The 72,089-nt window shown below is 40.1% G+C and overlaps 2 protein-coding genes across 2 annotated transcripts; one reads left to right on the plus strand and one right to left on the minus strand.

The window, feature by feature from the left end:
• The first annotated feature begins 1,484 nt into the window (after positions 1-1,484).
• On the plus strand, positions 1,485-32,277 carry atrx (ATRX chromatin remodeler). Its single transcript, XM_087799564.1, has 34 exons — positions 1,485-1,691; positions 5,567-5,630; positions 5,708-5,757; positions 6,213-6,322; positions 6,388-6,468; positions 6,703-6,812; positions 6,916-6,983; positions 7,721-10,356; positions 10,423-10,492; positions 11,086-11,264; positions 11,342-11,503; positions 11,575-11,689; positions 11,778-11,880; positions 11,968-12,147; positions 12,228-12,369; positions 12,448-12,557; positions 12,720-12,866; positions 12,955-13,132; positions 13,261-13,398; positions 13,470-13,645; positions 14,096-14,213; positions 15,358-15,488; positions 15,569-15,660; positions 15,745-15,875; positions 16,007-16,148; positions 16,242-16,342; positions 17,827-17,935; positions 18,564-18,741; positions 19,147-19,338; positions 25,935-26,084; positions 28,146-28,262; positions 29,374-29,469; positions 29,550-29,678; positions 30,970-32,277. The coding sequence occupies exons 2-34, from the start codon at positions 5,613-5,615 to the stop codon at positions 31,192-31,194; spliced, it is 6,684 nt and encodes a 2,227-aa protein (XP_087655690.1). The 5' UTR covers positions 1,485-1,691; positions 5,567-5,612; the 3' UTR covers positions 31,195-32,277.
• Positions 32,278-36,533: 4,256 nt separating this feature from the next.
• Positions 36,534-41,732, minus strand: fgf16 (fibroblast growth factor 16). The gene is made up of 3 exons (XM_087798872.1): positions 41,426-41,732; positions 39,736-39,839; positions 36,534-36,781 (listed from the first exon to the last, which is right to left on the minus strand). The coding sequence occupies exons 1-3, from the start codon at positions 41,730-41,732 to the stop codon at positions 36,536-36,538; spliced, it is 657 nt and encodes a 218-aa protein (XP_087654998.1). The 3' UTR covers positions 36,534-36,535.
• Positions 41,733-72,089: the final 30,357 nt, after the last annotated feature.

The raw sequence follows: 72,089 nt of genomic DNA on the forward strand, positions 1-72,089 counted from the left end.
GTGGTTTTTATTCCCATTAATAAACTGCTTTATTTGTAACTTCTGTCCCGTTTGTTTCTTATCGGAAGCTAGATCATAGTAGAGACATTGAGATGACTTATGGAAAGGCATGTTCCAGGTCTGTCCCAGGGCCTCCTCTCATTTGTCAGAACCCCAACCCCCCCGCCATGTATATTTGACAATAAAAGAAGTTGAACTATGAAGGGGTCCGGGTAATGGCAAGATACCCGAGCGACCGGCTTCTCTGGAAGTGATAGTCTCTCACCATCGGCCGAGCTTCTCACACAATCTCTCGAGTCTCACAGATGTTGTTTGCCATCACAAGATCCATTTTCTCTCAACATGTTAAACAAATTTATTAAGAAACATTCATTTTCAAGACGATATTAATCTTTTAGAAACATCTTAAGACGTTTTTATTTGTTCAGGCTTTTCCTTGATTTTCTGGAACTCCTGTTGTGTTATCAGTTTTATCTTGACCTTTAAAGTATATACTTTATTGAATATTGTTTTGATTGTTTAAGCGCTTTGTGACCCTGGTCTGGAAAAGCGCTATACAAATAAAAATTACATACTTACTTACTTACTATTAATACTTTTATAGTTTTGTTTTTTTACTTGAGCCATTTTCACTAAAAGTGTATTACTCGTGGTATTTACACCTAACAAGGAGAGATTAAAATGTTCCCTTAAGTAAATATTTAATAAGGTAATTGTTTCCTGATAATAATCAGTAATTAAGTGGTTGTTCAGCTACAACTCTATTATTATTATTTTGCTATTAAGTGAAGAACATAGTCACAATGAGCAAGGTGTGAGTTAGTACTTTATGATGGATTAAAAGTGGGTGATTATTTTTTTTTTTTACATATATGTATAAATAACATGGTCTCCCCGCTTTGTCTGCACTGACCAGATTTATCCCTCCATTCTGGCTCCAAAACACCCCATTAATTAAATGTATTTTATTGATATTTATTAATATATAATGTTAACACAGTGTGAATTGTTTCCAAAATAAAGTTTTCCTTATTATAATATTGACTAATGAATCTGAAACTGAATGTACTACAGGTGTATTTTTCACCATGTATTATGTAAACGCAGTACAGTCTAAAGTTTACCAGCTAGAAACTCTACTTTAAATAAAATATTGTATTAATACTAAAGTATTATACCTTAAAATGAGCATAACAATAAATACCTTTTTTTTTTAAACTACATTACATTTTTTTTTTTTTGTTTAATTTTTATTTTAACTTGCTAAAACGTAAATCTCAAATTTATTTTATTTAAACACCGCAAATGTCCGCGGGTGTCCATTTGCAAAAGACAAAGGCTCGGAAGTGAAGTGACCCCGGGGCGTGAAAATAGTGCCAGCAGTTTTTTTTTTCTTTTTTGGCGCGGATCGATCGTTTTTGCCGGAGTCGGAACACTCCCCGCGGACTCACTTCTCAGCTGCCAGCCAATCACAGCGCGCAGGGGAATTAGGCTAGTGCGCCATTTTACCGCGTCCAGAGTCATCCGGCAAGATGGTCTCCCCGCTTTGTCTGCACTGACCGGATTTATCCCTCCATTCTGGCTCCAAAAACACCCCATTTCAACGCCACCCGCGACCCCGACCCGTTGACAGTTCCCCCAAACGCAAACCACACCTCCGCGAATGACACAATGACGCCTGTGAAAATCAGGTAAGGGACTCCATGTTCATCCCCGTTTGTTTAGGTCCGCCCCGCCATTGATGCTAGCGGTAGCAGGTTAGCATGTAGCTTCAGCAGCCGGCAACGTCCAACCGCGTCCTCCCGCGCGCTTCAACTCACCTGTCCGCACCTGCACACGCACGCCGGACCCCCCGCGCGTGCGGGAGCGTATCATACGTGCACTTAAAAGCGCGTGGAATCCGTGCATGTTGCGTTTTGCTAACTTCATGTGTGGCTAACGTTGGTTAGCGCCAGGTGACAAAGGGGGCGAGAGAGGCCTTGCTCGTGAATTATACAGTGCGCGGTTCGGTTCTGTCGAACACGGACACGGGGTGCCCCGGGGGTCTCCGGACCTGTTAGGGGGGGGATCTAGTCGAGGGTGACTAACCCCGGGGTTCGACCCGCAAGTGCGTGTCATCCTCCGCTCACAACAATGCAGGAGGCAAGAGGTGAGGATGCAGAGGGAGGAATATATGCTCAACCATGCGTCAGTTCTTTTTTTCCTAATGTGTCTTTTTGGGCCTGCACACAGATGGAAGGTCTTTCTTTTTTATTTATTTATTTATTTTTTACCTTCTCCAGACCATAAACATGGAGCCACATCCAGCTGATGACGCAGACCGGAAAAAATAAAGCGTGTAGCTGATGATGCTAAACATGCTAAACGAATGTTGTTGCTATATGTTGATTAGTAATTACACGTTAATGCATTAGTTAATTAAATTTTAGTTTATTGATATTAATATATAATGTGATCAGTGTGATTTTTTTTTTTTCTAAAAGAAAGTTTACGTTATAATAATATTGACTAATGAATCTGACACTGAATGTACTACAGGTGTATTTTTCACCATGTATTAATTAAAAGCAGTATAGTCTACAGTTTACCAGCTACAATTGGTACTTTAAATAGTGACATTAATGTTATTAATCATGATATGTAAATAAATCGTGCGTTATAATAGTACTACACACGTATTTTTCACCATGTATTATTTAAAAGCAGTATAGTCTACAGTTTACCAGCTAGAAACGCTACTTTAAATGGTGACAATAATGTTATTAATAATGATATGTAAATAAATCGTGCGTTATAATAGTACTATACATGTATTTTTCCCCATGTGTTATTTAAAAGCACTATAGTCTACAGTTTACTAGCTAGAAACTGTACTTTAAATAGTGACATTAATGTTATTAATCATGATATGTAAATAAATCGTGTTATAATAGTACTATACACATATTTTTCACCATGTTTTATTTAAAAGCAGTATAGTCTACAGTTTACCAGCTAGAAACGCTACTTTAAATGGTGACAATAATGTTATTAATCATGATATGTAAATAAATCGTGCGTTATAATAGTACTATACACGTATTTTTCAACATGTTTTATTTAAAAGCAGTATAGTCTACAGTTTTCCAGCAAGAAACTCTACTTTAAATAGTGACAATAATGTTATTAATCATAATATGTAAATAAATTGTGCGTTATAATAGTACTACACACGTATTTTTCACCATGTATTATTTAAAAGCAGTATAGTCTACAGTTTACCAGCTAGAAACGCTACTTTAAATGGTGACAATAATGTTATTAATAATGATATGTAAATAAATCGTGCGTTATAATAGTACTATACATGTATTTTTCCCCATGTGTTATTTAAAAGCACTATAGTCTACAGTTTACTAGCTAGAAACTGTACTTTAAATAGTGACATTAATGTTATTAATCATGATATGTAAATAAATCGTGTTATAATAGTACTATACACATATTTTTCACCATGTTTTATTTAAAAGCAGTATAGTCTACAGTTTACCAGCTAGAAACGCTACTTTAAATGGTGACAATAATGTTATTAATCATGATATGTAAATAAATCGTGCGTTATAATAGTACTATACACGTATTTTTCAACATGTTTTATTTAAAAGCAGTATAGTCTACAGTTTTCCAGCAAGAAACTCTACTTTAAATAGTGACAATAATGTTATTAATCATAATATGTAAATAAATCGTGCGTTATAATAGTAATACACATGTATTTTTCACCATGTTTTATTTAAAAGCAGTAGTCTATAGTTTACCTTCTAGAAACTCTACTTTGAATGGTGACAATAATGTTATTGGAAAATAAATATTTATAAACGACACCCCTTTAATAGTGTTTATTTCCATATTTTTGTTTATAATACTATGTAATTGAAAAACAAAAGTTTTGCACTATAATAGTATTGATTGATCTTGTTATGGATAAACTCTTGTTTTTGTACTAGAGTTCTTTCCCAACGATTCTTGGCTTTAAATGATGATACGACCTCCGACTATAAAAACAATATTGGGATCGTAATGCAGTATAAAATGTCTTTGTCTCTATTTCGACTTGACCTTTTTAAAGTATGTATTTTAACTGTGTATTGTTTTGATTGTTAAGCGATCTGTTACCCTGGTCTGTGAAAGGCGCTTCAGAAATAATAATAACTTTCTTACTTAATTGATTGTACTATAAATGTATTTTTCACCATACATTATTTACAAGCAGTACAGTCTACAGTCTGCAAGCTAAGCACCCATTTAAACCGTGTTTACTGGCATATTGTGTCATATTAATTTTAAATCACAGTTTGTATTATACTTGTGTTGTATCTACAGTTTCTCATCTAAAGCAAGCGCTAAATAAAAGTTGTGGCTATGCACAATGAATATTAAATCATGCATAGTTTATTAACTTTATATTTTTATAAATAAACTCTCCATTAGATGGTGTGATTTCACATAACGTTTTTAATCGTCGTATGAATTTCAGATCAAAGTTTGTCTTATAATTGTATTGAATGTACTATATATTTATATATACACATGTTTTTCCCCATTTATTATTTAGAAGAAGCAAAAATAATCATCTTTAATATTTCTTTTTAAACTACACACCAAGCACCAATGTTCAATTTTTAAAAGCATGAACAGGAAGTGAAGTTAAATCTTATTACATCATCATAACATCAGTAGCTTTTCAATTCAAATATAATGTTGGCAAAAAAATCTCTGTATAGTATCCCATGCTGAATGTTGTTTATGCTTCATTATAGTGTACGTTTACTATGAATTTGTTTGTCGTTATCCTTGATATATTTAAATACTGTGGCAACCATATTTTCTATTTGCTTACCTAAAGCAGCAAAGTGGATCAAAGAGAACATTTAAATGTAGAAAGTTAAAATTCACACTATAATAATAATAATGTCTATTTGTATAGCTATGCAACCTCTTTAAGATTTAGAGAGTCAGTTGAAACTTAAATAGTGCATTCAAGTCAACTAATCTAACTCGATGTTTTTAGGTAAATAAAAAACAAACATAATTACAGTATTAACATGAAGAAGAAAAGCGTTTATTCTCCGCTTTTCATAAACAGTTATTTTAATACGCATGTCAGATCACATCATTGGCAGCTATATAGTTAAATGAGTCGGCTAAAAATAAAACGGGCTTTGACAAAACTGCCTGAGTAAAATTGTGTACCACATATTGGAGTGAGTCGGGGCAGATTGTGTTGTGTTGTGTTTGCCCAGCTTAATCGCACAACTGGATAGAGACGTTATGTAGAGTGATATATTGGAGTATTTTTTTATTCGATATTCTTAGATAAAGTACTTTATATTCTGATTTAACTAGTTTTAGTTAAATTGGAAGTTTTACATGCATGTTGATTTTTGAAATGGTCATTTTGGAGTTGAACTGAAATTACATAATGTTTATCTACTCGCAGATAATAATTTGCAGGTTATGTCTGTGTTATTTTTATTTGATTATTTTTTTGAATGCATTTCTAATAAATCTCAATTTCCTTTTTCAGGTAAAATACAATTATTCCTGACTATCCTGACTCAAATCCTCCCTAAATGGCGAACACAGAGGAGGTAAGACAAATTAATGTTTTCATCTATCTGTTTTTCTTTTTCTCATTCGTTTAAAAATGTTCCGTTTTCATCCCCAGCCCTGTAGCTCTACAGACAAGATGAAGCCATCCTCTTCTCAACACAAGAGGTCAGTAGCTGCACTCACTTACTCCTGCAGTTGTCAATACACTCCTTTTTGGCTTTTGGGCTTTGTTGTTTTGAATTAGTAATTAGTTCATTATTAATTTACATTAATTGTTAATTATTATTTAATTCAGTTTGCCTGAGATATTTTGCACGATTTGCAAAATTAAACTATTTATTTTATTTTAAAATAATAGTTTTTACAAGGGCTGTTGTTATTTTAAATCCATTATATTGACATCTTTAACACAAACACTTAAAATCTCACTTTCCCCTGTGAGCATATCTTTGGTTTTCCTCATATTAATATCTTGGGGAAAAATAGAATCAAACTGAGCAAAACCAAAAGCAATTTCTGGGTTGTTTGAGTGACAACTGAAATTATGTAGGAGTATGTTTTGTTGATGAAGAAACTGATAAAGTCCTTTTGTTTTGCTCTAATAACATTCTCTGATTCAGGAAGTCCAAGTCTGAAGGCAAGCCCTCTGGTCATAATGATAGTGACAGCTCTGCCGAAAGTGACAATGACGCCGGCACTTCTGACAGCAACGCTGGCAGTGTATCAAAAAGTATACTTGCATTTATTTCTCCCCCAGCATTCATGAATATTTATTAAATTGCTGTTTTCTAAAAGGTATGTTGGTGATGAGACCGTCTGGAAAGGAAAATAAAGGGGCCATGAAGCTAAGAGTGGATTTTAAGTCCAGACCTTCAGGTGAATTTTGTTGCTCACGGTTCCACGTCTTTCTGTTTATTAAGAGTTTTATTACAATTTCTACTTTAAATCATAATTCATTATAAAATACATTTTATTTTAAAACTCATGAGTTAAAAGTGCAACGTTGTCAAGACAATTGATGGATTTTTCTTTTCTAAAATTATTTCGACACAAGTTTTGTGAAGTATTTGGTCATTTTATTTCATGAATTATTTTTCTATCCATCTGTAGATGACAACATACCCAAAAATGTAACCTGCACAGCTTGCGGTAAACAAGTGAATCAGTTTCGCAAGAGCTCCGTGCACCAACACCCTGCTCTCAAAGTCCTCATTTGTAAGGTATGGTTGACCCCGCAGCTCTAAACCTTTTCCAACATGTTCCAGGGAAATGTTCATGCGTGTTATATGATACGTCTGTACACACTTTTGCCTTCTTCTACAGGCGTGCTACCAGTTCTACACAAGTGACGACATCAGTCGAGATTCTGACGGGATGGATGAGCAGTGCAGGTAAGAGGTTATAATGACACCAAAGATTGAAGTTTTCTATATATAATTGTTTCATTGACTAAAATATGATCATTTTAAAAGGTCCTGATTCAAACATTATTATATTTATTTATTTGTGTATTAAGTGCACCTTAAAACATTTATATGTACATATAACTATAAAAAAATATATTTTAATACTAGAAATAAAATTGCTTGCATCCATTTTTAGCTGTTTAAAATTAAACCATGAAGCGTCCATCATATCAATTTATATCATGAATACATTCCTGCATCGTTCACGCTGCTGAGAAGGTGATCGGCTGTAGGTTGTCGTCCCTCCAGGACCAGTAAGTCCCCAGGACCCGGTCAATCCCAACCAGAAACTCCCATCACAACAACAGTTTTATCCTCTGAGCTATAAGAATCTTGAACACAAAGAAAAGCGCGCTGCAAATATTACTTACTTACTTACACTGTTTTGATTATAATGTTGCACGACTCAAGCAAAGCAGATTCCTAATCGCTGACTATGGTAAAAAAAAAAAATAGGATTCTGATTCTGAAAACTACAAAATGAGATACTTCTTGCTGTTTAGGTTATAGATATTAGTTATAGAATTTATGAATATTGCATTAATTAAATCTTACCAGTGGAACTTTCTAGATTTAGTCAATATAAATCATTATTTTGCAACAAACATGAAAGAATGTTCAAAGATTCTGAATCTAAACTTAAGAACCGTTTTCTTCACCAGGTGGTGTGCTGAAGGTGGCAACCTCATCTGTTGCGACTACTGCAGCAACGCTTTCTGCAAAAAGTGCATCCTGCGTAACCTCGGTAGAAAGGAGCTGTCAGCCATAACAGATGAAGGCTCAAAGTGGCACTGCTACGTCTGCCAGGCGGAGCCGCTTCAGGATCTGGTATCCAAGTGTCAATCCGTTATCGAAATACACGACAGCGAGAAGCTGAAGCAGAAGAAATCGAGTAAACGGGACAACGAAAGGAGTTCGTCGAAGAGCAAAGCAGTAAAAGAGCATAAAGCGGTTAACGGTAAAGAACACGTGGACGGCTCAGGGACAATGACTTTTTCCTACAAAAATCTTCAGGTGCCAAAGGAAACATTGAAGAAGGCGAAGAAGCTCATCGAAACAACAACCGGACTGAATCATACTTTCATCCAATTTATCCAGCAGGCAAGTGCGAAAGAGGAAGATAAGTCGGTCAGGTATCGACATTTAAAGGCCTTTAAGGCTGTTCTTGCGGATTTGAAAAAGGCACATAGTGCCTTAGAGGAAGCTTTGGAGCCTGAGTTCAGACAAATTGAGTTACAGAACGGTAACAGGGCTCAGCAAACGTTGAGAAAAACCACCAATGATGTGTCCGATGAACATAAAGACCACGTAAACGCGATCAAGGGCGAAGATTCAGCTGAAGAGTCAGACAAAAATCAAGTGAGCGAGTCTGAGGTTCCAGAGGAGGAGGAACCTGTTGAGCATTCCAAGAAGTCGGTTGAGAAGAATCAACAAACGCACAAAAATCGGACTCCAAAGAAGTCAGTTAAAAATGATCTTGAGGCCAAGGTTTCTGATGCGGAGAACGTTTCCGATGAGGAGAAGATTTCTGATGAGGAGAAGGTTTCTGATGAGGAGAAGGTTTCTGATGAGGAGAAGGTTTCTGATGAGGAGAAGGCTTCTACTAAAGCGAAGGTTTCTGATGAAGAGAAGGTTTCTGATGTGGAGAAAGTTTCTGATGTGGAGAATGTTTCTGATGAGGAGAAGGTTTCTGATGGAGACAAGGCTTCGGATGAAGAGAACGTTTCTGATGGAGACAAGGCTTCTGATGGTGAAGGGGAGCCAGAGGAGATGCAGGTGGTTGAGGCTGAAGATTCAGAAGAGCAGATGCTAGACGAACCCGGAAAAGCTGGATTTGAAGTGCTTGAAGAGGCGGAGCTTGAGCCAGCAAGCATCGGAAGCGACCTGAAGTCAAGTGCTCAGGAAACGAAAACCATCCAATCTGATACCAAGAAGACTAAAACTGAAAGTTCTGACGAGGTGCTTTCAGCCAACGAACAGTCCCTGGATCAGGACATCATGTCAGTCTCACCTTCAGTTCCCGAAGAACTCTTTCAAATGGTGGAGAGTCTCGCTGAATCCACCAGGCTTTCCCAAAACGACAACTCGGACACAAACGATGACGCCAAGAAAAATAAGAAGGGGGATTCTTGTCCATCAGCCAAACAGCCAAAAGTGAAGAACCTGATAGTGAAGTTGACTCCTGTTCCTGTGGTGACGACACGTGAATCCAGGTCTTCCAAGTCTAAAACTAAAGAAAAAGATAGGAAATCACTTAAAAAATCCAAAGAAGAAAAAGAAGAATCCGACAATGAAGCGGTTGCGACAGACAGCCCGAAGCGCAGCAGCCGGACCATAAGGGTGAAGACCACGCCGCTGAGGAAACAAGCTGAGGACAAGGATAAATCGTCTGACTCTGACTCAGAGGGCGAGAAAAAGAGTCGTTCGTCCAAACGCTCGAAGGGCACCAAAAAGAAAACGGACAGAAAAAGCAAGGAGGACTCATCAGATTCAGAGTCGGATGATAAAAAGTCTAAATCAAAGCGCTCCGCAAGGAAGACTAAGAAAAAGCAGAAGGAGGCTTCATCCGAGTCGGAGAAGGAAAACTTGGAGAAAACAAAAGTGAAGTCCAAACGCAGCAGTAAGAAGGAAGAGCGAAACGATACGGAAAATGTGTCTGACATGGATGAAGAAGGCGGTATAGACGAGGACAATCTTTCAGAAAAGGCCAGCAGCGTCAACCACGAGACTGATGAGAACCCACAGAGTTCTGATAAAAAGCAAGCGGAAGAGGACTCCGACTCAGATGAAATCCCAGACATTTTACTTGAAAAGGTGGCCGAGTGCAACGATTCGGACGACGAGCAGGCCAGTCCAAAGGCGAAAAGGCGCATCTTTAAATCCAACGGCAAATCCTCCGACAAGATTTCCAAGCGTAAAAGGAATTCTGACACTTCCGATTCAGACTCCAAGGGCAAAAAGACGTCCAAGAAAAAGAAAGAGAAGGTTTCCAACTCGACTGACGAGGAGAAAAGTTCAAAGAGTAAGTCAACAAGGAAGTCCAGCCGAGTAAAGAAGAAGGCTGATGCAAAAGAAGAGGAGAAAGAGTCACCGGAGAAGAAGCCGGGAGATCGTAAAAGGTCCTATGAGAAGAAACGTAAAAGTAGAAGGCTCACGGACGCTTCTAAACCCGAGTCTTCTGATGAGGATGAGCAGCAGGCGGAGGACGACTCCGGAGAAGACAGCGATCAACAAAAGATCAAACCCATCACTGAGGAGAACGAGGTTGTTGGTGAAGGAACTTTCCGTCAGTCTTCAGGTAATCATCTCAAACTGGACCTTTTTTATATGAACCGTATTCTCAACTCTGCAACTCGTTTCTCAGGAGAGGAGATGTCTGGTAAAGAGGATGGAACTCCTGCCTTTGAAGATGATGACGACGATCCAGAAAACAGGTGAGTTCAAAGACAATCTGAATCCATTTCTTTTTAATTTTTCTCTTTAATTTATGTTTTGGTCACTTCACATGAGGTCTATGAAAACTAATGATTCTGACAATTCGCATTTTAGTTGTACTTTTTAAATTCACTTTTTATTATTTACTTGGTTGAATTGTAGAAAAACATAATTTTCTTCTTTCTTTCTAATTTGAGTATTTCTTGTTCATAAAAAAAATTATACAACTGGAAAACTTAATTCATTAATTCATATAATTTTGCTACTTTTTGTCTCTAGTTCTGCTGTGACTTATATTTAAGATGTTTTAACAAAATATACTATTTATATACTATTACAGTATCACAAGAGTTTTTGTCTTTTTCTTCGGCTGTTCGTTTATTGAGTACATAATCTGACAATTGAATATTCTTTTTTTAAATGTCTATATAAATCTGTAGAGATATTGATGCTTTGTGGGGCAGAAAAAAAGGGAGAATAGCCCTAAATTTGCCTTGGTTTACATAAAGATCAGTCAGAGAATTAATATTGTCACTGATGTCGTTGTTTGTTTCTTGTTTGTTGTGATTAATGTTTTTCCTCTCTTTTCTAGGATTGCAAAGAAAATGCTTCTTGCCCAAATCAAGTCCAACTTATCTTCTGGAGCAGAAAGCTCCTCAGACGAGGAGGACGAAGATGAAAAATCTTCCAAGAAATCCAAAAAAGTTGAGAAGAAACAGGATGAAGAGGACAGTGATGATGATGAAGATGATGATGATGATGATGAAAAAGGTTTCAAAACTAGATCACAGTTTGTTGTCTTGTCTTCCATCTCCCTTCTAACTTGATCTCTGGTCTGCCTGTCAAAGATTCTGAAGAGTCTGACGGTTCCGATGTGGAGAAGAAGAAGTCAAAGCAACACAAGTTGCTCCGTCATAAGCTCTCTTTAAGCGAAGGCGAATCAGGAGATGAGAAGTCTGCTAAAAAGAAAAAAACCAAGACGGCAAAGAAGAAAGCTGGCAGAAGAATGGGTTTGTAAAAAAACAAACATTATTTTTATCTCTATTTTTGGTCTAATAAAAAAACATGACTTATCTCGCAGTGGGAAGCGATGACTCTGAAGACTCCGACTTTAAGAAATCAGTCTCCTCTAGTGAGTCTGCATTAAGTGAGGAACTGTCCGAGTCAGAAGATGACGGAAAACGCCGAAAGACGAGGTGAGCAGATTGTGTTGCATGGCTTTAAGTCCCTCTTCAAATTAAAAGTTACTTGTAAGCATGAACCAATCTTGCCGTGGTTCTACAGAGCATCACGGAAGGATAAAGACGAGGAGAAGCAGAGGAGCTACAAACAGAAAAAGAAGCGACGCAGGATTAAAGTTCAGGATTCCTCCTCCAACGATGAAAAGGTGTGCAAAGTTCATTCATAAGTGTTTCACTGTGTTTCAGAGATGCATACATTGCAGAAAGCTAAATGTATTGTTTAATTTTTACAGAGCGCAGCAAAAGAAGGCGAAGAAGGCGAAGACGGAGATAGCCCCAAAAATCGGAAAAAGATTCGCAAAATCTTGAAGGATGACAAGTTGAGAACGGAGACAAGAGATGCTCTGAAGGAGGAGGAGGACAGGAGGAAGCGCATCGCGGAGCGAGAGGAACTGAGGAAGAAGCTCAGAGAGGTTCATATAAAATTTAAAAAATGACAAGAATCTTGTTGTTTTTTTTTTAGTCATAACACAAGTCTCTCGTTCATCCGCAGACAATTGTTGTCGACGAGGCTTCTCCGGTTGTTTGTCCCATCACGACCAAGTTGGTGCTGGATGAAAATGAAGAGACCAAGGAGCCAATCGTTCAGGTTCACAGGAACCTTGTGACGAAGCTGAAACCTCACCAGGTTGATGGTAGGAGTAACGACCACCAAACAAAATAATTATTGCGTTCAGACGTCCTGATCCGTTTCTTGTTCTCTCTTGATGCAGGTGTGCAGTTCATGTGGGACTGCTGCTGTGAGTCTGTGAAGAAGATAGAGAAGTCCTCTGGCTCTGGTTGCATTCTTGCTCACTGCATGGGTCTGGGAAAAACCCTGCAGGTGAGTTTTATTCTTTTCTCTACATTTCTCTCCTTGTTTAAATGTTCTTTTACAGCCATATAAGTTCAATTAACAATTTAAGTATTTATTCTGGCCCAGCAGGCTGACGTTGTTAACCACGAGTTGAAGCTTTACAGTGACAGTTCCTTTTTTTCCCTGTAGGTGGTGACATTCCTTCACACTTTGCTGCTCTGCGACAAGCTCAACTTCACCACAGCTTTGGTGGTTTGTCCCTTAAACACCGTTCTTAACTGGCTCACCGAGTTTGAGAAGTGGCAGCACGGGATGAAAGACGAGGAGAGTTTGGAGGTATTTAACAGTTTACTTTAGTGATTGGAGTATTTATTTCATGTCTCGTGGTTTTGGAGTTTGACCAATCTTTGGTTCTGTGTGACAGGTGATTGAGCTCGCCACGGTGAAAAGACCGCAGGAAAGAGCCTACGCCCTCCAACAGTGGCAAGAGTCTGGGGGTGTCATGATCATCGGCTACGAAATGTATCGAAATCTGACTCAAGGGAGAAACACCAAGAGCAAAAAGCTTAAAGAGACATTTCAAAAGACACTTGTCGACCCAGGTACTTGTCATTAGACTGTTTTAATTTTGGACAATACATGCACATTATTGAAGTTTTTTGAGGGTGGGGGTAGAGTGTGGTGAATCTTGTGAAAAGTTTCTTCATGAGTATTTTTATACATCCATCAGGTCCGGATTTGGTGATCTGTGACGAAGGTCACATCCTCAAGAACGAGGCGTCCGCCGTGTCAAAGGCGATGAACTCCATCAGAACCAGAAGACGGGTTATCCTCACCGGCACTCCTCTTCAAAACAACCTCATTGAATGTAAGTCGCCGTCGGTCACGCTTAGCTTGGATACAAGTTCTGACCTTCTGGATGTCTCTCACACAAACCAGACCATTGCATGGTGAACTTCATCAAGGAAAACCTGCTCGGATCTGTGAAGGAATTCCGGAATCGTTTCATTAACCCAATCCAGAATGGCCAGTGTGCCGACTCAGGACCACAGGATGTGCGCGTCATGAAGAAGAGAGCTCACATCCTGTATGAGATGTTGGCGGGATGTGTTCAGGTAACAGACTTTTTTTTCCCCATAAAACCTAAAAGTAGCATCAACTCAGACGAGTCCATTGAACAAGCACTCGAAGCTAGAGGTCGTCGTCGGTTTTGATTCCAGCGCGTTCGAAACTCTTACACGCTGAAAGAACTTTGGTATGTTCTCCTTGTTCTCTTCAGGGCTCCTTACATTTCATTTGCCAATTTCTGTGTCCAACATGGCAGCCATCTAATTATACCTTTTAAGATGTCCTTTAGCACTCTTCATTTTCTTGATGGTCTTGGCGTTCTTTGTCCTTGTTCCTGGCACTCGGCTCAGTTCCCTGCCATGATGGCCAAGTTTTCATTTTGACTGGGGCATGCCGGAACTGCATGAGTCATCTCCCGTGGCCCTTGTTCGAATTTTAGCATGAAGGTGAATGCTTTGGACAACAGTTAGATTTTAAATGTTTCTATTTCTCCACAGAGGAAGGACTACACTGCACTGACAAAGTTCCTGCCACCAAAACACGAGTATGTGCTGTCCGTCAGAATCACTCCGATCCAGTGCAAACTCTACCGATACTACTTGGAACACTTTACTGGTATGTGGAAACAAACCTTTATATTGTTATTCATCTGAAGTCTGATTAGTGAAAGAAAACATATATATATTTTCACTTTTAATACTGGTACCTGTATACATTATATAATATTCTTGATCATGCTTAATTATTAGAGGTGTAAAAATATTGATAATTATTCTTCCGAATTAACTGTCCTTTAAAAAAAAAAGTATTTATTTTTATGTCCTAATAAAGATTTTCTTGTGAAGCAGAGGTTTTGTAGATTTTTAAAGTCCAAATTAAACTGAACACATCTTTTTTTTTTAAATCAAATACTTTTTGTACATGTATCGCAATATTGTGATAACCTGAAACTCTTTAACGTCCTGCCATTACTCGCCTGATCATTTTGGTTATGGGTTAGATTTTCAAGGTGATGCCATCAGGAACACTATAAATAAAAAAAAGTTCAGTTGTAACTTGTCTTCTCTGTGAGGAGACTCGACTCAGAAAGTTGTGGAAGACCAGTGTGTGTGCTCATGATTCAGTGTGTGCTAGAGTGGCAGCTGGCAAAGTGCCCCAGGCAGAGCTTAAGCCCAGTTTCCCACGTCTCCCTAATGAAGAGCTCTGGGAGAGAGGGAGCCCAGAAGTGGGGGCAGAAGAGGAAGAAGGTTGAGATTGAAAGGAAAAAAGTTTAAATTTGAGCCAAGGGTGGCAAATGTTTTACACCTTTTAAGCAGAGGAAAAAGCTCAGGGCAGATATCTCTGTAGCTCATTAGACCTGCTTAGTTAGGAGCCCGTTGTTGTGACTCTGACTAGAGAAGGTCATGGTTTTGGACCTGGGACCACCAGTTGGTGTGTAAGGCGTGACCGCTGCTAGCTTTAGTGGAACTCTTGACCTCTTTGGGATCATTGCAGCGAGAACAACGGACCTGAGTAATTCACGGTTAAAACTCGAGCCAAACAAATTTGTATGACTTGTTAAAACGCCAAGGTGTTTACAGCATTTCCACAGGTGGGCATTGAAATTTGGGATGAAAGGAAATGGCTCAGTCATGCCTTTTATAGATCCAAATGCGGTTTACATTTACGATACATTTGTATCTAAATAGATTCAAACCAGACCGCACCGCTTACAAGAACTGCACACGTTTATTCCTCGCACTCTTCATCTCTCGCACAGGTATCGGGAATGCGGTGGAGGGGGGCCGTGGCCGAGCGGGAACCAAACTCTTTCAAGATTTCCAGATTCTCAGCAGAATCTGGACGCATCCCTGGTGCTGTCAGCTGGACTATATCAGCAAAGAAAACAGAGTGAGCGAAAATACATCATCGTTGGGATGAATGATATCCCTGAACAGTCCGGGTCACGTGTCGCCGCTCTTCTCTGACAGGGATTCTTCGACGAAGACAGTATGGAAGAGTTCATCGCCTCGGAAACTGACGAGTCCTCCATGAGTCTGAGCTCCGACGACAACAAGAAGAAGTAAAAAAAAAAGAATACAGAAATGAATGCTTTTCAATCATTTTTGACTTCTAACTTCTCTTTGGAATCCCATCTGCTTCCCAGGAAAAAAGGCAAAGGGAAGAAGAAGGAATCCGAATCGGACAGCGACGATGTGGAGGTGATAAAAGAGTGGAACAGCAGCTCCCGAGGCAAGAATGGAGAAAGCAGGAGCAGGCCAGAGCCAGTAGAGGAGCGTACGTATCTAATGGGATTTAGTGGCTGTAAATGACAGTCAACGGATCTAAAATTCTTCTTTAGGACAGATGGATGGTTGCCATGAAGTATAGACAACCAGAGTACAAACGTATGTTTTCCTTTACTACAGCTGCAGGACCAGTCAGTCCTCGTGCTGCCGACTGGCACAAAGAGTTTGTAACTGACGCGGATGCTGAAATCCTGTCGCACTCCGGCAAGATGATGCTCCTCTTCGAGATCATGCGTATGGCGGAGGAAGTGGAAGAAAAAGTGTACGTGTTCCATAAACCGGTCGTTTGACTCATTTCTTTTTTGTCGATGAGAGGCATTGGTTTCTAACGCCTCGGTCTGTCACTTGTTCACAGTCTGGTCTTTAGTCAGTCTCTCATCTCGCTGGACCTGATCGAAGACTTTCTGGAGCTGTCCTGCAGAGCTAAAGATGAAGACAAGGTCTCACCTTACAAAGGTGTGTATGAACGTTTGTTGCTTGTAACAGATTTATTTTCTTTTGACTTGAAACACCATGTAATATCATCCACTGCTATTTATTTTTGCCTTGTCAAAGTTTCTAACTATGATTATGACCAGAGGAAAACTTTTAATCTTTTTTTTAATCAATCTTTGTTTTGACAATCATCAACCTAACATAAAATCTACCTCATGTTCACACGTATCTAAACTTTTGCCCAAAAGACACCGAACTGCAGTAAAAAGAACTTTTATCTTTGCCAAACTGAATCACTTAAATAGTCCCAGGCTGGAACAGCATCTCTTTTTTATTGGACTATATAAATGGGAAATTAGAGGCTATACAAAATGAAATAAAAATTTTGTGATCTTTCATCAAACTTTCCTTGGTCTGCATCAACTTTTCAGAAGTTTCTAGATTGATCTGCTGCCATCAACATGATGCATCTTCTGGTGCGCTCGGGAGTTGGTATTAAAATAAACTTGTAGCAAATAAGAAATATTATCACCACGTAAAAGGACTGCATTCAAGCCCTGGGCCATTGACATTTTGGTTATTCTTCTTTTGCAAGTAGTTGTTTATTTTCAACAAAAATGTTTTCTATTTTGCCCTTTGAATATCAGTCTGACAGTTCCTCTTGCATGTTGCCGTCTACCATCTTTTTGGGTAATTTATTAGTTGAAAAATGCAATTTTTTATTATTATTTAGGCACATACTAAAGTAAATGTTCTGTTGCAGCACTGGCAATGCAAGTTTTCTGATAAAACAAGATTAATATTCGACATTAGTAACACTACTCCCTGCAGATCTCTTTAACACGCTTGTCTAGTCATTGATGAAACATTTTATTTTTCACAAAATCCATGTTATCATTGCTTTTTAGATGTTTTTTTAATGACTCGATGCTAACAGATTCATTCTGTCACTGACGACACGGCGTAAGCAGCAGAATATTCTCTCAATCTGCTCTGCATTTAAGCGCTGCATTCTTTGAACTGATTAAACTGTTGGTTAGGGAGGAGAAAACAACCTCACATTTTCTTAGGGGAAGTGTTTTCACAAGTACACATGCACGACGTGCACTCGCCGGTGTTCCTTCAAAACCTGCACACGTACACAGCGCCGCTGGTGTAAGGTCGTGTTCCTAATTAAACCTCAGCAGATGGTTTTACTTTCATTTTGAAAATGATTAGACCTTGACTTTTTATTCTGCAAAAAAATGTTTGCTCAAGGGTTTGTAATTTGTAATGAAAAGATCACAGTGCTGTAATTGGAAACATGCTGAACTGTTGGTTATGAAGGCTGGTGGGGGGCCGGAGGGGACCATCTTGAAGGTTAAATGCGGCTGGCCTCTCACCAGCGCACCCATCCACAAATACCTGAGTCTTTTTGACAAGAGCCGTCCAGGCCTGGCTCGATCCTGCTGCCGTTGTGGCTGAGTGAACTCTAACTGGGATCTTTTTTTTCTCTCTTCCTGAAGGTGAAGGAAAGTGGTTCAGGAATATTGACTACTATCGCCTCGATGGCTCTACCAACGCCACCACCAGGAAGAAATGGGCGGAAGAATTTAACGACACAAGTAACACGAGGTAAAGATGCAATACAATTTCACTTTAGTATTTTTGCTTTTTGATTTTTGTCTTGAATTTATTTTATGGTTCAAATTGATGGACTATAGTTTTAAGTGCAACTAGTGTGTTGATGTCTTAAATAGATCTTTGACTTCTAGTGTACTCACCAGTACGTGTCTTTTTGAAAAAAACAACAACTCTTCATTGAAATATTTACATTAGAAAATTAAGCCATGCCCAATGAAAATCATGTTCTTCTGGAGATAAAATCTTGTTTAACATAACCACACCCACTCTGCTGTGACTGGTCAATCATCAATGTTTGTCACCACTTGTCATCAATCTCGGAAGTCTTCACCTCCAAGGGCCTCATTGTATTAACAAAGGGGGGTGATTACAGAGTGAAGACATTATTACGTCATAATGATCTCGTAACCTCTCGTTCGCCATGATTTCATACAGTGGAGAACGTTATAAAGTAATAAGTTATCATAGCAATCAAGACTTCAACATTTAAAACATGAGTCATTCATGAGAATTGGATTTGGACATTTGTTACCCTGAGGTGTTGTGCTGCAGAAAAAAAGATTTGTTCTAAGACATGCCAGTATAGCTCTCTGTTAACTCTCGTTCTGTCGTCTCTCAGGGGCCGACTGTTCCTCATTTCAACTCGTGCTGGTTCCCTCGGCATCAACCTGGTGGCGGCTAACAGGGTCATCATCTTCGACGCCTCCTGGAACCCCTCATACGACATCCAGAGTATTTTCAGGGTCTATCGATTCGGGCAGATCAGAACCGTCTTCGTCTACCGGTTCCTGGCACAGGTACGAAATCAGAAAATCTTATCTTAAGATGCAAGGTTAGTGTTGACGTCGAGGGCTTTGAATATAAACCAGGATAATCATTTTATTTTTATTGGACACTTTAAGAATGGCGTCATAGAAGTCCAATGCCAAGTCATACACGGTATGATGAAAGCAAGTTAGCCTTAAAAGCCCCAAATCTATCTACTTCTTAAATGAAACACCATTTTCTTCTTCACCCAATTTAGAAGTTCATTTGAGTGAATAGTTTCTGTTTTGTTCAGTTTCTTCCACTTTTTTCTTTTGGTTAAGTTAGTTACCTGAGTTATCACACTGGACAGGAAGCACCAGTTTATTGCCCAACAAAAAAAAAACCTGCAATATTTCAGAAGATTCTCATGCAGATCCTACTTCTTCTCCCGACAGGGTACAATGGAAGAGAAGATTTATGAGCGGCAGGTGACGAAAGAGTCGCTCTCATCCCGGGTCGTCGACCAGCAGCAGATCGAGCGGCATTTCACCATGAACGAGCTGACGGAGCTCTACAACTTCGAGCCAGACATGCTGGACGACCCCTCTGAGAAGAAGAGTAAGAGAGCCACCCCCATGCTCCCCAAGGTAAGAAGAACCCGGATTAAAAAAAACAACTTAGGATGTGAAATCAAAGGTCCTTAAAAGGGGGGGAAAAAAGAGTCAGAAAGTAAACAGGACCTTCATTTTGTTTAATGGGTTTCTGTCAGCAAACATGGTGCTGACTGCTGCTTAAATGCCAAACTAGTTTTCTTCTTTCTTTTTTTTTTAAGTTAATAAAATGTTTCAACTCAGTGCCAGCTCTGTTTCTCCCGGGCAGATCTGTCTATTTTCTTCCTCCTTTCTGGCTCACTTTTTCTTTCTCAAGCACAGGTGCTGTGTCACTCTACTCACCCCCGCACACACACACACACACACACACCCTCCCCCGCCGTTTAATAAGGAACGCACAGCCCTTACATGGACCATCCAATCCTGCACAGCTGCGCTGCTTTTGTCTGTTTACTGCTATTTACTAAATAGTCTTCAGGTTGCAACACTGCATGAGGAAAACCACTGCCCGCTCATAAACCTGCTCTTTTCCTTGTTCATCTCGTATCCTCTTCCCCCCGGTTTCCTTAATGAGTTTGATCACTACCTGACTGGAAGTTTAACGAGTTCAGGGTTTAAAGCGAGTAGATCGCAAAGAAAAAAAAGACTGAACTTGTTGGCTTTTCCGAGGGGAAAGTTGAGTCCTCCGACTGCACCTTGATGTCAAAATCTGTTTTCCATTCACGTCGTCTACAGATCTTTATCGTTGTTCCCTTCGTAGTTATTAAAAGATAGGAGTTCTCCGCATGAATTCACTTACCCTTTAGTTTGTATCGTCGCTCTCACCTTTCTTCCTGCAGCCAGCAGTCGCCCACTGGAGTCACAGTTGGAGGTTGGGAGAGGAAAGATGTGTTCATTGAGCCTCGGCCTGTTAGATGTGAACGATCTTTAATGAGCCCGGTGACATTTATGTGACAGTATTAAAGTGGGAGCGGCTGACAAGCTCTTTAACAAACCGACCTGTTTTGGCCAGTGGGTGAACTGCGATGTGGCAGCAGGACTCTGCGGTATTATGGAAGGAATTTTCTGTCTGGAATGATGTGAAGATGAGTCAGAGACTCTCCATCACTTTGAGCCAGCAATACAGTGCACGGTCCCATTGTAGGGCTTTTTTTTTGTTCCCCTAAACACATTAGCCGGCGTCACAGCCTTCAATCTAAAATCCAGATCCAGCTCAGAGTGTTTATCTTGAATAAACTTAATTTAACTTTGTTTGTGTTAACTTTTAATTTTATCCTCAACTTATAGGTCAGGCAATTTTTTTCTTTTTTTATAGTTCCGCTTTTTTTTTTCTTTTCTATAAACGCACACCCAAATATCATATTTTTTTTATTACGCGCCACTCTGGTTAGTTTTGTATATTCAACAACTACAAATGTTTGTATGAATACTACTTTTTTTTTTTCATCTCACAATCTATCGCTTGTTTATTCAGATAGAGCAGCAGGAGAGTTTTATTAATTATTATTATTTATTTCATTCAATTTATTTGTGATTGAAACAAATAATGTAACGAATAACAAATAAGGTAGTAATATTATGTTTACTGCTATATTGAGTTTTATCCAATATTTTTGTTTAAACAAGCATATTAAAAAAAAAGTAATAAACCTTGATAAACGCTTTATCATTAAGAAACAGGACAGTTTTTGTTTTTTTTTGCAAATTATTAGTGTCATTAAATAGTTTTTTTGTATATGCAAGTTTAACACTGCATGTCCTTAATTTTAATTAGAGTTTTTGCAAATCCTTGAGTATAAACCTTATTCTTTTCAAACTGCTGATTATTTTCATTGCTCAGGGCGTAACTGTGGGATACTTAGTCTTTTCTCCTATTAACACCTCCAAATAGAGACTTTTTCTTTCAGTTAAAGGATGTCATTTTTTCCCATTTTGATCTCTACCACTGATAAGTGCGTTCTCTACTCTGAGTCTTCGTCAATGAATGTCCTGATCAGCGTCCTTGTTAAAGCTTTAGAGCGTTTCCCCGTCTCTCTGAACCGCTTCAGCGAAGGTTCTTCTGATTTTTGTAAGACGAAACCTTTCACCTCCATTAAACGCATCCTTCTCTACGTTTACTGTTCTCACTTTATCCCCCCCCTCCTCTCCACCTCCGTACTGTCCCTCCAATCTCTGCGACCATCTGTTATTCCGAGTTCCACTTTGCCTCAGAATGTTCAAAGCGAGTTCGGTGAAGTTGTTTTTCTTATGCTCCCCCGGCCTCCGTGTCTGATGAAGGGTCATTATTTAAACCCGCTCTTAAAAGATGTCCCTTCGCTCTTCAGAGAGACTAATTGAAGACAAAGGATGTCGGTGCTCTTCCCCTTAATGACAAAGAAGGTCTTCAAACCCAGACATGAGATTTTGACTTCCCACCCACCCACTCCGGCATATTCCACCGGCCATTTTTTCTTCCATGTGAGTGAGGCATTAGGGCGAGTCGAATTCAGTTTGACACCATTAATCTGTTTTTATTTCTATATTTTCATTCTCAATTTGATTCCACATCAATCACCGCCGGTCCGGCCGTCTGCTCGCGAGCACATTACTCTCGGTGCTCCCAGCAGGTGATGGCTGTAGCAGTCATTAGGCCCAGCGAGGTACACTGGAAGGGCTGTGGGGAGGCGGAATTCAAAGTATAGACAGCAGCAGGTCGAAGTAATAAGCCGGACCATGCTTGTCTCATTAGAGCCAAGGAAAGAAAAGCCCCCTAAGAATTTGTCTTTGTCATCATTCTACCATGTAAAATGATTCTTCTGAGCATTTATCAGTATATATATCGGTAAATGTGAATTGTTCCAAATACTACAACAATGATGGCTTACTACACAATGAAAAACTGTGTAATGATGAGGATTAACAGTAGTCGTTGATAAGTTAAATACATCTACACCTTTTTATAGTATTGGAAATCTTGAGATCCAATTGATTTGGGAGGAAATATAGAATTGTTAGAAAACGCATCATAACGCTGCAAAAATTTGGTTTAATCTATTCATCGCAATTACTTCTAAAATAATATAATCATCTTAAACCAAGGGTCACAATCCAAGCTGAATTGCAACCAATGATTAACAAAACCAAAAATCTACCAATGTGACGTATACGTTTTTACCATGGTGACAAGATTGTCGTTCTTAGGCTGAAGACGTATGAAGCAAAAGCTCTGAATTCAACGTTAAGTTTATTAAAGACCCACTACGTAGTATTTTAAATTGTATTTTCTAGATCCCCCTAATGTTGGAAGAGTGTAACTGCAGTCTCGTTCATTCTTAAGGGGAAATTGTTAAACTGTTTTACATGGAACATTATTAAATGAATCCAGGAAGGATTTGTATTTCAATATATTTGTGTTTTATGATACTTGATATAAATTAAGGATTATTAATCAACAATCTTTGCAAGATATCATCCAAGTCAGGGCAGTTAGAGTTGTCCACATTTTATCACTTAATAAGTAGCTCCATCATATTAAATTAGCCAAAGCCTTTTAACTGCTATTTGGGCTCTAATATGTGATAAACAATGAAAAAGTTTAGAGCAAAAACAAGGAACACCTGAGAGCAGACGATCAATCTGTTCCTATAAATAAATAAGAACACTCATAACATTTCTCTGTTGATTCAAAAACTAATTTCCTTTTTTATTTTTCCCCCCGACCGTCACATTTCCACCATTGTCCACTGTCTGACTCTCGGGTGTTTACTGTCCCTTCATGCTTCTGTCTGCTCTTCTCCTGTTCGCCCTGAGACCTTCATAGGAATGTCTGTTTATTGCTTTCGTTTAGCCTACATGTACTTTTTCGGCTCCTCTGCATTAAAACATGGGAGGCAGCCTTGGCCCGCCGATGTCGGGCACGGAGCCCAATATTTTTTCTCTAGTGTGTTCCTGCAGTGAGATTGTTTAGAAGCGTCCAGAAGCGCCGTATCATTGATGTGCAGCTGCAAGCAAGAGTTTTGACTGGCTGTGTTTAGGTATTACAAATATCTCAGCCACTCGCATTCCTGTTGTCGGGAGCCTGTCCTCGTCTTCCCTGGTCCTGAGCCGGTGCCAGGAACAATTCTCGATGCAGTTAATGGATTACATGGATTTAAGGTGTCAGATGGCCCTGAGAAAAAGTATCTTGTTGTCAAACTGGAAGGCTTTAAAATCTATTTCATTTGGAAATCTTTGGTTGAATTGGGACACATGGTGGAGAAGAGGTTTCCTCCCGTAGATAAAAAACATTTGGTGGGACCAAACCTGGCCTGCAGAGTCGTTTTGTGGTTGGATCAAATCAAGCTGCATTAATGTTGACGTTAATATCGTCACCTAAAAGTTGTCAGTTCTTAGATGAGGTAAGGAACGCATAGTATCAACAGAGATTTTCAATAAGCGTCAAACCAACGCAGATGGAATTCAAATGGAAGAACAAACACAAATAATTGTGATGCATTGATCCTCAAAGATTCTCAATATTGTACTCGGACTCACACTTCCTGTCACAGCGCAGAAAATGCACAATTCTTTTCAGGCCACAACTTAAACGGTTTAAAAACGTTGGCCCTTTTGCATGATTGAAAAACGACATCCATGCTTTATATTGTTTGTAGTTGTCTGAGAATAGTTGTACATTTCTGTATACTCTGTAAAAGGCCGGCAACTTGTTCAGGGTGTCCCCCGCCTCTTGCCCTGAGCAGCTTGGATTGGCTCCAGCTACCTGCAACTCTGCTACAGGAATACATGGTAGAAAATATATATGAATCAATGATACCTGCAAGGTAGTGACATTTTAATGTTTTACTTATTTTTCATTAGCAAAATATATCAAACGACATTCATTTGAACTTGCAAACTGAACGTTGCGTATGAGGCGCCATCTCTCTCAACAACCCTCTTTGTAACTGTGACCTGAACAGCTCCCATAATGCATTGCCGCCCAGCCAACCAATCGCAGCTGAGGATCACTTTTGACATAGCAAAACGGCCATCGCTAAAAAATAAAACGGTGTTTAGAAAGAAATTGTGTAACAATAAATTGTGAACTGGCAAGATGGTGGAAGGTGAACCACGATATGGCATGTTAACATGTTTTTGTGGTTAACGGTCTCTAGAAGGACATTGAACATTATTAAATGTTGTCGGTACTTGTTCAACGCGGTTCAACCAGAGACCGGCTGTGATGAAGTGATCAACTTCACCGTGCAGGTTCTGAAGAACGACAATGGGCGCAGGTCGGGTTACTCACCCAATCATTACGGCGGACTCCAGTGACTCGCACGCACACACGGAGCAGGGCTGGAGATGGACCGGACCACCCCAGAGCAATTGCTGCAGGGGGATTACTTGGGTATCCCAAGAAGTACTGGGTTCCAGGGGGAGCATCTGTACTGTCATTTGACCTGCAGCTCCACTGACCCGTTACCTGGTCGACTCGCGGGGAACTCCGTCATGCGTGTTCGGGCGTCCCAAGTTTAGAAAAACAGCCAATCTGCGACACTGGAGTCGGATATCAAAATACATTTGTAATGTGTCAGGATGTGTTAAAGTTGACGGTCGGTGCAAGTGTCCAAACGTTAGACCTGAAGTATACTTGTACCAGTTGCATCATGGGAACATGCATACAGTTGTACACATTTTATTTGTTTTCTGCGTCTACTTATTATGTATGCATGCCTTGTCATAGTTCATAGAGCAAGAGGGGAGGCACAGCAAAGGAGGGGGGGTTTCTAAATTGGCTGCCGTGCTTCTTAATGATGCAACGAGAGCATGACGTTGTTTCCAGAGAGCAAAATTCCAGTTTAATGTAAAGCTAAGTCCAGACAAAGAAAAGCAAACCTTCTGCAGTGTGAGTAATTTGAACCATGTTTGTGTGAGCATGGCCTGGCCCCACTCTGCTAATTTTCCCCAGGTATTGTTTGCAATAACAATGTAGTCATGGAAACCACAACCCCCCCCCCACCCCTCTTTCTCTCTCTCCTAAAATCTTTCAGTTATTTAGATTGTTTTTACATTTTCTTTTATCCTCTAATGTGTGTGTTATTTTTGAATTCGTCCCGTAAGAGGTGAACGTTTTTTTTGTTTTTTTTGTTTGGGAATCAGGGAACCTCTCAAGTTGGACTCGATTAACTCTTGACCTGAACATGAGACACCTGACATCTTCTTTGCAGGGCACTACATCAGGGGTCTCAACTCGCCTGGGGGCCGCTAGAGGTTGATTCTTGTCTAGCCAAGACCGCATGCTAGGGGGTCCTTCGTTTTCTTCTGGACACATTTGATCCAAACTTTGTTTTTAATTATTCTGTTGAATGTTTCGGTAGTTTTGTGTGAATTATGGTCATTTTTTGGTCAAATTTATTTTGCTTTTTTAAGAGATCTGATCATAAAAATGTAGTTTAAATGGATGGCTGTAGAATTTGAACTCACAAATGGCCCACAAGTTTGAAGATGACCAGAGGTGATAAATAATTTGAAGTGTTAAAACTGCTGAAGTTTCTATCTCAACCTAACATCAATATTTCTTTATACACATTGATTAACTTTACCTGGTCAAAATCAAAGCTTGCTTTCATTGTGTCTAAATTTTTGACCTTTTATTCTCTGCCTCTCTCCAGGATCCCATCTTGGCTGAACTGCTTCAAAGCAACAAGGACCAGATCGTGTGTTACCACGAGCACGACTCCCTGCTGGACCACAAAGAGGAAGAAGCTCTTAGCGAGGAGGATCGAAAGGCAGCCTGGACCGAGTACGAGGCGGAGAAAAAGGTAGGCCGCGGTTGTAACCGGCTCGAGTCTTTCTCTCGGTTTGAACTTCTGAATGAAAAAAGTATTTGATCCGGAGGCTTCGTCACCACCGCATAAACCTCAAGTGTTCGCAGAGGGCCCGCGACTCGACTGATCAACGAAGGTGCAATTAGTGGTTTTGTTTGGAGAGAGTCCCGGGGGCTGGTGTTGTAAGCGCAGGTTTACACTTCTTACTTGTAATCCTAGATTGTAATTTACCGAATGATTATTTTTTCAACACTCACCGCTGCCATGTCTGAGCGCTTAGCAGCTTTTCAGGTCACCGCATCTCCTCAGGACCACAGAGTGTTATTAGGCTAATGGCTTAACATCTGAGTTGGTTGTCAGTTGTTTTTGTTAACCAATATTTCAATAGTGATTCAGTATGCGTTGTTTTTTTTATACTTTACAATTCATTGTGTAGTATAACCAACAAAACATTTGATAGAATCAACATATAACGCTCCTTCTTTGTAAGTCTGCATATTAACACTTCGGTTGATTTAAAGGAAACGGCTTTATTTTACTTAAATAAAAGCTGCAAAACATACCTGAAATGGACAATTTTACAAATGAGTATCAATGTCAAATTGGAGCCAAGTAAAATCCAAGTAAAACTAGCTTCACATTTTTTGCAGGTTTTAATGCAAGCGAAATAGAGGGGGGGGGGGACTGTGAATGTCGCTAAATATGACTATCAATACAAAAAGCTAACAAACAAACAATTTCTAAGGTTATGACACATTTTTTTATATTTAATAACAATAGGGGTGTGTTTTAGCATCGTAACACCTTACAGGGTCAACCAAATTATATATTTCGAAACTGTAGTAACGAGGATATATTTGTAGTATTGTCGAGTACTTGACTCTGGTGTTGCAGAATTTACAGACTACATGACTCTTGACAAAGTCGTAACTGCTTTCATTTGTTTTTAAACCAAAATATGTTCAAACAGCAGCTTTAAGAGCTGCTGGAGTCGACTGTATCCCCTCGTCCTCAGTCATTTAACGGCCAGAATTTTAATTGCTACTCAAAAGTGGACAAACGGCGTCAATATATAGAAGGCAATTGTTAAAATAAAAAATAAAATGTTTTATTTACCACATTTATTGACATATGAACCATAAAATAACTATGCAATTATATGATTTGAAAGCCAAAATAACAAATCGACACGCTTCTGTTAAATATTGATGCCGTATCAAAATATGTAAAACATTGCAATATTACCGGTGTATCGATATTATCCGACACCGGCTTTATAGAAGCATATTTGCAGGCCTAGCTGTCTTCAAGTCTCAAAGAACAGAACGGCTCCTGCCTACATCCAGTTATTTAGAAGTCCAGAGTTTCCTCACTCAGGGATCGTCGGGACAAGAATGTTGCACTCATTCTGTCAACACTTGGCAATAACGTGCGGCGAAGCAGGATGACTCTCTTCCTTAAAACGACAGCAGAAGAAAGACGTGCAGGAAATTAGCTCGGATGGATTCTCGTTGACAATGTAAACCCGTGGATGCGTACGGGACCCCGGTCCTATAAGAGCACGAGAGAGGTGTGTGGAGCTGGTTCGTCGCTCCAGAAGGTCAGAGAGGCCGAGAGGTGGACAAGTTCACGTCCTAGTTCCTGATTTGATCTCCAGAAAAGTGTTCGTTCGTCGTCAACCTTGAGGATTGTGTGTGAGGTTTTTTTTTGTTGTAGTGTTTGGACTTGCACACCTGTCTCTGACCAAGTCCAAAAGACCCCCACAGTCCCCCCCGAGCGCACAAACACACGCACACACCAACACACCCTTACATACCGGATGGCCAGATTACAGGGCACGGGAAAAACCATCTGCAGCAGAGGCTCAATTACACACAGACATCGGCATCCTGCTGGCCTTAACTAGGACACGTCTGACACACAAAACACACGTGTTTAATAAAAAGACGATCTTCTCCGATAGATCTTTCTGTCTGGAGAAGTCTTTGTTTCGTCGCCCAACACGAAGGGGCAGAGCAGGACCACAAGTCTTAATCTTGGACTCCCTCTTCCCAGGGTCTCTCCATGAGGAACAACTACCAGATGCAGCCCGGCATGGACATGGGGGGCAACTCTGCCTACGTCTCCTACAACATGGCAGCGCTGGCCTCCATGAACAACCAGCAGCTGGAGGTAAGTAATGAGCTCCACATGCCCCGCTCCTCCTCCCTCCCCCCGCGACATGGTTGCACCACATTCCACGAGCCCGACTGCTAATTGCGACAACAGTCCTGTAGCCGCCAAAGTCTCGTCCTCCTCGTCTGGGTCAGCAGCTACTGGCACGTGGACAAACCTCCAAGTGATGCTCCGGGAATCTATCCCTCAGAACCACCTTAGATGTGACGACCACGGTCACATGTGTACGGTGGCCCGGAAGTGCAAAACTATTTACAAACTCAAAACACATTTAGTTCCTGATTAAAAATGACTATTTCTGGATCAAATTTTCGTATATGTATAACATTTACTGACAATTTTCTGAAACTAATGTACGGTTGGGGAAACAAATTTCCAATTCTCTGAAATAAATTAGCAAACTCTGAACCTAATAGAATTTTCCTGTAATTTACTATTTTATTTCCTGACACAAAATGACAATTTTCAGAGACAAATGTACAAACTCTGTAAATAAATTGAAGTAAATTTGTATATTTTTTTCAGGAAATTGTCATTTTGTTTCACGAATTTTCTTAATAAGTTTCAATTTCATAAAACAAAATTACAAACTCCTGAAGCAAAACAAAAAAATAAGTTTTAAAAAAGAACTAATTTACCAAAGGTGTAAATGTGTTATGTTGAATATTGTACTTTTATCTAAATTCGTGTTTATGAATTTGTTGTGGACGTTTTGTTAAAAACTTCCTGAAACGAATGTATAAATTGCCAAAAACAAATGAACAAACTTTAAATTTGTTTCAGAGTTTGTAAATGTGTTTTTCACTCCTGGGCCCCAGTACATTGAAATTGGTTCATGAAAAGGACAACAGACCATACCTTGCTTTAGAGAGCCTCTGTTGATTTCTTCTAAACAGTTCTACAGCTCTGCTTAAGCCACTGACCACTGCCGACAGCTGTTGCAGATTCTAAAATTCTTTGTATCTTTGATGTGAGCAAAATAGTTTGGCTCCAATTTTATCATAAAACACAAGATTAGCAGACTTTGAGATAATCTCGACACATTTTTGAGCGTCTGAGTGCTTCTCACATGAGCTCACACCTGTCACACCTGTCCATCACCCCTCAGGAGCTGATCAACCAGGGTCGGCAGAAGGTGATCGAGGCCACGAACGGGCTGAAGTCGTTACCTCGCGAGGCCTTGGAAGACATCATCGGTCGACTGGTGAGTGACGCCGACAACTTCAGTTTCTGCTGGAGTGCAGTGTGAGACTCACACCTGTCGTCTTTTTTTTTTTTTTCCAGTGGAAGGATAACCCGTCGCTCACGGAGAGCCAGGTCCAGACCATGGCTCTGAGCCAGCTGACCACCATGGAAATGGAGATCAAACGCAGAGAAGCCATTTATAGAGACGTCACCAACAGGCAGCAGACGGTACGCCACAATAATAACAACGTCCAAACTTACTCATGATAGATCAGCTTATATGAGGTTTCACGAAACAGTAGAGGAGGTTTAACAAAACGGCTGATGTTTCATGGAACAGTTGAGGTTTCATGGAACAGTTGAGGTTTCATGGAACAGCTGATGTTTCACGGAACAGCTGATGTTTCACGGAACAGCTGATGTTTCACGGAACAGATGATGTTTCACGGAACAGATGATGTTTCACGGAACAGATGATGTTTCACCAAACAGATGATGTTTCACGGAACAGATGATGTTTCACGAAACAGATGATGTTTCACGGAACAGATGATGTTTCATGAAACAGTTGATGTTTCATGAAACAGTTGATGTTTCACGAAACAGTTGAGGTGGTTTAACGAAGCAGTTGAAGAGGTTTCACGAAACAGTTGAGGTGGTTTAACGAAGCAGTTGAAGAGGTTTCACGAAACAGTTGAAGAGGTTTCACGAAACATTTGAGGCAGTTTCACGAAACATTTGAGGCAGTTTCACGAAACAGCTTATGTTTCACGAAACGGCTTATGTTTCACGGAACAGCTGATGTTTAACAAAACAGTCGAGGAGGTTTAACAAAACAGTCGAGGAGGTTTAACGAAACAGTCGAGGAGGTTTAACGAAACAGTCGGGGAGGTTTAACGAAACAGTCGAGGAGGTTTCACGAAACAGTCGAGGAGGTTTCACGAAACGGCTAATGATGTTTCATGGAACAGTTGAGAAGATTTCACGAAACTGCTGAAGATGTTTCATGGAACAGTTGTGGGGGTTTATTAAAACAGCTCAGGTTTCACGAAATCGGCTTGTGTTTTACGGAACGGCTGAGGAGGTGTCATGAAACAACCAAGGAGGTTTCGCGAAACAGTTCAGGGGGGTTTCAAGAAACTGCTGAGGTTTCATGGGACGCCTCGATAATCTTTGGCTCGTAAACATTAATTTAATAAAACCATGTTATTTCCAAATCGAGAGCGCCACCTACTGAGCTCCACACTGTATCGTGAAACGTATGAATGTACATTTGAGTCGCCCACCTCCACGTGAGCCTTTTATCTCCACAACCACTCTAGTTGATCAAATGAGCGTCACTAAAGCTGAGTATTGTTTAGATTTTATCCAGTACTGATGCCACATCAATACTTATCAGGAAAATTGTGAGGCGAGGAACTCTTTAGTGTGGTTCCTATGGTTTAACTGAGAACCGGTGCCATCATGGTGTTGTTACCCGTCCCTGAAGAACCCACCTAACAAGAGTTTGTCCCTGCAGCTGATGATGTACATCCAGAAGCTGGTCAGCAACAGGAAGGTCCAGGAGCAGCAGCTGGCCATGGCCAACCAGGCCAGCTACCTAAACCAGCTCGCTATGCAGAACGGCATGCTGGGAGCAGGCGGGCTCAGCCAAATGGACCTGCTGGGCCTCTACCAGCAGCTCCACGGCATGAGCTCCCACCAATCCATGGGCAAGAATCCCGGGCCCTCCACGGGCCTCTAAGGACCGAGAGACCCCTCACTTTACGGCGCCCGGCCCGGCTCGACCCCCCCCCCCCGTAGTGGCCCGTCCAAACAAGGTCACCCTCTCTTTTAAGGACCACTCCAGGTCCACTTGGGTCTCAAAGCAAGCTGGGCAGGGGGAAGTCCGGGGACTCCACTGCTGCCCACCGGGGCCACATGTGGTTCTGAACTCTCCGCTGAGAGACCCGGGAGAAACATGTACAAATGCTTGTTTTAAAGGCGTCTATTCGGGAACTTAAACGTGGTTTTAAAAAAGTGTACATACCGCCTTAAGAGTTGCTCAAGTTCTGTCATTTTTCATCTATTTAAGAAAAGTTTCCCCTCGATGCTCACGGGCGTTTTGTTGAGATTTTTATACTGTTTTCGATGTTTAAGCTGAGTGGGACCAGTGTGGTTGCCGGCACCAACAACATCCACCCCCTCCGGTTCCGCCCTGTCGTCATGGAGACGGGAGACGATCAGTTGATAGAAAAAACAGCCTTATATGATTAGTTTAGTTTATTAAAAAATGTGTAAAGTTGTTTTATTTTTATTTTTTTCCTTTTTTCTATTCCACTACTCAATGTTTCTGTTGCTCTCGGAATGCTTGTGTCGTTCTAAACTGCCTGCTGGTTCTCTCAAGACTTTCTTTGTGACATCATCCACATGGTCACGTGACGTCTAGCATAGCACTGTGTTCCGTCTCTTGTTCATGTCCTACGTGTCCCTTTTTTTTGTTTTTTTGTTTTGTTCTTTTTCTTTTAATTTCCCGGTCACCGCGAAGGACTGACCAAGCACAGGCGCGTTGGGTCGGCTGCACCGGGGGCCCAAACTATAGTGTGTTGAAATGGAAAAAAAAAAAAAAAAAGTGTTTTGAAGTTCCTTCGTTTTAGAGCTGTTCACGGTCGATTGGACGATTTTCGCTGCTTATTAGATTCTCCAGGTGACTTGGGTCAGTCGCCTCCTGTGTTTGCACAAGGTGTCTCTTTAAGAATGTCGGCAGATACACCCACATGTTTTATCATAAACCTGATTATCTTGTATTTAATATAACATTTAATAAAGCGACCAAAAGCATAATCAACGCCAGTCTTTGGATTTCTTTCTTTGGAACTTCCCCTGCAGGTCAAATCGAAAGTTGTTGTTTTTTTGATCTGCATGTGACCCCGGCTAGCTTGAAGAATCCTTCCCCTGACCCCCTTCTTCGTTCAACAGGTTAGTGATGTTTCACCTCACAGGTGTTGACGATTAGGTTTAGTGACCAATATTTTGTCTTCCACAGAGTCGTCCAATCACAGGCCGGGAAGTGAGTTGAACTTTTCTCTGCTCTTTTATCTCGACTTGAATTTTCTGATTTTATATCAATCATTTTGACTGGAATTCAACCTGTAACGATAAAAATATTAAAACTCAATCTAAAGATTTATTCACTTACCTTAAAGAAAAGGAATGTTTTTCAAACAAAAAAAATTAACTTTATTGTCTTTTTTTTCCTGTTACCATTCCTGACATTGGTAACACATTTTAAGATAAATAAAAACATGAAGACAATAGTTTTCTCTATGTAGGCTTAGATCTAAAGTTCTGGAAGTTTTTTGCTGAGTAATAAACCATTTTTAAATTAAAATATTCTGCATATTTTTTCATTTCAAATCACAATACATTTCACCTGTTCACCATAATTTTTTTCTTTAATAAAGAAACTTTAAATTTAAATGTTAAATTATACCTTTTTTATTTTAGGTTTACTCTATTAAATAATTCCACAATAACAATTGTATATCATAAATATTTTAAAATATATTTTAAATCTCACACCTGGATTGTCATTGAATAAAAAATGTAACACAATTAAAAAGAAAAAAATTGAGTTGCTTGTACTGTAAAGTCAAGAAATGATTTCAAGCAACACATTTAAAGATGAGTATCTCGTGATCTGTCAATCAAATTCAACTGCCATTCGTTCCGCCCTCCCCTCACCGACGTTTTGCAGAGTACCTCCCCTACCTTTGATGAAATAATCAATTTTTTGTCAAATTTTACCTGGAAAAAGTGAGTATTTGATGGGCTTTTCCTGATTTGAATTTGACAATGAATTCAATTAATAGTTTACAGCTGTGCTCACCTTTTTTTTTTTTCCACACCCGTTTGTGTTTTAAATACTAACTTCAGTGAAATTTGAAAAGTTAGCCTTAACTTTTAAAGTTTAAAGAAAATAAATCATCTAAAATAAGAAGTGCTTCATACTTAGCTTTTCAATTGTTCTGCAACATTAGGAAACTAGTTCATTTTGCTCCGGTCTCAACTCATCTACGTTTTGAAGAGTACCTCCCCCACCTTTGCCGAAAAAAAACCTATTCTTTTTTTGTCTAATTTTACCTGGAAAAAGTGAGTATTTGATTTGACTTTTTCCTGACTTGAATTTTTCCCTCGGAGGACGATGGATTCGAATAATAGTCTCACCTGTGGTAACGACGACCCGCACAGGTGTCTGGAAAAACTTTCCCCTCAAAGATGAACCGACACCTTTTTGTCCTTTTAATCTTTCATCTATTTTTCCTCTGCCGGTGTTGTTTTCATTTCTGTCTGCCAGGGTTTTCCCCGTAGCATGTCTTTGACTTTTCCATTCCCTTCCCCCCCCTCGGGGGGATCTTTCTCTCGCGGCTCCCAGATATCTGCCAGTGGAGAAACATTACAACTATTGCAGATGTTGAAATGTTGATCCCGTCCCCTTTTAGCCCCAGATTACCACCAACTCGCCGCCGCGCTCCGCCGGCCCCGGCTGGTCGGGGCGACAGCGGGGGGGCAGCTGTTTCTGTCCGTTGAGAAGGCGGCGAGCGAGCGAGCGAGAGGCCCCCCGGCCCCCCTGGCCCCCCTGGCCCCCCGACGACCAATCACGGGCTAAATCCACGCTGATGTGTAAAGCCAATTAGGAGCCGAGATCCAGTTGCAGCAGGAATCTGATTTAGCACGGTGGACTGACTGAGACATTATTGAGACCCGGGACCATTACAGGAGGGTTTATGAGGGCAGTGGGATTGACGGGGGAGTTCTCTGGGAAGAAAATCTGCACTTTTTCTTTCACGCTACTTTTCCCGCCGCCGCCTCCGCTAGCTGCTCTGCGGCCTTTACAGCGTCGCATTAAAGGTCAAGCTAAAAAATAATCCTTTCTCCCCGCGATCGGACATCTGCGAAGTCTATCGGATTTTATGTCGGAACGGAAAGAGCTTCTATAAACCGAGCCGCACATGTGTTGGATTCTAACCTTCAAATCAAAAGTTGACATGTTAATATCGTGAGTCATAGACTTGTGAAGTTCATTTGACACCAGGTGGACCTTAAAGTATTGAGCAGGTATTAGTCGGTGACACTTTAAACAAAGTTTTTACAGGAGGATAAATTATGAATTCAATATTTTGTACTTTCATCATCGATTGAAGCAACTTTTAATGAAATATTTTATATTATCGCAGCAATTTATTTGGGATACAAATATTAGTTTTTAATAAAAAATATGTTTCTTCTATTCAAACTAATTTATTGTTGAAATACATGTTTTTTTTAGAATTTAAATCTTTTTCTTTTTATTGGAGCAATTATTCAATATTTAATTAAAGTAATTATTATTTATTTTTGATTGAAAACTTTTTTCTTGTATCCTAGAAAATGTATTTTTACTGAGCAATTAATTTAGTTTAAGAATCTTTTTTTCAGAATAAGGAAACTTTTATTGCCAGAGTTGGACATTTTTTGTGGAATACAGAATATAAAGAAATGAAATAATACGAATGGAATAAAATGACATTAATTAAATGAAATACAATAATAATGTTTTTGTTTTTTTTCATTGAAGAAATTTATTTTGTTGAGGAATATTTTTCTTTTTAATTTAAATCATTTCTTTATGGAAATTTTGATTGAAACAACTTGTTTTCTTGATTGAGTTATTAAAATAAAATCTACCATTAAATTATGGATTTTTTTTTATATACTTTTATTTATTTTATTTTTAAGTTATATCCACTTCCCCTTCTTCCATCTTCTTCCCTTCCTGTTTATTTTATTGTTTAATAAACTTGTATTTTGTGGCTTTTCAACCAAATTTCGAATTTATTTTTTCGTTTTTATTCAAAATACAGATGTAAAAACTATTTTTTCTATTTTATACTAAGATAAATTAATATTAACGTTTGTTGCTGAGATTCATTTAGGTGTTTTTGGATTTTTTACTTATATTAACAATCATTTAATCAAATAATTCATAGATTATAAAAACATTGTTTCCCTACAAAACCTTTTCGTTTATTTATTTTGAATTCCTTAAATTCTCAAGTGTTTGTTTGGGATCAGAAAGCTTCTTATACAGAGCAAAGAAATGCCACTTTTAGTTAATATAACTATAATTTCACCACAATAAATCTCTTTTATTCAATGATATAAAATAGCTTATTTTCTTCATTTATATTTTTCTTGAGACTTTTACTTTGAAATCCGACTTGTTTTCACCGAACGCTTCCGTGCCGAGCAAGAATGAAGAGGACGGACGTGTATTCTACAGGTGGTTTTAATGGTGCATCAGACTTTCATCCAGGCAAACACGCTCTCTTACGATGAATCCTCCAAAAAGCAGGACAATTTCATTGTCGCGTCATTGCAGTTTCTTCATTATTTTTTATTTAGTGTCTCGGTGTGAATTCAGTAGAATCTCTGGTCCAGATAACTTCAAGTTCATGACAAAATAAAGTCTTTGCAATAAATAAATATATAGATTTATATTTATACTTTATATGTAGAAAATAAATATATCGTACATCTCATAAATAGGATCACCCATATGTACCCCTCAGCTGCTTGCATTTTGTAACAATGTTCGGAACATCACGAGTCTCGTTTTTTTCTGTACACGGTTCTGCTCTTCATCACTTCTTCTCTCCATGATGAGGAACATGTCGGAGCTCCACATGTTCGCTAAGTGCTTCTTTTTTTTTTTTTTTCATATCGTCCAAATCCATCGCAGAGATTTCGTCCAAAGCGATGAACTCCAGTTCGTCCGCAACCGAAAACCTCGACAGTCTCAAACTGCCCTTTTCGCCCCTTTTTCTTCCTCCCATCATCAGGCTCGTCCACGCTCCATCTTCGGGTGCTAGAAGTCCGGATGGCTCAACAGGAAGCTCCGCATCCACAGTGGTTTCACAGAAGAATCTCCTCTCCGAGGCACAACAATGTTTATATCAGTGCTAGTGATCCGATGGGGGGCCGCCCCCCCCCAAAAAAAAAGGAGTCGATGGGTTTTCAACCAAGTATCCACGTCCCGTCCCGGCTCCCAGGGTTGTGAGCCCCGGTCACCTCTGTTGGAAGTGGTCCCTGTAGGATTGGTGGATCTTCTCGATCTCCACGTGCCGCGGCAGGAAGTGCGTGAGCTTCTGGTGCTTCTTAGTCCTGCCGCCCTCCCGCGGGGAGCCGTCCTTGTTCAGGGCCACGTAGTAGAAGCGCCCCGTGTCCGTGTGCTTGTACAGGGTGGAGGCGTAGGTGTTGTACCAGTTCTCCTCGAACTGCTCCCTGAACACGCACTCGGCCGTCAGCTTCCTCTGTGGGCAGAGAGAAGATTTTACGCTGCATGACGATATCTTTTTTCACGTTACTGTATCGATTATTACATTCATTTTCGTTTTGTTCACAGTGAAATGCAAATATTTCAGCATTTGTTCTATTTTGTGTCGCAATTAAAACCCCATCCACTAGATGGCAGCAGTCATGACCTCCTCCACAGTTAAAGGAACATGGAAGTCGACTGAGGACGAGAGGATACAGCAGCTTTTCAAAGCTGATGTTTGGACATATTCACAGTGTTTTCTTCATTGTTGTGTTTAAATTAAACTTCGGGTCGCTAGATGGCAGCGGTCGTTACGTCCTCCGCAGCTAGAGTAATAATGAAAGCCTGCAAGATCCTGGTGATGACTGGGGACGAGAGGATACACTCGACTCCAGCAGTTTTTAAAGCTGATGTTTGGACATATTTTGGTTTCAAAACAAATGAAAGCAGTTACGACTTCGTCAAGAGTCATGTGGTCTGTAAATTCTGCAACACCAGAGTCAAGTACTCGACAATACTACACATATATACCTCTTACTACAGTATCACGATATATCGTATCGTCAGATTCTTGCCAATATAAAACCCTAATTTTAATTTTAAGTCACCCTAGATCAGACGTTTCCCAACTTTACTCAGGTTGTGACATTTATTGAGTCGCATGAATATAAACTTCATATTCTCATACTTTCTAACAAGGTTGCTGGTTCGCTTCCAGGTCAGAAGGGAGACAACTGGTGACCTTTCTGTGTGTATGTTGTATGTTCTCCCCGTGTTGCGTGGGTTTACTCCGGGCACTCCGGTTTCCTTCCACAGTCCAAAAACATACAGAGGTTGATTGGGAACTTGGGGAAATTGTCCGTAGGTATGAGTGTGTGCGTGAAAGGCTGTGTGTCTTTGTGTGTCCTGCGACAGACCGGCGTCCTGTCCAGGGTGTCCCCTGCCTCTCGCCCAATAGGATCCAACCCTCCCAAGCGACCCCAATAGGGGATAAGCAGCAGAAAATGAATGAATGAATAACAATGGTTGAGTCATAAATGCAAAATAAGTGAAGTTTAACACGAAATTTACACAAGTTTTGTTTTGTGTCACGTTCTGTGGTTGGCTGAGGCTGAAATCTGACCAGATGAAATCCGACTTCGGACCTCGGCTTTGGACACGAGTAGGAATCCAAATAAACAAGTGAAGGCTTAACTGGGCTTAACCTCCTTTTTTCTCACTGCATGAAGGAAAACCTTTTCTCTAACTAAGGATTCCAGACACAAACACTCAAGCGCTTAAGTCGATACCTCGTCCACTTATTCACAGTTTTTCGTTAATATATAAGGAATAAGAAACTGCAGACTTCCATTAATATACACCCACAATTTGTATCATTTAAGCTTCATTACCTTTTTATTTTCTCAATGGCCAAACACACCTCACTCAAGAACAAGACCACTACTTCTGCACCACAGAGAGCGACAAATCCTTCAATCGTTTGTAGATCCAGATGCTAATACTGAACACTACCAACATAATCACCATTACGCTGAAATCTGTCCGTCGAAAAGAAAGATCTAACTTTCATTAACAATAGTTTTACACTGAAACCTCTTTACTGTAACTAATGTGGAAGAAAACGACTCAAGTGCATGTACAACCTTATCTGCTATTAATAGACCACACGTCCCATAATGCACTGCAAAAGTTCACACTCAATCAAAATTAAACGAGTATTTCTGATCCAAGTCAAGTTTGACTTGTATGATTGACAGTCCTAAGATTCAGATCAGTTTGTCCACTAAGGAAGTTTATGGCTGTTGAAATAAATCAAAAACAGATTGTTTTTGTGTTTAGATGTTGGTAAAGCGACAAACTTATTCAAGAGAGTTGTGGCACTTTCTTCTTCGCCTACTGTAGGTGTAATGGGAGTTAAAATAAATGAGGAGTTAACCCTTGTGTTATCTCAGGGTCAAGGTGACCCGGAGGCCTGAAAACAAATCGTGTTGCTTCTGGGTCAAGATGAACGACCTCCACCACTGCATGTGTATTTATGGAAGCCAGGGGAGGTCGTTGACCTTGACCAAGAGACCACACAAGGGATACCACGAACACATTTGTTTTCCAGGCCTCCGGGTCACCTTGACCCAGAGATAACACAAGGGTGATAACAAAAACATGTCTGATAGACAGATAGAAAGCTCAACTTCTAACAGCTTTTCTTGTCACTCATGTCGGTTGTGTCTCGTCCTCTTCTGCCTTCTTTGTTTTGACAAACCTTCTCGATCTCGAACAAAAGCTCCTTTTTTTCCCCCTTTTTTTTTTTTATTCCAGCAGCAATTTGCTTGATTGGCTGTCAGGCGCGGCGCTGTTGTCTGTAAACACAACCTCCGGGGGCGCATGACTGGACCAGATCCATCTTTCTTTTTTTTTTTTTACAGACACTCAACTCATCGCATCAAACGCTCGTCAGGGTCTGGCAACTTTTTTTGGGACGAAGGCATCCGTCGACTTGTTCCCCTACAAACCCCCCCGCCCCCCCTAGCCCTGCACTTCCTGGCCTCCCAGATTCAGACAGACGTGTCTGCATGGCCTCCTCTGTCAGTCAGGTGACTCAGTCAGGTGTGCAATTACCCCCCCTCTCCTGGAATCGCCCCCCGGGGTCAGAGTTGGGGGTTGCCAGGTAGTAACAATATCTGCACTTTTCACATAAAGGCTGTTTAAAAAGTAGCCACTGTTTGAAACCACCTCCAGTCAGGGGGGCGACTGAGGCCCCCCAGGTAACTCTCTGACACCTGATACACGTACCCCCCTGCACGCCCCCCTTCCTGCTCTTGAAAGGTAGAATAAAAACTGTGTGAGCTCTTGAACCGTGTGTCCTTGTTGACTTGAGAACCACTTGTTTTGTCTCTCGCCGATAACAACTGTCTGCCTCGCAATCAATGTCAACGATGTGGTTTGACTCACCGACCCAAAGAGTTCTCCTTTCTCATTCATGCCGAGGTAGAGTCCCGCGTCCACCCCCCTGATGCTGACCAGCCCCACTGCCAGGCTGATGAACTCCAGGATACCTGGCGACGAAAAAACACACATCAGGGAAAAAAAAGCAGAGTATTCGCTGTTTCTACGATCGCTCTCATGTCTCAGTGACTTGTTGTTTCCCTAAGATGCTTTTTTTTTTACTACACACCTGAAGTCTAGCACTTCATGGACGATAGCAGATTATCTAGATCCACCATACGTTTGTCAGAATTGCACGATGCTAGCAAAGTCCGAACTGGTAAATTAAGTTCCGGGAATGACCTCTATGTGCACTTTCTTCAAGGACTTTAGCTGGAAAAACTCTTAAAAAACATAAGATATAAGGATGATACTTTTCCAAAACCTTAGAAAAAGTACTTGGGAGGGTAGCTTGCATGTTTGTTGTAAACCAGGGGTGAACAATATATGTTAAAGTAAGTCTTCAACAATTAAAGTTAGAGTTGAATACCTTGTTTTTTTAATGAATATACTTTTCGGGGGTTTTTTTGCCAACAACTTGGGCTGTATTTAGAATTATGGACCATTTTTAGCTGCTTCTATCGATATTCAATACTCCTAAAATGTTAAAATAACATATTTGATCACTGGTTTACATACACTATTTTGCACTGTATTTGTTCGTTAAACATTAAGTATTGGACTGTATGTCTTTAATTTTTACTTGAATTCCAAGTGCACTTGGAGATTAATTTTACAGGAAAAAAAAATCCTCATTTTGTCAAAATATGAACATGTCTGTAGTGTTCTAGGTGTGGCCCTGGAACTTGTTTAAAGATTTTAAAAAGCACGTAACGTTGAACAGTTTTCGTCTGTTAAAAGACAAAAATGTATAATTTTTAAACGTGTCACATAATGACTCATTGTGATTTATCTGGAGCGGCAATCCCCCGGGAGGAAACACTTCCAGTCGATCATAATCATTTTGGGGGAACATCCCTCTCTGGCAAAACCCTTGAAAAAAAACAAAAAATACTTTTTTTATGATACTTTGGGATATTTAATGGAGGGGCTGCTGACTCACGGGAAGTTACAATGAAAGTTCAAAGGCTCGGGAAACAACCGAGCTAAATTAGAAGCCAGTGGCTGATGTTTAGTCAGACAGATGATGAGGCCTCGCGATCCACGCCGGGTTGAAGGTTCAAATCCCTTTAAACGGAAGCAATATAGTCCATTTATTATTATTGATTTTTTTTATATTATTATTATTTTTAAAACACTCTATTGCAAACAGAATCTATACACATCAGTAATAAAACCAAAAATAAATTGGTTATAAAGTTTTTTATCATTCCCGCCAAACGACCGAGGCGGATATGACGCTTGTTTGCGGCGGAGGGAGACACCTGCGCCCCTCTCTCCCCCCCCCCCCCCCTCCCCACGCGCGCTGGGATTAGCCGCGCGCCAGGTGACAGTGACGTCAGAGAGGGACCGTCGCCGTGGAAACAACCCCCTTCCATTTAACGCTTAAAGTTTCTAACAAAATATGAACATAAACGACTCGTCGTCGACCATTTGTTTTTAAGATTTTTTTTAAGTGACTTTTTGATTTTAAAAAAAAATGAAGGACGCGTGGAATTGTGGGGATTTTTATTTTTTATTTTTTTTAAAGACTCACCGAATCTGCTGTGGTCCTGTCGGGTCCCGTGTACAGTTCCATTGGGGAAAATCTCCAGCTGGAAGCCGGTCCTGCAGTACAACTGCCGCCGCCTCAGGATCCCCTTCAGGTGCCCGAAGTCCGTGGGGGACCCCCGCTGCAGGCGCCCCTCGATCTGACCCAGCTGCTCGCTCAAGCCCGCGGGAGGCTCCGGTAAACTGGGAATATTCCCGAGCGCAGGAAAACTCTGTATATCCAAGTCGAAGGTCCCGAGGAAAGTCCCGACCTCCGCCATTGTGTGCACAGCTGTCAAATTAAGCGACGGCATTTAAAAAAGAGAAAAAGTTTCTGCCAGTCCAGACCCATGCACGAAGAAAAAAAAAAAGTAAGTCCTTTTTTAAAGATTGTTGAAAAAAAAATGGTTCCTTTTGCTTGTGTGATCAGATTGATTTCTCTGTTTATCACATGGACAGACTTGTATTATATACAAGCTCCCACTCATTCCCACATTGGATATTCAAACGCAAGCCCCGCCTGGCTGGCATCCTTTCTTCCTCCACTGTCCTCTCACACTCTTTTTTTTTTTACTTCTACTTGTGGTGATAACGGTAGAAAGACGCCCCCTTTTTTTTCCTCCACTTACCTTTTGGTAAAAAACGAAACTTCTCCGACTCTCGCTCGAGTTTAAAAAAAATAAAAATAAAAAACAGACGCAGAAAGTAGATTAAAATGAAAAAAAAGTTATAATAATGCAAAGAAAAAGTGTATTTTTGTCTCTGCCTGTGAAGAGATCGAGGAGGAAAATGAAAGCAAACCTGTTCTCCCGGGAAAAGTATTGGAACGTCCGAGAGAAGTTCCATGAGTTTCTCCACCTCACAGTTTTTGAAGCAGGTGCTTTTTTTCCAGAACCTTCTGCAAACCAGCGTCAAGTCCTGGTGAGTGAAAGAAAATCATGGGTTATTAAATTATATATGAGTAACGACACCTAACTTACCTGATAACCACTGTTTATCTCTTATAAAATCACTTATAAAAGTTTGTTTCTGGAGTTCCGTGTAGATCTGGGAAGGTTTTCTGTCCAAAAAAAAAAGTGTGGCTCGGGGGCCCACCACCAGTCATTTGACTGTATTAATGTGGCCCTCATGTGGTCAGAGTACTGACCTACAAAAGTTGTTTTGTGCTTGATTGAAAAAATATTTTTAAATAAAGGGAATTTTTTTTAACTTGTAAAAATTATGCAATGCGAAGATTTAACGTGTCATGTTGGACTCGTACGCATCATAGTATTACTCCACTAATCGGGGAGTAATACCACATAGGATCTTAAATAATACATTAAAGCCTTGCAAACTAACTATTTTAGTTTGGCTTGACGAAATATCCAAGTATTAAATGCGACTCCTCGGGTTACTTCGAGTTACTTGGTCGTCAGTGTGATTTCTAAACAACTCTTCTTCGCCTACTGTTGTTCAAACAAGCAAATTTACCAGTTTGAGCTCCTTACTCTGGATAATATTTCAAATGCTAAAACCACAAATGATTAGCATTAAAAATGGGTATGTGGCTCTTATATTTGGATAAGGGAAAAAAAAGTACAATATAGATGGAAGAGAGCTGCTTGGGGGAGGTCTGCACTCACCTGGTTCTTGTCTAATTCATTAATGTTATATGTCTAAAAATGAAGTAATGTTTAGTCTATAGTTTAGTTTATAAGGATATGGTCTTTAGGGATGTCTCGGTAAAGATGTTATTTCTCCCTTAAAGAATAATAATCAATTTTTCTTTTAATTAAAAGTTACCTTTCCGAGCAAAAGCGGGTGCCCTTTTTGTGGGGGGGGTGATTTACGAACCCCCTTAATTTACACGTTTGCGTTCAAGAGCGAAGGTTGCAGAGGTCGCTGGTTGTAAATCAAGTCCCACTTATGATATAATGGAGTTTTCTTCTATCTGCCGGAACACAATGCGGCGACACGTCTCGTCTTGTTAAACACGGCGGACCCTGATGAAGACGCACCAGAAGTTATCTTAAGAGTCTTTATCAATGTGTTTGTGGAAATCCCGCCCCCCCCCCTTAAAAAGCAACATTAAAATTTGCAGCTACTTTTTTTCTCCTGACCTTTTGTGGTGTATTTTTCAAGCAGATGTGTTGTGATCCAGGACCTTTTTTTTTTTTGCCACTAATTACGCCACGATGCGATAAATCTTGCGGGCGTGTCGCGGCGCAAGTATTGAAGTCAGAGCAGAGGACAGTGGCTTTCAGCTGGTTTCGGGGGATATGAAAGGTGGCGGGGGTGATGAATGCCCCGGGGCCCCCGCTTGATGAATCGGGCCAAAGGGGTTGACGAGGAGTCAGGGATAGTCGAGCTTTGTGCGAGGGTCCTCCGCTGGAAAGAAGAGGATGAAAGGCAGATTCGTCTCAGCTAAAGGGTCGAAGAAGAGGGATTACAGTAAAAAAAGAGAGGAGGGGAGATTGAATGAGAGAAATTGATGCAATAGAAAAATAAAAAGCAACACCCCCCCCCCCCTCCTCCCTCCGTCTTCTTCTTCTTCTTCTTCTTCTTCTTCTCCTCTAATGATGTCACTCTCCTTTCTACACAACTGACATCCATCTCCAGGCCCGCGGCTGTTTGTATAACATTCTAGAAGCAGTTAATTTTGATTTCTTTTTTTTTTTTTCTTGGTAGCTATTAGAAGTACATCTGTTGTTGGTCAAATATATTTTATACTTGACACGCCAGATTTATGGCTGCAGACACTCACAAGAAAAAAAAAAAAAAAAAGAAATCCCAGAGTTAAAATGTTACCATATGCCGACAACCTGCCGCGGATATAGACATGAAGATAATGACCTCAAGGGCTTTGAAGCGAGGGCCGTCCCTCGGGCGAAAAGGGGCCGAAATCAAAAAATGAAAAATTCTAAAGGCTAATAAGTGGCCTCACCTATTTATTTGGATTAGGTTAGGACTCACGTGCGGGGTGTTCTCCGGAGGGGTTAGGAGAGGTTCCTGGTCCTGGTCAAGTTTAAGATGATACGTTACACGAGCGGACATGTTTTCCATTCAATTATGGCAACATGTCGGGGGTTTGAGTAAATTGTTTGACATTTTTTGGGGGAATAGTTTACTTAAATAACGCCTATGACTCTCAAAACAGATGAAAACATTTTAGCAATCTGGAGACCGGCCAGAAAACTCACGGTGCCCTCGAAGTCCAAATAGACTTTTAAACATCGGAGCTTTGTTGTTTAACACAAGTACGCAAAACCTTCCGCAATGACAGGATTTACCAAGTTTTTTTTGAACATGAGGTGAATTAAGTGCAGTGCTGCTTAGTATTACTCCTCGAGGCAGCGTAGTCAGGAGTCTCACAAAGTAATACCACTGAGCCTCATAAAAGTGATACTACAAAGAACCGGGACTTATACTACGGAGAAGCGCGAAATAATTCCACTGAGTTTTCAAGGAGCTTCCTGAAGTAATTTCATCGAGCATCACAGAGTATTACTACTTATGATCATGGAATAATTCCACTAAGTTTTGCAGAATAATACCAATGGGTATAGAGGAGTAATACCAGGGAGATTCCCGGAGTAATACCAAGGAGCTTCATGAAATAATTCCATGGAGCCTCACGGAGTAATACTACTTAGGATCACGGAATGAATCAACCGATCCTTGCAAAATAATACCAAGGAGGATTGAGTAGTAATACCAGGAAGATCCCTGGAGTAATTCCAAGGAGCTTTGTAAAGTAATTCCTAAGATCTTCGTCAAGTATTACTTCTACGGATCACGGAATAATTCCACAAAGCTCTTTAAAATAATACTAAGGAGCATCGAGAAGTAATACCAGAGGGATCCCTGGAGTAATACCAAGGAGCTTCGTGAAGTAATTCCTTGGAGCTTCGCTGAGTAATACGACGAAGGATCACGGAATTATTCCACAGAGCTCTTCAAAATAATACTAAGGAGCATCGAGAAGTAATACCGGAGAGATCCCCGGAGTAATACCAAGGAGCTTAGTGAAGTAATTTTTTGGAGCTTCGCTGAGTAATACCAAGGAGCTTAGTGAAGTAATTTTTTGGAGCGTCGCCGAGTAATACGACAAAGGATCACGGAGTAATTCCATGGAGCTTTGCAAAAAAAAATACTATCAAGGTCAAGAATCAGAGTACTACCACGGGGCCTCACTTGCGGAGTAATACCATTGAGAATTGCGGAGTCACACCATGGTGAAGCACAGAGTAATACCAAGGAGCCTCGTGGAGTAATACCACGCGTTCTTTTACCACGAACGGATCGCGGTATGGTTTAGCAACATTTTGTACTACGTAAAAATTATTACAGATTATACGGTGGTCCTGATCTAAAATCCACCTCCACTTTGTGAATACAAAAGCATTTCAAGTGGCTTTGTTAAGATACTTGATTAACAAACCACGGGGAAGGTCTTTGGTCACGAACCCTGGTCTCTTCTGTCCAGTTCCCAGAGAGAGAGAGCGAGAGAGAGAGAGAAAAGAGGGGATGTCATCTGTTCTTATTTTACCTTTTGTCAAGCAGCATGTGGAAAATGATCTTCACTGTGAGTTATTTGCAGAGCTGGATTCCGTGTTATTTCATTCCCAAGCAGAGACATAACAGAGAGGGTCTCTTCTTTCATGCAGGTGGTCCTTCGGCCTTGTTCAAGGGCGCTGTGAGCACTGGGGCAGGGGCGGGAGGGTCCGCCAGGGAGTGTGGGGTGGGGAGGGCTGTGGAATGGGGGGTTAGGGGTGTGTTGGGGGGGGGGGGGTAGACAGATGCATGCGAATTTAGGTAATGGTTTAACGTTTCAGGGCCGGCTGGCCTCGGCCACTCACGGTTAAAGATAGTGTTAATTAATTTGTTTGCTTTGCTTTCAAGCCCCCCCCCCCCATCTAATGAACGGAGCCCCTCAAGTCCTAAGAAGCCACTTGTTCTGAGGGGACGCAGAAAAACTAACATTTGTCGTACAAACCACTAGCATGTGCGGAGGAACGAGAAGGTGATAGAAGGGGGCGCCGCATTATAAAGTTGTAGTTTTAGATCCACTTCTCATTGATACCTTTTCGTCAGAAGATCGGACCCCCAGGCTGTGGGTTTGCTTCATGAATTGTTGCATTATTACATGTCATTTAACAGTCAGTGCCACACAATAGATCCACGAGTAGCACAAAAAGGACCCGTCCCGAGGGCCCAACACTGGATACCTCGCCCACGATTTCCAAAACCACGACTTCCCATTTGTTCAGTGTATCCCGTATAAGTTGTTATCGTCGCACACACGGCTGATTTCACGAGGGAATCTCGACTTTCCTCTCTCGGTTCTGAGGGATCATGTCGAGTTCCCCCCGAGCGTTGATGGAGATGTTATCTCTCCATCGGGTCCTCTGGGTGCTCCTTCTGCCATCTGGACATTCCCGGAAAACTTACAGAGGAAGATATTTATTGACCTCTTTATGAGACCCTGAACCATTCTGTCTATCTGTCTATCTATCTATCTATCTATCTATCTGTCTATCTGTCTATCTATCTATCTATCTATCTATCTATCTATCTATCTATCTATCTATCTATCTATCTATCTATCTATCTATCTATCTATCTATCTATCTGTCTATCTGTCTATCTGTCTATCTATCTATCTATCTATCTATCTATCTATCTATCTATCTATCTATCTATCTATCTATCTATCTATCTATCTATCTATCTATCTGTCTATCTGTCTATCTGTCTATCTGTCTATCTGTCTATCTATCTATCTGTCTATGTGTCTATCCATCTATCTATCTATCTATCTATCTATCTATCTATCTATCTATCTATCTATCTATCTATCTATCTATCTATCTATCTATCTATCTATCTATCTATCTATCTATCTATCTGTCTGTCTGTCTGTCTGTCTGTCTGTCTGTCTGTCTGTCTGTCTGTCTGTCTGTCTGTCTGTCTGTCTGTCTGTCTGTCTGTCTGTCTGTCTGTCTGTCTGTCTGTCTGTCTGTCTGTCTGTCTGTCTGTCTGTCTGTCTGTCTGTCTGTCTGTCTGTCTGTCTGTCTGTCTGTCTGTCTGTCTGTTTATCTATCTATGTGTTTATCTATCTATGTGTTTATCTATCCTATCTTATCTATCTATCTTATCTATCCTATCTATCCTATCTATCTTATCTATCTTATCTATCTTATCTATCCTATCTAGCCTATCTATCTTATCTATCTTATCTATCTTATCTATTTATCCTATCTATCCTATCTATCTTATCTATCTTATCTATCTTATCTATCCTATCTATCTTATCTATCTCTACATCTAACAATTCTGAACATTATTACAGTAATCTGTTCATTTTTAGAGTTATAGACAAACATGTTTGTTCATTTTAATGTAGCGACTGGAGCTCAGTTATCTTCGTCTTCGTCCAAAAAAGACACTTAAAAACATCTAAATACCTCAAAATACTTGTTGCCTGTACCAAAGCAATGCAAACCACAAGTACTGAATGGGCTGTGGACTATTTACCTGGAGTCCTACTGCTTTATATCTTTTATTCTTTAAAAGTCTGGCACAAACAAGTGTAAAATACAGAATAGTTTACTTTTTCTGGAACAATTCCTCATGTCGAGTCTTTAATACACGGTGGACATCACAGACGTCTGATGAAGGTATTTGGATGTTTTTAAGTTTGTCTTTTTGGAAGAGGTGAAGACAGCTGAGCTTCAGTCGCTACAATAAACATTTTTTTCTTTGTCTATGACTCTAAAAAGGAAAAGATTACTCCGAAAATAATTCCAACCCTAAGTCGACATGAGGGTGAGTAGAAAATGAGTGAAGGTTGCATTGAGGTTCAATTTTGGGTGGTCTATCGCTTTAAGGAGAGAAATATCGAAATGGGAAAATACAATGAAACGATTCTATTCATCATGACCGTGATTCATATATCACGTTAAAGACAGGGTGTTGCTCAAAGTGACAGATTGTGATTATGTTTCGAGAAATAAAGGAGTGTCCGTGAGTGAATCTGGCTCCGGTACATCGTGAAGAAAAGCTTTGTCACCCACCGGAGACTGGAAGTAGCTGCCGCTTCCCCCTATTAGATGAGTCACAAGAAGTACTTCACGCATTTTCCTTTGTCGCCTTTAAGGCTTGGAATCGCTCTGATAGCGGAAGTAGTCGAACGGAGAAATCTCTGTCACCCTGATCGAGGGGTTGAACATGTGAGGCCAAAAATGTCTCTTTTATTGAATGTGGGTAAAATGCCTTTTATACATGTACAGTTATCAAAAACAATCTGGTTCTTTTTTCAATTATAGTCCGACTGGGTTGACATTTTTGGAGTAGCTCTACCAGCTGAGAGAGAAAAATAGAGTGGAATGTGTCTGGGAGAACAGGAGTCCCACTTGTTGTCTGATAAGTTGTCTTTTGTATATGTCAATTTCAAAAAAATATAGTGTCTCCTTCATCCAAGTTGTTGGGTTTCGCCTTTAATAAATGAAAAGGTTATACTTTATAAGAAAACTAGGTTTAAATATACTGTATCCCTTTATTTATATACTTTATTACAGACTTTTATATGGATTTATCTTTCCTTTAATTGCGTGATAAAACACATTGTAAGTAAATAAGTAAGTCATTTTTATTTGTATAGCGCTTTTCCAGACCAGGGTCACAAAGCGCTTAAACAATCAAAACAATTTTCAATAAAGTACATACTTTAAAGATCAAGATAAAACTGATAACACAACAGGAGTTCCAGAAAATCAAGGAAAAGCCTGAACAAAAAAAAACGTCTGAAGATGTTTCTTGAAGGAGTCAGTGTATGTTTTTAAAAAGAGAATTGTCTAATCTTTTTTATTTTTTACCGGCAAAGCAGTAAAATCTATTTGATTTATGAATTGCAATGAAAATAGTTTCACTTGAAGATGAGACACAGGAGGCCCGGGGGCCAAATCAAGCCTGTCTGGTCATTTTATGTGGCCCACAAGATGGTTAACTCAAAATGAACAAAGTTTTATGTGCATGTTGATAAAGTGAATAAAGGTGCTCAAGTTAAGGAACACATGTTATCGATGTCAACACAGAAACTTCAAAAAACAATGTTTTTTTGGGAGATTTCTATTGAAAATCTAACCGATATTTACTGTTTCAGTTTCATTTTTGATCAGAGTTGTTGTTGACCAAACACGTTCGTTCGTCACGTGTCCGTGAACACATGTTCAATTTGAAGCAGAAAGTGGTGAAACATACAAAAATGTGTTGAAAACGGGAACATTTTTCTAAGAGTGTTTCTGGTGGTTGGACCGAGTAACAGGCAACAGTGCATATGCGTGATCATGATCCTGGCTAATGAAGGAACAGGAGCTCCGAGCCCAGCTATTATTCTTACTACAACACAGCACAGGAATCTCGCCTCAAACAGATGTTATGAGCTCTTTGTAGCGCTGCCTTGGCCGCGATCCCAGCCCTACCTATCTGCGCAGCTATTTACATGCTCGTCCAGCTGCTAGACCTCCGTTTCTTCTTCGCCTCCCATGATTTCACCCTTTTTTTGCATTTGCATACTCCATCTCTCTCGGCGACCCCCCACTCCGTCCTCTGAAATCAAGCCCTTCTTTTAAACTTTGATCAATCAAACGTACTAATTTGTTTAGCCGGGGAGGACGGCGACGTGCTGTTGCAGGTTCGGTTACACAGAAAGAGAACCAGGCGGCCCATAACTCGGTGCTGACGCAAGTGGCTCGCGTTTATATTTAGTGGTTCTTCTGCAAAAGTTTAGTTTAAATATACCACAGAAACGTCCGATGAGGAGGAATTGATTGATCCTCTTCGTCTGCGTGGATATTTACTTCCATTTTTAATTAACTAATAGTTTATTTTGCTCTAATGTGTTCTTTTAAAGATAATATTTCATGTCTATGTTGGCTTTGATTCTTGGGCTTTAATTCAACGTATTCTTTATGGAGAGTTGAAACACAGAATAAAGTACAATTAATTTTGATGAAGGTCACATTTATTTCATCTACTCGTGGCTACACAAATATAAACATAGTTTAAGGTCAACTAATCTGAAAACTCTCGTGACTCTCATGTTTCAAATGTTGAATCTCCTCTCCAAGATGCAGTAAGTCTCTCATGACCATGTTTTGAACTTATTACTTTATAAAGTTCTCCCCCGACTGAAATCTGGGCAAACAAAAGATTACGAGTCCATAATGAGTGTAATCACGCCCTGCTTTGTTTATACAACGAGTCCCTTCGAAGTGGAGACTTGTTTGATTTTGACTAATCACTGCAGATTGGGTGTGGTTATGGTAAACAAGATTTAATATCCAGCAAAATAAATTCAATACAAACCAAAAAACAATATATGAGCATGTTTTAAGCCTTCTTCATCTTAACCCATCTCAGTTGTACTGATCCTTTTCGTGTCCTCTTTCACCAAATCATTGTAACTCATTTTTCCCTCATTTTGGAAAAATAGTTTCCCCTAATAAAACAGTGAATTTTAAGGAATTAAAGTCGCTTTATCATGTTCAGCCCATCAGTTCTTTTAACTTTTTTTGATTTGGTTGATGCACATTCTTTTAAAAGGTCATAAATGTAGCCAAAAACAAGTTTAGTTTTTCAAGGTATTTTGCTGCTCTAATTGGATTTATGCACAATTTCAAGCTCTCTATTGACTTGTATGGCCTCTATGTGCTGCTGCTGGTATGTATTACGGTGGCACTGAAGGGAAAAACCCAGACATCTAATACAAGGCATAAAATCAAATCACAAATAAATCAACTTTCCTGTGACAAAATGTGCTGCTTTAAGACACGATGTTACTGCACATTGTCCTTTTTAAATGAACTGATCTGAATTGAATTTGTAGATATTAGGAGGCAGTGGTAAGATCCTACCTCTAGGGTCCCTTTGAAGGAACCACACTTTATTTTTAAACAGTCATCTCATCATATTCTGTGTTGTTTGTTGTCTAAATTATCCATCACATATTTTTAAATTTCTTTGAAGAGAACATTAAGACATAAATATATATTCTTAAATTCAACACATATATATTGTTCCGATGAAACCAATCATTTTAAGGTAATTAATCCATATTCAGCACAGAATGTTTGACTGAGGCGTAAATATAAATGCCTTTTTTCAGTGTTTATATTATCAGATTATCAGATATTTCCAAAAAGACTTGCTGATGGGAGTGTTTGATGAAACACAGGGATAATTAAGTTGGATCAACTCATATTTCCTGTTACAGTTTCGTAAATTTGAGTTTTGTTCGGCTACTTGTGTGTGATTGATTTTGACAACCCTGGATTTAAAAAAATGATTTTAAAGTGATAGTTTACCCAAAATTCAGATTTAACTTCTTATCTACTCACCTTCTTGCTTATCTTTTTTTTTGGGTTAAAAACCAAACTGTATGTCTGTATGACAGTCGCTATCTGTGCCTCCATTTTCTTAGTCCAAAAAGACATTTAAAAACATCCAAATACCTCCATACTGCTCGTCTGTTACGTCCATCTTGTATTGAAGCCTCGATATTAGAAATTGTTTATAAATAAAAGTAAACAAGTCTATATTTTAAGATTGTTTGTAGCAGAAGCTAAAAGGCTAAAATGCTACAAGGGTCAATATCTCCCAGTAGTTTCCCGCCTTTTAGCTTCTGCTACAATAAAGATTAAAAAACAGACTTGTTTCATTTCTTTCCGAGCAATTTCTCATGTCGAGGCTTCAATACAAGATGGACGTTACAGACAAGCAGTTAGAAGTATTTGGATGGTTTCAAGTGACTTTTTGGACGTAGAAAATGAAAGGGTTTGTGACTGTCAAATGGACTTCAATGTCTGCCTCTAACTCTATAACGGAACAGTTTACTCTGGAAAACTATTGTTTTTTAAGTCGCGATTAATCGAAATGAAATGGAAAACATGGTTGATCTCAGACTAGTATTTTAGCCGAGTTGGCACCAAAGATCCAGGTCCGATTCTTTTGCAACACGACAAAGAAGTACAACAAGGTAGAAGCAAAACATTTTTAAAAATCCCAACAATATTCTTTGAAAGAACTTCTTTGACCTTTCTATTGAATACCTGTCTTGTGTTTTAATGCAAACGATCGCTGGAGGTTCAACAGTAGAGGGTGCTGGTGTTTTCCCCGCTCGTAAGAGCTGAGCCAGCGCCTCGGAATCATGCGATGTCACGCCATGACAAATGGAGATTCATTAGCGAAACTTAAGTGGTGGAGTTCAGAGCGAGGTGATTCAAGTCGCTCTCATTCCTCAACATTCCACCAGCCGACCGGCCGCATGTTTGGATGAGTTCTTTCTCACTTTCTGTAATCAAGGCCGTTCCAGGTTCTGACGTCGCTCCGGTGATATTCCCCGAGCGAAGCTTTTTTTTTCTTGGTGAAGGTGATTTACCTCCGAAAAACAAGAAGGTCTGACTGACCTGGGTTTGACTGCCACGATGACAAGACGAGGTGCAGCGGGTTCATCGTCGGAGATTAGAACCAAAGGAAAATCACAAACAGATTTTTTCTTTTTTTTTCTTCTTTCCTATTATGAAGTCTCTGACTCGTCCTCCTTTGATGCTGCGGAGGGTAAATAGTTCTTGCGTCGAGGCGGCGGCTCGGCTGCCAGAAACCAGACTGGAGGCCGAGACAGGTGCACAAGGCGCTCATCACATCCCTCGGCGCGAGCGAGGAGGCCAAGATCTCCTTCTCGAAAACATATTGGAAATGTTTGTTAACAGATGGAGACATGCGCTGGCAAAGATTAACTCACTTTGTCCAGGACGAGAGAATAAGCTTTTTTTAAATTTTCAACGGCACGGAAGACGATGTGATTTTTTTTGTGATGGTGACCACACAAACTGTCAATCTGCTCCGAGGCCTTGTTTATTCCAGGGTTGATTTTTTTTTTTTTTTAATATCCAGCTGCAAATTGTGCAAAACCGCAAGCAGGTTAAAGAGTTTCCCTTCGGGAGATTCTCTCCTTTAAGCACATGTTCCTCTCGTCGCTCTATCTGTGTTTGTATCGCGGCTTTTATTCCTCTTGTAAAGTCGTGCAGCTACAGCTGGCATCAATATGGCAGAACTTTCCTTTTTTTTTTTTTTTCCTGTCCGAGTCCAGCGTTGGAAAGTTATATTCATAGGGCTAATCAGTTTAAAAGATAATGAAAACAGAGATTGTTTACAGAGATTAGGCCTTTGGAAATGGAGTAATCAGTGTTTTTTGAAAGGGCACTGACAGCGGTAGGCTGGATTACTGTCTGTCGAAACTAAGCAACGCAGCTTTAGCTCTCCATCGCTAACAAGCTCTCCCGGCCCTGATGTCATGGCAGATAGATAGATAGATAGATAGGGACGACTCTCCTCCTCCTCCTCCTCCTCCTCTTCTTCGCCGAGATGACTCAACGCACGGCGACACCTGTCAGCCAGATGTGTTTGAGTAATGAGTGCGGGATGAAGTAAGCGTTCTGACAAAAAATTCATCTCGGGGACTTAATTTCTTCACAGCTCTCGCTTACGTGGGGGGGGGGTGAGATTTACACGACGACGGACGGATTTATCTCCGGGAAGAGACCCCTGTCGACTGGAGGTCGTCCAAATGTTTGTCAGATTTCATGCTTTTTTTTTTTCTTCTGGCCACTCGAGTCGGTCCGTTGATTGAAGGGACACGCGGGGCCTCGGACAGGGAGGGGTTCTCTTTTTTTTTTTATACCCGACGAAAATCCACGAAAGAAATGATCGCTATCTCAGATCTTATCCAGCGAGAGAAGGAGGGTGTCGAGGGGTGACATATGTTTAGAATTTGGACTCTCAGGGTTGCCCTCTTCGCCAGCCAAACATAACTTGTATCTTTCGCAGCAACACGTTCACAGCAAACATCTGACAGACGGAGGTTTCGCGTCCAAGAAGATGTTGGGCTGATGTGCCAGGACACGAGGTAGAGCAGCTTGTTTTGGCTCCGGGTCTCCATGCAGCTCTCTCGCTCTTGTTGTTTGGAGAGAGATGTGGGGGGAAAAGTAACCCCCCCCCCGCTCACCTCCTAATATGTTTATTAGAGTAAAGTGTTTCGGCGTATGTGACTAATCACGGTAAATATGCGAATAATTGTGGAACAGCCAGAGATTTGAACCAGGTGACGTTGTTTGTGACGAGGATTAGACCCGAGTGTGAATCTTTCCTTAATAAGTTTAACTCTTTCCTCTGACGCCGTCAGGAAAACAAACCATTCCGTGGATGAAATAGTTTATAAAAAACTTTTTATATTTAAAAATGTATCTTGAGATCCATCTTAAAACCTTTTCTACTTTGCATTTTGTTTCTATCCTGTTGAGATGTATTTTTTGATGAAGTTAATTATTCATATCATAGATCATGGTTGGCACAAAATCGACTTAATTATCATTAACAATAATACATAAGAGTAGAAAGTAAAAGAAACACAGATTATCTGTGTCAAATTTTATACATAGAAAAAGAAAAAGCAACATTGATAGAAAGACGGAGTATTAATTTCTGGGAATGTATACTTAAGGAAGGCAAATATTGAAATAATCAGAAAACACGATCTGGAGCTTATAATCCATGTGTTTAAAGTATTTTAATAGTTTATTTTCGTGTTTAAACAGAATGAGCTTTTTCGCCTGCAGTTAGTACATAATTCTGACCTGCTCTAGTAGGAGAACTCACATTTCCCCGATCATTAAAACGCTTCACTGGCTGCCAGTTTCTTTCAGGATCCATTTTAAAATTCTGGTTTTATTACAGATCTATTTATAGTCAGACCTTACATCAGTGATCTGATCCAGCCTTACACCCCAGCTCGGGCTCTGAGGTCTGTGGATCAGAATCTACTGATGGTTCCTGAACACGCTTCCGGACCAGAGGAGAGAAATCATTCACTAAAGTGTTTTGGTTTGTTTTTATGGCTTTTTTTTTGTATTTCTTTATTTTGTATGTGTCAAAAAATAATATTTAATACTTGCACGAAATACATTTTCTAGATGAGTTGATCGTCTTTAGATACCACGATACAGCAAGAAGGTTGCTGGTTCGCTTCCAGGTCAGGAAGGAGCCAACTTGACCTTTCTGTTTTCCTCCCACAGTTCAAAAACATACAGAGGTTGATTGAGAACTTTGAGAAATTTGTTTGTGTGAATAGTTGTGTGTCTTTGTGTGCCCTGAGGCAGACTGGAGTCCTGTCCAGAGTGTCCCCTGCCTCTCGCCCCTAGAATCCACCCCCTGTGACCCCCATAAGCGGTTAAGCGGTAAAGAAAATGAAGGAATGAATGAAAGATCTCCTTGTAAAGAATAGGTTTCTAGAGCTGGGATTACAAAGCATTGATTGATTTTGATGATTAGAACTTAAGCTTTACACGAATAGTTTCCGGTTTGATTTATTGCATCTTTTTTAAACTCACATGTTGAATTATTGTTTAGTTCTAAATGTGTTTCATGTTGGAAAAAACATTGGAATCTTGATCGAGAAGTGATAAAATAAAACAAAAAGTTAAACACAGATGCAATAAGTGATAGTTCCACTTTAAAACCTCATCTGAATTAGAATGATAAACGCCGACAGGACCTTCAGGAACTATTTGAGTCATCTTTTAAAGGGACGTCGAGTAAACCTGTGTGTACTTTCAGGGTCTCCATTAGCGACATGCCCACAAATCTGTTTGATTGTGAGGGAGACCCTGACAGTGTACTTGACAAACAGTCGGCTGATCCATTTCCTTCCCAAAGGAGGGTGGCGGGGGGGCTGCCTTTGCGGCGAGCTGCCCCACTGCGCGCCAATAAGCACAGAGAGTTGGGTGGTCTGTCCATCAACGGCAGATTTTGGCTGGGCCTGAGAAAAGCAGCTCACCCATATCACTTTCAAAGAGTGAAACCCTAAGCAGCGTCTGCTCTCGGGCCGCCGCTGCCTTCCCCTGCACAACAACACACCTGTTGTTCGACTTTCATAGGAGGCTTCGTCCATCGGTTTGTGCTGCCAAGTCACCAGATTCTCGCTCGCACGAAACATTCGCTTGTGTAGGGTTTAGAGGTGAACCATGATTTACAGCTCTTCAGTGCAAATGATGAATAAATGTTCAGAAGACGGACATAACTCTGACGTTAACATTATTGATTCATGATCCATGTTGTCGCTGAGAATCAAGACTATTTTTATTAACATGGTCCATAACTTCAGAAGACCTAATCCCACTTCTGACACCATTTGTGTGAGGACATGTCGTTTTAGCTTGAGAATCTGTTAGAATAACGCAAAGAGATTTGTGTAGAAAAGGACGAGTTTAGATTTTTAAAGCATGTGGTTCTGAATCTCAATTATTTTTATTCCCATTATCAGTACAAAGTTCCACCAATTAGGAACTTGTTTTGATTAGAAATGAAATCCAATCTTAAAGCTAAATATAAATGAAAATAATAATAAGAAAAACATATTAAAATAAATATAAATACAGTTAAAGCAAATGTTTAATTAATTTACAGCAGATATTTGATATCAAACTAGTAGAATAAATAACATTTTCTGTGACTTTGGTCATTGTTCATTAAACATTTCTTATTTGTTAACTCAGGGTCAAGGTGACCCGAAGGCCTGAAAACAAATGTGTTGGTGGTATCCCTTGTGATGTCTCTGGGTCAATGCTCATGTATTTCTGGAAGCCAGACAATCCTACACTTGTTTGTAACAGATTGAAAGACCTATCTTTGAACTTTGAGCTCAGCATCAAATCTTTTTTTTTTATATATTTAACATTTAAATGCTTAAAGGTCAACTAATGTGAAAATCCAACTCTCCTGTCTCACATGTTTCGAGTCTTCGTCTCTAGAGATACAGTAATTCCCTCATCATGACCATGTTTAGAACTTATTACTTTCTAAAGTTCTCCCCCGTCTGAAATCTTGGCGAACAAGAGGTTACGAGAGTCCATTATGACGTAATAATGGCTTAGCTCCTCTTCCAGCCAGCTGTAATCATGCCCCGCTTTGTTTATACAACGAGTCACTTTGAGGTGGAGACTTTGGGATTGAAGACGGTGACAAACATTGATATTTGACCAATCACAGCAGAGTGGGCATGGTTTTGGTAAACAAGATTTAATCTCCAGAAAAATAGTGTTTTCAGTGGTCGTGGCTTTAGATCATTTCCTAATGTAAATATTTCAATGAAAAGAGAGTTTTGTACAAACAGACACTGATGATACGATAGACATCCAAGATCTAGAAGTTCTTATTGTTTTAACAAAAGTTTCATCACAGGATGTCACTCAAGGTCATTCGAGGGTACGACGGCGAGACTCGGTGGTTCTTCAGGAATGATTTGACCTGTGAGCAGAACACTTCATTATTGAGTCGGAAACAAATGAAAGTTGTGTGTGTGTGTGTGTGTGTGTGTGTGTGTGTGTGTGTGTGTGACGTGTGGTTAATCTGGCGGTCCCAGCGAGGGAGACTGAAAAAGAGATTTGAAAAGCGCTTGAAGAAAAGCCGGATTGGATTCTACACCTAAATCTCTCCAGTAGAGCGACGGACGATATGAATAGTTGCGGTAATTTGATGAGTCCCGGCGCTGAGACGAGGCTTTGTTTACCAGCCAAACGGATTTATCGAATCAAATACAAGTTCTCCTTTTCCTTGTTTGACTCGATGTGCCGAGGATTAGCCGGGAAAAATGTGGGCGAAGATAAAAGTAATTATGGGGGGGGACGGTGGTGAAGGGGGGTCTTTGCTTCACCTGTTGGTTTCCCCTTGTCCTCGCGAAGCCCCTCTGGCTTCGCTCGAGGACATTTTTCCCCCGAACGGCATCGAGGATTGAGTTTGTTATTGTACTTCAGGTTACACGGCAACTCTGATCCTGTAAAACACAATCAACGCGAGTATTGGCGAGCGTGTTTTCATAACGCCCTCTCGCCGCGGCTCTGCTGTCAGTCACGGATCATTGAGGGGATCACAGCTGTTCTGCAACGGGTGGCGGTAAATGTTTGCAACAGCTGGAAACACTAATAAACACCGTTTTTTTATTTATTCCGTTGACACATTGATGAAGATTGCTCCTCTGTCGCTCTACACGTCTCTTCTTTGGCGACAATAAAAGTAAATCTGAGCTTCATGCCAGGCCTTGTTTTAGGCCACGAGAAACCCTGGAGTCTCTCCGTTCACGTTTTTAAGAGATACCTAAAACCCCCCGACTGATAAAGTCATGTTACAGAGCAGCTGCTTCGCTCTAATCTTTTTTTTTTTTTTCCCACTCTTGCCTCACTTGAGAGTTGAAGGTAGAAATGTCTTAGAAAATTTGAGATTCCAGCACTTAAACGACTGAATATCCAATGTCTGAAAACACTTTATTTCTCCTTTGATTAAATATAATTTACCATAAACACGCCCACTCTGATGTGATTGGTCATTGTATAAACAAAGCGGGGCGTGATTACAGCTGGGCTGGAGGAGGAGTGATGCTGTTATTACGTCATAATGGACTCCGCTCTCGTAACCTCTCGTTCGCCCAGATTTCAGACGAACTTCATAAAGTATTAAATTCAAAACATGGTCATGATGAGGAACTTAAGTAAGTAAGTATTTTTTATTTATACAGCGCTTTTCCAGACCAGGGTCACAAAGCGCTTAAACAATCAAAACAATATTCAATAAAGTATATACTTTAAAGGTCAAGATAAAACTGATAACACAACAGGAGTTCCAGAGAATCACGGAAAAGCCTGAACAAATAAAGTAAATAAATAAATATACTTAGGTTAGGTTAGGTAGAACTTTATTGATCCCTCAGGAAGTCTCCTTCTGGAAATTGTTTTTTTTTCTAATTAGACACTACAATACAGCAATTATTCATAAAAAATAGAATAATTCTTACTGCATCTTGGAGAGGAAGACTTCAACATTTGAAACATGAGAGTCAGGAGAGTTGGGTTTTCACATTAGTTGACCTTAAACTGGATCTTTGGCGACGGTCTTGCTCTTTCCTGGCCTCTTCAAAATGAACCAATTTCTTTCATGAAAGACAAAACCATTGATTAAATATGTCTTCTCTGGGTTTTTTTTTCCAAGTTAAGCAGAACAATGTACAACGTTGCGCGGTATGTGTATGTAATGTATGTGCTTCAGTTAAATCCAGTAAGAATATTCAACCATTCATGTAAAGGTATATTTTAGTCATTTTTGTCTTGAAAAGTCTTTCGACTGGACTAAGATTGTTGTCTTATTCTTGTATTGGTGTCAGATGAGGCAGTCTTGACTGAAGTCTCCTTCAAAGTAAAAGCATGGATACATCCCTGATTGGAAGACTCAAGTCGTTCTATGGACATAAAGTGGGATTTTATTAAGTTGAATATCACTTCTATCACATCTGTATACTTACGACAGTTTTAACAGAAATCATAAGTAGACTTCCTTCCTCCCATACTTCAATGATGGAGTTTTCTTCATATCAGAAACAAGGGTTAAAATAAATTATTTCTGTGTTAAAAATGGTCAGTTGTTCGTCAAAAAAGAGTCTAAAATGTTGAAGCGTCTCGCTTTATTAACATCTTCATCAACGCTAACTGTAGTGACTTTAAAAAGTAATCGCTTGAATCACTTCTCATGCGTTGTGAGCATGTGCAAAGTCTTACTTCATCCTCCTTAAATCAACCTGTGATATATTTACGTTCCTTTAAATAACAATCTCATTTCACAAAGTGCACAAAAGCACTTCGCCGTCAGCCCCGCGAGAAACATTGTCCATCCAAACAACGCCGGCGCATGATGTAGGAGATGATTTGTCATCAGGGCCGGCGTGTTTGACTTTTAACTTTAACTTTTAGCTCTTATTGGCTTAAGTGTGTGAGACTCTCTCAGCGCCGCCGTGTTCATGTGGGCAGAAAGTTAGAGACAGTTTCAGGAAGATTTATAGCTTTTCGAGAGGAGACGACAACAAACTTTAATTTATACAACATCGGATAAAAAGTATCAATAGAAGTGGGAAAAGATCCGGAATTAATTTTTTGAGCCTTTTCCAAACTACATGAATGATTTGGATCTGGTTGATGCACCTGGACAAAAAAACAAACTTTAGTTGTATTTATTTAAGTTACTTAAACAGTTGACTTTGTTTTATTATACATTTTTGTAATTTTTTGTTTCTTTGTTCTTTTAGAAATGTTTAATAAAATGGTTATAACAAACATTAATTCATTCTTATTAGTATACTTTATAGAAATGGTATTTTATTTTTGTTCTGGATGACATTATATATTTGTCAAATACTCTTGCATTATCTATAATTTCTAATTTATCAATAGTCTTTGGAAACTCCATAATTCAATATTTGTTTTGTGTGTGTGCCTCATATATTGCCCACAACTCCTAATAGTAGGGATGTCAGAAAATATTGATACTGCAATATATGGCAATATTCTTTTTCAAAATACTGTATTGATATTTTACAGCACTTTAATTCTTTTCATAAAATAAAATAAATTAAAAGCTTTATTTTGGCTTTCAAAATACTTCATTTTTAGCAGAGCTATTTTATGATTTACAGTTCTTTAAGTTAGTTAACAACGAAAACTGTAACATGAAATAACAACAGGGACTTTTGTAAATATTGTATTTTTTGTATATTATGAACTTAAATAAGAGAACAATATAAATAAATTCTAGATTTATATACTTGTTTAGTATTTTATTCAATCTTTTTTTCTGTGTGTGTTTCGCTTATTGTAGTCTTGTTTTCACCTGATGCTGCCGTTTCCCCTTGTGGGACTAATAAAGGAAATATAAATATAAATCTAATTGAAATACAATTATTAATTAATCCATTTACAGTTATCATTCAAATATTCACAGTGTTTTCTTCATTGTTGTGTTGCAATTAAACTACTGGACGCTAGATGGCAGCAGTCATTACGTCCTCCACAGCTAAAGTAAGAATGAAAGCCTGCAAGATCCTAGTGATGACTGTGGACGAGAGGATACAGTCGATCTTTTAAAGCTAATGTTATTTGATGGACATATTTTGGTTTCAAATGAAAGCAGTTACGACTTCGTCAAGACTCATGTGGTCTGTAAATTCTGCAACACCAGAGTCAAGTACTCGACAATACTACACATATATACTTGTTACTACAGTATCACAATATATGGTATTGTTGTCCATGTATCCTCAGATTCTTGTCAATACAATTTTTTGAATTTGATAAATGTTTTATTTCAATTGTTGTTGTTTTTTCAATGCCATCTAAAACAAAAGGTTTTTCCATTTCATTCAATGTTCTTTTTCTTTATTTTACCTGTCTTTTGATCTGACAGACCACCAACCATTCTATACCCTTCTCGGATTTTGAGAAATGATACAAAAGCTTCAACCCTTACATCTTGTTCACTATATATTGCACAGATCGGTATATGCGACGTGTGACCATTGGACGATTCACAAGGACTTATCTCTGAGGAGACTAAGCACAGTCCTGCTCCTCAGATCTCCTGGAGTTCTCATGGCTTCATGTTTCATCAAGAATTTCAACTTTACAAATACTCTTTTCAATGGCCGGTCCGGAGCCCGGGATTAGCCGCAATGGGAAACACTGATAGTGGTAACTTAAACAGGCCGGGGGGAGACGCGGGACGTCGGCCAGAGATCATAAGTCCACTTCCTTCCTCCCATATTTCAAATGGTGGAAACAGAACACACACAGTGGCAGCCTCTTTGGAAGATATGAGCGCAACCTTTTGAAACGACTGGTGACAGTAGTTCATATAACTGGCGATGGATTTGTCAGGTGGACGGACGTCCATAAACACATTCCTACAGGGCCAGACTTAAGCCGTTTTCCAGAGAAGGTGCAGCGGCGAGATGTTGGAAAGCTAAGAGCTTGTTTAGAGTTTTTTTGCGGAGCGATCGCTGCATTATGAAACTTTACATCTCTGACCCCGGGGTCTGGAAATGCCCACAGAGACACATGGCTTTTTCATTGTCCTCACAAAGCCCGTCTATTGTCTGCCTCTCCTCCCCGATCGGAGCGCTGTGACGCGACTCTGCGGATGCACCTGGGACATAAGGTTTCACTCACGCGTTCTCAACCTCGGAATATTAAAATGCTGACAAAAAAAGTAGACGTGAATGGTGCTGTTGTCTTGCCTCAGACGGTTCAACGCTATTGTCTGGGCTGTTAGATTTAAAAACAGCATGCTCGTTTTTTTTTTAAAAGGGGATATCAGGTTCTGGGGGGATTATTTGAGCTGGATCAGAACCTGGTTGCGGGGGCGAGGTGTGGAAGAAGACTGAAGGTGTCTGTGAATGTTTCTCCTACATAGGGTCGAGGACCCGGGTCCGGATTGGTCCAGTTATGAGCCTAACAGATGCGGCAGGTTCTCTGTTTTTCTAGGCTGGTTTCAAGTCTCAGCACCTTGTTGGTTGAATACTTTCTTTGGGTCCTGATGGGTCCAGGTTTTATCTATAGCGCTCTAATTGAAACCTCCTTTGAAAAGTCTCTGGATATCTGAAGTGAGTGATGCGATGACTCTTGTCCGTTGGCGTCACCAGAACCAGATGTGAGCGAGATTTCCTGCTGATTTCTGGTTTTGATCGAGAACCTGCTGGACGTCGAGGCCGATGACAGTTGTTTGCCTGTGAATATGTTCTTCCGAGGATTTATGGAGTGTCTCACCACTTTCTAAACACCTGCTGCGTCAGGAAGGATGTCAAATCAAAGAGCCTACTTTTCCCCACCAGTCATTGGCCGGACGGAGGAAAGTTGGAATCGCCGATGAATGATGGGATCCGGCGGTCGGGAAGTTTCCGTGAAAGTAGCAATTTTTTTTTTTATAGGACATCGTATCGTTTGGTCGGAGAGAGATTCTAATGCGTGATTTAGTGGAAGAATTCCCTTCTGACTGAAGGTTTCCCTTCCTTCTCTATCCAAGTCAATATTTGAAAGTTGTATTTGACGATCAGTGTGTCGTATAAATGTCAAGAATGACACAATTAAAATAATCGAATTTACTTCTGTTTTAAAGTTTGCTTGAAGGTCAACTAATGTGAAAACTCTCCTGACTCACTCTCATCTTTCAAATGTTGAAGTCTTCCTCTCCAAGATGCAGTAAGTCCCTCATCTTGACCATGTTTTTAACTACTTTATAAAGTTCTCCCCTGTCTGAAATCAGAGCGAACGAGATGTTACGAGAGCGGAGTTCATTATGATGTAATAATGACTTCACTCCTCCTCCAGCCAGCTGTAATCACGACCTGCTTTGTGTATACAACAAGTCCCTTGGAGATGGAGACTGCTGGGATTGATGACATGTAGTGACAAAGCCCTATATTTGACCAATCAGAGCAGAGTGGGCGGGGTTATGTTAAACAAGATTTAATCTCCGAAGAAAAGTGAAAAGTGTTTTCAGTGGGCGGGGCTTAATATCATTTTGTACAAACAGACACATACTGATACAGTAGAGCAGTAATTCCCAACTGTAGGCCGCGAAGGTATTGCAAGTGGGCCGCAAATTAGTTTCCAAAGTGCTATAATTTTTTTGTGGGAGGTTGGATGTAATTATAAAAAAATATAAATACATATAATGTTTTAAATGTTAAAACTTGTTAAGTTTAAAAGGATATTAAACATTTTCAAATATTATTTTCATTAAAGTGTTTTTCCTTCGAGTATTATACATGGGACAAGGAAATAAGAAAATAAGAATGCATTATAATGCCTTTGTATTTATGGGGTCGGCGGTCAAAGGTTTTTGAGACTTAAAAGTGGGCCCCGAGTTGGAAAAGGTCGGGGACCACTGCAATAGAGGTCCAAGATCAACTTAAGACACACTTAAATCAACACATTAGTTGAACTTCAAGTCATTTTGATTCTAAAAACTCCTCTTTCCAACCATCCAAACCATTGAAAGCGTTCACCTCCGGGCGCATATAACCTGCGATTAACTCGGTGTCTGATGGTCAGCTCTGGAAAATCTAACTATCCCCCCTTTTCTCTCTCGCCGCCTTCAGAGACCCTGTCGGATGACATTAGCGCTAACAGACTTCTGTTCCGCGGCCGGCTCTGTCTGGCAATCAGCTCTCGGAGTCTGAAACACCTGCTCATGTCAGGCACTTTCCATGGAATAATGCAGTAATTCCATCAGGAATTGATTAGGGAGCGAAGGGGGGAAAGAGAAAACAAATATGTGACCGCACGTACATTGGACTCGGAGGAATGCCACTGTTTATTCTTTCAAGCTAAGGAAACAAGACTGTGAGTTCTGATCAAAGGTTCTTGTGATACGAGAGGATTGACGACTCTTTTGTCCCGATGATTCAATTCAGAGTCTTCCATAATTGTGAAAATAAATATAGCTCCGTCGACGTTTCTGGTCCCTCTTATGATTCCAGAAATAAACTTGCAATCATGTGCAATTAACAGCAATAACAGTGTGTTTTTTTTATTTAGTTTATTTATTTAAGACATTTTCGAGTGTTTCCTTACTTGTTTCCTTACTATCTTGGGGTCAAGGTTACCTAAAGGTCTAAAAAAAAGTATTTGTGGTATCCCTTGTGTGTTTATCTTATACCACAAACATTTATTTTCGGCCCTTTGGTTCACCCTGACCCTGAGATAACACAAGTCTCAAATAACGTGATATTTTTTTAAACTTTTGTTCAGTAATAAAAGGGCAACTAATGCAAAAACTCAGCTCTTCTGACTTTCTCATATGTTTGTCACATATTTATAAAGTTCTCCCCCGTCTAAAATCTGGGCGAAAGAGAGGTTACGAGAGTCCATTATGACATAATAATTTACTTCGCTCCTCCTCCAGCCAGCTGTAATCACGCCCCGCTTTTTTTAAGTCCCTTGGAGGTGGTGATTCTGGGAGTGATGACATGTAGTGACAAACCTGGTTGTTTAACAAATCACAGCAGAGTGGGTGTGGTTATGGTTAACAAGATTGAATCTACAGAAAGAAGTGTTTTCATTGGGGCGGGGCTTAAAATCATTTTCTAATGTCAATATTTCAATGAAAAGACAGTTGATGATACAATATAGTCCAGAATCTATTTAAGACACACTTTAATCAACACATTAGTTTCAAAGGAAACTGTGAGAACTTTTTTTTGACAAATTCAGACGAAGGAATCCACGGCTCACACAAGCCAGTAGAAACAAAGACTGCTGACCGTGATCCAGATGGTGATCCAGAACAGCAAAATATTCTCATGACATCTGTCTCTTAAGAACAAGTCGATTTGCGGTCAGACAGATGTACTCTGGCTAAAATACGTTACCTCCTTGGCGGTGGTAAAAATGTGTTCACCCCTCCACCCCCCCCCCCCCACATAGGAACAGACTGTCTTGTTCCTACTTCCACTGTTTACTTTGTTCCCCTGAACCTGCTTCGACACGAGACTTTACTCTGAAATGCTTCATGTCTTCCTTCTCCTGCCCGCAAACATCATCTTACAAACAATTTCCCCCCACGATGATGATGATGATGAAGATGATGATGATGTGCGAGCGAGACAAACATTCCAAACTCAAGACGTGGTCGTGCCCGGAAGGTATTTTTCGTAAGTATACGTATATTCCTGTGTACTCATAACTTGAGTGACAGAACGGCTCTTTTTTTTTTTTTCTTCGACAAAGACGCGTAGACGCTTTGAATCGGACGCACGGGGGGGCGGTGGATTCACGGGGTGCCTCGGTGCGAGGATTACATCAGGGCTGGAGTATTACTGGAGGTGATGTCTTGTCAAGTAGAAGGGTGTTGAACAAGGACTAACGCAGGAAAGTCCAGGAAAGGCGTTTTTTCTTTTTTTTTGTCTCGACTGCTGGAATAACAGCGCAGAAATAAACATGTTGTCAAGGTAATATCGAGCATGTTCTCTCACGCCTGGCAGGCAGGAGTATTCCTGCTGTATCAGAACACCTGCGACACACAATATGAGCAGAGCCTGGGAAACGCATGGCTGTGGTTCCCTTGGGCGAGCAGGGGCTACGAGGGTGGGAATGTGCGAGGGCCCGTGTGTGTGTTTCTGGGGTGTTTGCCATGCGGGCTTGTACGCGGTGCTGAGGGCTGCCGGGGTCTCCTATGTGTGTTCAGCTGGACCAGCAGGATGTTTTTATAAGGGAGGTGATTCCTTTTTTTTTTTGCATTTACATGCAGGGTTGAGGTCTGACGGGGGTTACGTGGTCAACGCACCAATGCGTCACTGAGCAATGTGTTGGCAAGTGTCGGTCTCAGAGCACCGGCGGGCCTTTCCCGTAGAATCTACCCATGAATCAAGAGTGTCAGGAAGTTTCTCCATTAAAAAAAAAAAAAGGTTTTGATTTGCAAGACCAGTGCTGTGTCTCAAATCGCATACTTCTCTTAGTATACTAGAAGTTAGTATGCAATCAGGATAGTGTATGTACTAACTAGTACGCAAATTCTCCACAGATAGTATTCCTGTGTCTCAAATCGCATACTAGCGTACTAAAAGTTAGTATTTTTAGTGCGTTAGTGCGTCTCAATTCTTAGTATGCGAAATTTAGTGCGCCATGCACACTAAATTGGCGTACTAACACGCCCACAAAACTGAGTATGGTTCGATGGACACTAAACACACTAAACAGCTGCCATCTTAGTGACGTTTTAAACGGAAGTTACGTCATATATAAATGCATATATATTCATATACTTACAGGTGCATTTTCCGCAGCAGTAGGAGGATAAACACGTCTTCGCTGCTGATACCAGCTTAAATATCTCGCGATTATTTAGATTCTCATATTTTTTCTTTATTTCTTTTTCCAAAGTTGCAAAACGTGCTGCCAGCAGGTGGCGATAGCGTTCAAACAGCTGGTTGAAACATCATTAATAGTAGTAGAAGAAGAAGCTGTCATGTGATCTTCGGTTAGTGTGTAGCAGCAGAGTTTGATTTGAGACATACTATCTGTGGAGAATTTGCATACATGTTAGTTTGTACACTAAACTGATGCATACTAACTTCTAGTATACTAAGAGTAGTATGCGATTTGAGACACAACATATGTCTCAAATCAAACACTGTCGCTACGCACTAACAGGAAATGACGCGACAGGTTCTTCTTCTACTTCTATTTAACAATTTCAACCAGCTGTTTGAACGCTATCGCCACCTGCTGGCAGCACGTTTTACAAGTTTGGAAAAAGAAATAAAGAAAAAATATGAGAATCTAAATATTCGCCAGATATTTAAGCTGGTATCAGCACCGAAGACGTGTTTATCCTCCTACTGCTGCTGAAAATGCACCTGTAAGTATATGAATATATATGCATTTATATATTACATAACTTCCGTTTAAAACGTCACTAAGATGGCGGCCGTTTAGGGTGGTTAGTGTCTATCGAACCATACTCAGTTTTGTGGGCGTGTTAGTACGCCAATTAAGTGTGCAATGGCGCACTAAATTTCGCATACTAAGAATTGAGACGCACTTACGCACTAAAAATATTAACTTTGAGTACGCTAGTATGCGATTTGAGACACAGCACAGGGCTTTGAGGTACCTCAAGTCCCCCAACACGGACGGGCGAGATGTTTCCCACAGCCAGCTCTGTAGTTGCACTTACCGACTGGGGTTTCTCTGCCAGGAGGGATGGATAAATAAATAAAGGGAACTCCACTTCATAACATATTAATTGGCTTTGGAGGCTTAGCTGTGGCTCGCTTGTGGTGAGCGCGGTTACACAAGTATGGAGGGCAGCAGCCACTGGATGTTTCGAGGCCTTAACACACACACACACATATGCAACTCAATATTCTTTGTCTCTCCGTCCAAAGCAAACCTTGTGGTGCCGCTCGAGGTTGGCATTTACTTAGACCCAAACCACTTGTTGAAATCCACCTCCCTCATTACACCGCGATAGAATTGCAAACACGTTTGAGCTAAACATCCCCTTGGATCCGGCGACAGCCCGAACTTGTCCTCTAAACAAGTCAAATCAGACTATAAACACATTGAGCTGCTCTGTGTTCGGCCTCCTGTTCGGCTGCCCGTGTGTGTGAGCCCTGAATGTTTTGATGTGTTTTGACTTGAGGCTTTCGCGGTGTGTGTGTGTGTGTGTGTGTGTGTGTGTGTGTGTGTGGTTCCCATGCCATTCGCAGAGGAGTAGAATAGGATTGTGTCATCTTGAAGCCTCGCTGCCATTGCGATCCGATGATGTTATACCTGCAGGAACTTTTGTGGTTTTAAAAAGTGTGTGTGTGTGTCCGTGCATTACTTATGTGTTTTTTTTTCTGAGCTTGGATCTAAGAGTCTTGAAGTCTTGTAATGCCGGACCTAAAACATGCATTTTTCTGAAATGACTTTTTCTTCCCAAATGTAATACATTATGAGCAGAAATCCACATATTTAGACATTAAGCAACTTTATTGTTTTAAACTGTGACCAAAAGATACACATTTTTGGACTTGTGACCTGTATCATCTGGTCTTGAACATTACACACATTTTTTTCTAAATGTCAGGATATAAAATGTATATTTTAATGTTATATGTCTTATGTTTATGGAAGGGGTGGGCAATTATAATTCTTCAAGGGCCACATTAAATTCTGTGACTGTTCTAAGGGGCCGTCAAGCAAAAAGAAAGACGAGAAGATCCCTTAAAAAAAAAGGACATGCGTCATTATGCCGTGACATTTATTAAATTAAATTAAATAAGCTGCAATTTTAATCTTGTATATATGAGTTTTTTTCACTTAACTTAAAAAAATGTTTTGAGGGATTAATATATACATACAAAATACACACAAAAAAGAGGGAAAAAGTAAATTAGTGTTATGTGTAAATGTAAATTAATAATAAATACAAAATACATTTGTTAATGCATTAGAACCATTTATACATGATCATACTTTGACATTACGAGGGCCGCATAGGGGTCGTTGCCAAACTGAAAATACCTGTTTTTTAACAAATGTAGATGATGAAACAAAGAATAGATGATTACATTTGTAAGACTTTCGTGTTACCATCTGGATCCACAAACCATTTGAAGATGTGTTACTCTCTCTGATGCAGAAGAAACTATAGTACCTCTAATACAGTTTTTGTTGGGTGTGAGAGTTCCGTAGACTTTTATCTAAGCCTAAGGGTCTACATAAATAATATATATGTCAAAGTACAGATTGGAATCCAGTAGGGTTCCAGATCATACTAGTAGAGATTGGAATTCCAATCTGTCCTGAGACGAATTAGAATTCTACCAGGACAATCTCAGATTCTAATAGGATAAATTTGGAATCAAACCCTAACCCTAACCCATATCAATATGAAGTAAGTGAGTAAGTAATTTTTATTTATATAGCGCTTTTCCAGACCAGGGTCACAAAGCGCTTAAACCATCAAAACAATATTCAATAAAGTATATACTTTAAAGGTCAAGATAAAAATGATAACACATTAGGAGTTCCAGAAAATCAAGGGAAAGCCTGAACAAATAAAAATGTCTTAAGATTATTAAGATCCCAGTTCAGTAGCAGGACTCCAATCTGGTAGGATATTAGTAGGATTCCAGATCCTACTGGATACCATTCTGTACTGTGACATATACATTAATTTGCATCCTATTGGATTCAATTTAGACAAAACTCCATGGCTTTTGACTCCAGTATCATGGCAACTGTTATGTCCAAAGACCTGGAGAGACGTACAGAACTTGAGTCAAAGACGAGACGACTGGCCGTTAAGCCAGAGACATGACCAAGACCACAAATAAGTGGTTTTGATACCAAGAACGGTCCTAAGAACTAGATCACCAGAGTTTCAAATACTCAAAGGTATCTGACCCAGGTTCTCTTCACTCACTCCGTTGACTTGTCCTTCGATTAAGGTGCACTACACTGACTGCACTACACTGTCACTTTTCCAGATGACAAAGTCGATCGTGTTATCAAGTACAAAACTCTTTTCAAAGTCGATGACAGATGGCGAGTACGAACACAGGTCGACTGATGATTCGGAAAAATGGGAGGAGACTCGAAAATGTTCCATAGATTCAACCGAAGTGGACTATTTATATGGATAACAGGGTCATCATCAAGTTCCAAACACTTCTCAGAATGTAAACGATAACACAGTGGGTCTAGTCCGGCAGAAGTGGTCTACCAGTGCCCACCTCCATGTCCCTTTCAGCTCGTCTCTGTATATGTTCCGTGTACTTCCGAGAGATCAAATAAATCCTCAATTAGAGCCTGAGCTCATGTCACACATCTGCTGATCCCATCTACCCTGCTCCAGGAGTTTCCTACCTATTTATGAGAAAGCCATCCATCTGCCTTCACGCCTCATAATCCCCCGGCCTCCATTATTCCTGGGAAGAGCACTGTCACCATAGAAATCAAAAGCCAAAAACAGAAAACAAAACAACAGACAGGGGGGGGGGGGGGGGAGACGGGGAAATGTCAAAGGAGAAAAAAGTGACTGAGTAGAATAAAGGAGGAAACAATTGCGAGAAGATCTAAGCACTGGACGGAAGAAAATGGTCGGAAGATTTCAGTGTGAAAGTGTCAGTGTGGAGTTTGTGACGCATTGTCGGTACAGGGTTTGCCTGCTCGGGCGAATGGGTCTCCAGGGCTCTTTATTTTCGAGACAAGAAAATTCGGATAAGAAAGCCAGAGGTCTCTGGGATAGAGACGCCGAAACCTGACAAGCTGCTGGAAGATTCCCGTGCGGGGGTCACGGAGTAAAACCATGGGGTCGACAAAACAACAGGGAAAAACTTGCATCTGTATTCGGCGACGAACGAGCCCCGGAGAGGACCCGGGTCTCAAGGACGGCGGTGTTTCATCATGGATTTTTTCTGAAACAAAAAAAATGCAAACGTCTGTAGCCATAGAAACAAATAAAAATCAAAGCACAGAGATGTGGACATCTGAGCCGAACCTTGCCAGACGACTAATGCCTTCCATACATCCAGACGAGAAAACAACAAGAGTGAACTCTGATTTTACACATGCTCCTCCAGTCCAGCGATTCAATCCTCATGTTCAGAGACGGAGAGGAGACAGTTTAAAGAGCTTTTTATTTGATTTCACCTCCTCTCTACACTCACTCGTTCATCACATTGTCACTTCAGATTCCCTCTTCGGATTCTACCTTTACCCAGATTCTGTATATCACATCCCATAATACTCACCTTATCAGACAGACTTTTTTGGCCTTTTAGACATTATCTACACCTGAGTGTGGCCCTTGTAGGGTTGTGGCCAAAAAAAGTGTTTAGAAATGTTGGTACAGTATGATTACAGTTTTGTTTTTTCAAGTATTTATCCATTTTCAAACCTGATTTTTATGTATATTGTCAAATAATATTTTTTATTATTTGATTAGTTTAACCTCATTCATCATATAGATGTTTATCTTTTTTCTTTTTCTTTTAAAAATATTGTTGTTTTTTTTCCAATAAAATATGAATACAGTAAAAACTAAGAAAAATAAAATAAAAAGGGGTAAATACTCAGTTTAGACACTCAACTACAACTAAATGAACAAAATACACAAGTACTTAGTACAACTGCAACAAAGTGAATGAAACAAACACAAATTGAAGTAAAAAAACAATTTTCAAAACCTATTGTTATGTATATTGTCAAATATAATTTCGTTTTTAAAATATATTTGATTATTTGATTATTTGAATCTCATCCATC

The sequence above is a fragment of the Callionymus lyra genome, chromosome 9, assembly GCF_982586985.1.
Source record: "Callionymus lyra chromosome 9, fCalLyr1.hap1.1, whole genome shotgun sequence".
Taxonomy (NCBI): Eukaryota; Metazoa; Chordata; class Actinopteri; order Syngnathiformes; family Callionymidae; genus Callionymus; species Callionymus lyra.

What these genes read in the sequence shown, in the direction of transcription:
- atrx (XM_087799564.1), top strand. An exon ending in GGAAAACGCCGAAAGACGAG is followed by an intron (nt 11,690 to 11,777) that starts GTGAGCAGATTG and finishes GTGGTTCTACAG; the next exon opens with AGCATCACGGAAGGATAAAG. An exon ending in TCTACCGGTTCCTGGCACAG is followed by an intron (nt 18,742 to 19,146) that starts GTACGAAATCAG and finishes TTCTCCCGACAG; the next exon opens with GGTACAATGGAAGAGAAGAT.
- fgf16 (XM_087798872.1), bottom strand. Translation starts at nt 41,732, where the DNA reads ATGCCGTCGCTTAATTTGACAGCTGTGCACACAATGGCGGAGGTCGGG. An exon ending in ACAGGACCACAGCAGATTCG is followed by an intron (nt 39,840 to 41,425) that starts GTGAGTCTTTAA and finishes TTTCGTCGCCAG; the next exon opens with GTATCCTGGAGTTCATCAGC. An exon ending in AAGGAGAACTCTTTGGGTCG is followed by an intron (nt 36,782 to 39,735) that starts GTGAGTCAAACC and finishes CTCTGCCCACAG; the next exon opens with AGGAAGCTGACGGCCGAGTG.